This window comes from Oryzias latipes, chromosome 2 (genome assembly GCF_002234675.1).
Source record: "Oryzias latipes chromosome 2, ASM223467v1".
Lineage (NCBI taxonomy): Eukaryota > Metazoa > Chordata > Actinopteri > Beloniformes > Adrianichthyidae > Oryzias > Oryzias latipes.
Window position 1 is genome coordinate 11942704 of NC_019860.2, and position 72089 is coordinate 12014792.

The window sequence follows — 72089 nt, forward strand, 5'->3', positions numbered from 1 at the left end:
CCCCCCAGAACGCCCCCCCAGAACGCCCCCCCACAGGACAGGGCCGACAAGCCCCCACCCCACCCCACCCCAGACCCCGCAGCCGAAGCAGATGACACCCAGAGCGACTGGGGGCCCCGAGAGGGTTGTCCCGTCCTTTCCCAGAGCCAGGGAAGGGCCGATCCCAGCCCCAGGTGCAGATGGGCAGCCCATCCGGCGCCGCTGCCCCCCCCCCCCCCGAGCAGGGCCCCCCGTCAACCCCCCCCAGCGCAGGCAAAGGGACCACCCCCCCAAGCCAAGCCAGACCACCACCCCACCCCCCCACCACGCACCCCCACACCCAAGCCCAGAGGACCACGCAGCGCCCCAGCCCGCCCCACCCAGGCACCGGACCCGACCCCCCGACCAACGGAGCCCCCACCGCCCCCGCCAGGCACCGGAGGCCCCGACCCCCACCCCAAACCACGGCAGAAGGGCAAGGAGCAGCGACGACCAAGCCCCCCACCCCTTAAGTCATGGAGTCAACCACAGGAGACCAGAGAGACCGAATTTTTTCAAAGTTACTTGAGCTTTGGGCTGACATTTTTTCCAAGCTGATATGATCAAACAACAGATTTCTATGTTGACTTATGTTTATATTTTTCTTGTTTTTCCAATTTATTAAAATAGTTTTTTTGGCAATACAAAGAGTTGTGAAAATGATAGATGCTAATCCTTCTTCTATATCGATGGCACTCATGTCACCAAGCACACAAAGTGACGGTGAAGCCGTGATTGAAACCTTAAGCCAGACTGATAAATCGGCACATACCTGCTGCCAGAGAGCCTGGACAGGAGTGCAGAACCACAGTGCGTGCATGTAGCTGTCGGTTAGATTATTATCACAGTGCTCGCAAATATCTGAGTTACTGAGACCCATCTTGAACATCCTCTGTCCAGTGTAGTAAATTCTCTGAAGAGTTTTGAGATGGATTAGCTGCAAATTTGGACTTTTTGTCAGTTTAAAGGTGTTTAGACAGAGTTCTGACCAGAAGCTTTCATCTGTGCTGATGCTCAAATCTGCATCCCATTTTTTTGTTGGAAGGGCAATATTGTTATCTAAATTACATAAAAGTTTGTATATTTTGGAGAGAGTTCTATTCATTGAAAAATTAATCAGAGTGGTAACTACATCTGGTAGCTTTAAATCGTCGTCTTTAAATTTATACTTTTTAGTAATACTTGATTTAAGTTGCTGATATTCCAAGAAGTTATTTATTCCATGTTTGTCTTGAAGTTCCTGGGGAGTTATGAATCTTCTATCAATAATTACGTGCTCTAGCTGTTTTATGCCCCCTGCTTGCCAAGCTGGGACGTGAATCATTTTTTTGTTAATAAGGATGTCCGGGTTGTTCCAGATGGGTGTCAATTTGCACGGTTGAATTGATGATTTTGATATTTTGAGAAATTCCCACCAGGCTGTTAAAGTGGCATTTATATTAATGCTTTTGAAACAATCCTGTTTTTTAACTGTTTGGCTAATAAATGGTAGCTGTGACAGGTTGATCTTTCCACATAACGCCTGTTCCAAGTCTAACCATGAGTTGGTTTCTGGATTATTTTTTAACCATTTTAAGATGTATTGCAATCTATTTGCAAGAAAGTATTTGTGGAAGTTAGGTAATTCTAATCCTCCACAGCTTTTTGCAGATTTTAAAGTTTTTAGACTAATTCTTGCAGGTTTGTTGTTCCATAGAAAGCTTGATATGGATGAGTCTAATGTTTTGAACCATTTTAATGGCGGTTGTGTGGGAATCATTGAGAAGAGATAATTAACCTTGGGTAAGATTTTCATTTTAACCGTGGCTACCTTGCCCATAAGGGACAGAGGCAGGTTGGTCCAGCGTGTTAGATCGTCCTGTATGCTTTTCAGTAATGGGGTGTGGTTTAGCTGCACCAGTTCTGATAGTTTGGGGGATAAGTGGATACCCAGATATTTGATATTTCCTGTTTTAACTGGAATTGTGAGTCTTTGTTCCATATTCCTGTTGAGTGGTAATAAAACAGACTTATTCCAATTAATGGAATAGTCTGATATGGAGGAAAATTCATTTATGATCATTGCTGTTTCATTTACAGAATGTAAATTCCTTAAAAACAGTAATATGTCATCCGCATAAAGACTAATTTTATGATGGCTGTGTTTGGTTTTTATCCCTATAATGCTCTCATTCTGTCTTATTGCTGCAGCTAAAGGCTCAATGAATATAGCAAAAAGAGAAGGAGAGAGTGGGCAGCCCTGTCTGGTTCCTCTTCCAAGAAAAAACCTGTTTGAAGTCTGTTTATTAGTTCTAACTAATGCATTGGGGTTGTGATATAATATTTTGATCCAATTGATGAATGCTTCTCCAAAACCAAACTTATGGAGGGCGGCAATAAGGAACTTCCAATTTACTCTGTCCTTTGAGAAATTTCAAGAAATTCAAGAAATTCCTGGTCCTTTAACAGAGACGTATTAAACCTCCAGGTTGTACCAGAGGGTGTGGATTTTTCCCTAGAAATGTTTACAGAGACTGGTGCATGATCACTGATAATAATTGGATGGATATTGGAGCTTTGAATATTTTTTAAAAGAGAGTTGCTGATTAATAAATAGTCTAAACGGGAGTGTGAGTGGTGAACTGGAGAGAAAAAGGTGAACCCTTTAGTGTTTGGGTGACATGAGCACCACGCGTCGCAGAGACCCAAATCATTCATGTACTGCTTTAGAATACTTGCAGACCACCATGTACGCTGATTTGCTGCTGTGCTGAGTCTGTCAAGTTCAGGGTCCAAAACAAAGTTGACGTCTCCTCTTATAATGATTGTGGAGTCAGAGTGGACTGAGAGTGAGGTGAAGAATCTGTGAAAGAAGGAAGAGTCGTCAACATTAGGGCCATAAACACTCGCTATACAAAAGTCCTTATTCTGAATGGATATATTAATGATTACAAATCTGCCTTCTGGGTCAGTAACTGTATCCTTATGAGTAAAATTAAGATTTTTATTAATTAAAACAGCAACTCCTCGTTGTTTGGAGTTGTAACTGGCAGAGTATATAACTGGAAATTGTAAGCAGCACATAAGGTGGTTCAAAGAATTCGATTAATGGGTCTCCTGCAGTAGAGCTATATCTGCTTTTAGACCATCCAGGTGATTTAACACTTTCAGTCTCTTTGGCTCAGAGCCAAGTCCACGCACATTCCAGCTAACGATGTTAAGACTGTTCATAACTGCTCTGACTGAAAAGGTGTAAAGCTAAGTAGTGCTTCTGTACCAGTCCGTGTGCGCGTGCCCGCATTGAGAAGCGCTGTGCACGTGAACGTTTTCTGGCTATGTGAGCTGCGTGTCGCGTGCGTCCTATGAGAGCCTGTGTGAGGTGTTTGCTGTATGTCGGCGTGTGTGTGCGGGATTGCATGTGCACGCCCGTGTGTGCGCTTGTGTGCGCGCGCGCCCGTTCCGTGCATAAATAAATACTTACCGAGGATGAGTTGCTTCCAGGTGATTTACATATGATGAGGGGGGAGGGGGGGGGGAGAGTAAAGGAAAGAAAAAAAGAGATAGAAGGGAAAACGAAAACAACAACAAAACAACAATAGAAACATGAGTGGGACTGGGGTGAAGAAGAAAAAAAAGACTGTTTTCCTGAGATCGAGGTGTGGATTATTGATGATCCGGTTTTCCATTCATTGAAGTAAGTTTAGCGGGTTTCTTCTGGGCAGCGCAGATGTTCTCAGCGCGGATCTGAAAGCCTTCAGCACAGCCAGGGGGTGATCTCCGGGTCCCGGAACAGCCGGCCGTCCACGTAAAGTTTTTTAACGGCCACAACCGCTCTCGAACCAGCAGCAAGATGCTTCCTCCTCAGCGGGAACAGGATCTTCCTTCTACGGAGGATTTCTGCCGGGAACTGGTCATTAACGCTGTAATGCGTGCCTTTCAGTTCTCGGCCTCGGCCCTTCACTAACTCCTTCTGTTTGAAATGTTCGAATTTAGCCACAATAGGACGCGGGCGCTGGTGGTCGGACCTTCTTCCTCCGAGGCGGTGAACCCTGTGGAAAGAGATCTTCTGCACCTCCTCCTTGGGGAGCTTCAGGTGGACCTCTAAAAAAGACCTCACGGTGGCCTCTGGGTCTTCTCCTGCCTCCTCTGGAACCCCCGCGACCACTAGGTTGTCCCTCATGCTCCTCGACTGAAGATCCAGGAGGGTTTCCTTGATGGATCGGTTCTCCTCGGAGAGACGGGCGGTGTCATTGCCCAGAGTCTTGACGGTCTCTCTGAGGGCCTGGTTCTCCGCTGCGAGCTCCCGCACCTGCTGCTGGCTGAATTCCAGAGACTCCCGCAGACCTTGAAATTCTCTATGGAGGATCTCCAGCAAATTGAGGCGGCAATCAAAGCTGGAGAGCTTTTTATCAATCGAATCCAGGATATCGCTCATTCCGCTGCCTGGAGAGGACACAGCCCCGGGAGAGTCCTCAGGCCGTTCACGCTTGGTGGAGGGGGTGGTGGTGGCGGTTCTGGGCTTCACCATGTTGCAGGTATTAAAACACTCGTCAATGAAATTCTCCAGGTCCTCCAGGCTGACAGAAGCTTAATACTCTTAACAGATTATGTTAGTTTGCAGGAAATATTTTAATATGGCGGAAAAATGAAACAAGATCGAAAATGTTTGTTCAAATGCTTACGCGCCGCCAAGTCGATTCACCACACTCGTCTCGCTGGGTCTCGCGATACTACAGCATCACCCCTGGGATTCCCCCATTCCCAGATTATTAAATTAAATAGGGGAATATATTTTTATTTTACTCTTTAGATGTGTTGCAAAATGCATTTTACAAGCAAAATGTATACAATTATTTTTTTGTATGTTTGTTTTATTTAGAGCCATGGAGAATGATTTAACGCTAGCATTCACGAATAAGTCAATCTTTGTGTCCAGAAAGATATGGGCTGTCATTTTTTTGTGGGTGAGGGGGTGTTACTTAAGTATAATTGAATTTTATAAAGTAACCTTGCTTTAATCAATCTCTACACCACATTGTAAAGGTAACTAAATTTTATAATCTAACTCTTGTAGCTCAATTGGTGTTTCTCTTCAGCTTCAGAGGTTCTCAGCTGATAAACCTTAAGTGAAGGAGGTAGGTCTTGATCGTCATGCTAACAGTGTCAGCATGGCCACTCACTTTTTTCCCCATCAGATTATTTCTTGTTTTTTTATGGATGATTTCTGATATTCTTAAAAATGACAGACAATGCACAATAAGTGTTAATGTATTTCCATTTCATGAACACTTCTATGATGCTGCAAGCAGTACAGGATACATTTCTTGGCGTCTTAAGACAATCAAGAAAAAGATTTGACGAGAATCTACCACTTCAAATAGCCTCACTGGCCTTTCTCAAGGACAAGGTAATACATCTGCGAACTGGTTGCCTTATGTCAGCTAGGGTAGTAGAAGAGAACAAAGAGGGTTTTAGGTTTGCATGCCGTCACCTCTTTCACAAAAGTAGTTTGTGTGTCTGACATAAGAAAGCCACTTTCCTCTAACTAGATTGGTTGAACATTTTCTTGGACTGACTTTAATTATATATGTATTTTTTTCATTTACCTATCTGATCAGCAACTAGGACCTGATTTCTATAAAGTGTATGTGTTCTTTTCCTCAGGGGGCCCTAAATTCCAGAGGTCTGTTGTAGTTGAGGAGCCGCAGTTGGATGGAGATGCTTGTCAGGAGGCAATGTCTTTGCTTAACCATGCCACAGACACTACACTAATTTTCCGAAAGATGAGAGAGACGTTTCAGCATCGGCAAAAACTCGTCAATGACTCAGACAAAGCGCTTGACATTTTGTCAATCTTCCCAAGATTCCTGGATACCAAAGGATTGGTAAGTATTAAGTGGGATGTTGAGAACGACTTGAAGTGTTGTGCTGAATGTGTTGGTGTTTAATGACGAGGTATCCAATCGGCTTCTTCAGCAATGGGACCCGATCTTTAGATGCAACATTATCAAAGAGGCCAAGCAGCTCACCTGAACACCATAGCTTCGTCGGCTGTTGCATTCAGCAGAGAGTCCACAAGGCAGTGATGAGACAATGAGTGAGTTTTTCTCTCTTGTCTTTACAATTCAATACTTTATTAACATTTTGTACTTTGTACTGTCATTGTATTATTTATTGCGGCACATATCTTCTACAGACATGCAGAGTTTTAAAAATATTCAACATTTTCAACAGAGTAACTGCTTTTTGCCCTTTTAATGATCATTGTTTTAAGTCTTTGTTATTAATTCATTCTTTGTTCCATAGCTCATGACGCAGAGATGGCCTCGCTATTGTTGCTGTTAAATCTTCCACCACCCCCTGGGGGGCCCAATTATTCAAAAATCAGCGCCTCTGATGCAGTTGAAAAAGTTGACTTTCTCAAGGTAATTTTATATTTGTTAATTTTGATCATGTGTAAAACTGGTAAAGAGATAAATGAAACAAATTTTAGGCAAGTTTCCTTTAACATAGAATGTTTGTGTTCACTTGTGCAGTGCTATTGCTGACTTGAGTGTCCAATGTCCCTTTTAAACCTCAGTCTTGCTGCACACCATCAGCCGTACCTCCTTGCCGTTGGTCGTGAAAAGAGGAACATTGACAGATTCTACATCTCCACTGACAACCATCTCATCCCATGCCAGGCAAACCGCTCCCTTGGGGCATTTGATGAACTTTTTAAAGCTCATTTTGTTTTCAGTGTGTCTTATGATGGTGCACTTCTGAATTTCTACACTTTTTTGCAGACAACAGTTTATAATATTGATATGGGTAAAATGAAGGTGTCACCAAGAGTTCGAGACATGAGAGCCAAACTCCTAATCCAAGGCAATTAAAGGCATTTTGATCAAAATGCTCATGTTTTTTGTGAAAGAAAGTTTGTCCCAGCAGTTGATTTCACATATAAGAGTTGAACATGGTTATTATCCTGGACCAAAGTTCAAGTTGTTTTGTTGTCAGCCAAGTTATAGGCTTCAGCTTCAAACTTATGCAGGCTTTAGAAAGCACCTCAACACTGTTCATAGAGGCGTGGAACAAATTGTATTTTTCCCACTCCCATCCAAGTCTTTTTGTTATTCTGTCATGTAATATGTTTTATTTAACTATGAGAGTGAAATATTAAATATTTTTTAAATTACATCTTTTGGGAAGTATTTCATTGTCGGTTAAATAATTTCAATTGTTGTATCTTATTATAGTAATGGATTAAAAAAACACTTTTGGATAGTTTTAGTGTCTTGCTAAGTTTAGTGAGTTAAGAAGGAACTCGGACTGTTAATTTAACATATTAATTGAGTTAAACAAGTGACTCTGACTCGGTGTTAATTTAACATTAATTGAATTAAATAAGTGACTGACTCGGTGTTAATTTAACATTAATTGAGTTAAATAAGTGACTGACTCGGTGTTAATTTAACATTAGTTGAGTTAAACAAGTGACTCTGACTCAGTGTTAAATAATTTAAATATTTTAATAATGTTGATTTAACTCAAAAAAGTGTGGAGCTATGTAAACCCTAAAAAAGTGTTGAAATTAACTCTGTGGGAGTTGAATCAACACTCCAGACTGACTCTGTGTTAATTTAACATTAATTGAGTTAAACAAGATACTCTGACTCTGTTAATTTAACATATTAATTGAGTTAAACAAGTGACTCTGACTCAGTGTTAATTTAACATTAATTGAGTTAAACAAGTGACTCTGACTCTGTGCTAATTTAACATATTGAGTTAAACAAGTGACTCTGACTCGGTGTTAATTTAACATATTTATTGAGTTAAACAAGTGACTCTGACTGGGTGTTAAATAATTTAACTATTTTGAAAATGTTAATTTAACTCAAAAAAGTGTGGAGCTATATAAACCCTAAAAAAGTGTTGAAATTGACTCTGAGGGAGTGGGAATCAACACTCCAGTTTCTGCTGTGTAGGATCAAACTATAGGCAGAGACCTTTTTGTCCACCAGGGCTAACGTTCAACCCCAAATCGGTTTGCCGCCTCTTACCAACTACAGAATGGTTGCACACCAGAGAGCTGGGAGACATAGGGGGGGCATACAGTGCAGCCCAACCAGAAGAGCAGTCTCTCCAGGAGGGCCCAACGCGGGGCCCCACCTCAGGAGAGCACCCCCGCCACAGACAAGGACCCCACCACCACCCAGGAGTTCTAAGACACTTTTAAAACTCATCTTTTTACCCAGGCTTTTAACTCCAGTGAGTCGATTTATTGGATGTCTTTGAGGATGGTTACTTTTTGTCCCCCATGGTTATGTTTCTTGTTCCAGAAGAAGTTTCGCCGGAGCTGCTCCGCTTCATGTTTCCTGTCCCCGAGGAGAGTCGTCGGGAATCCTCCTCTTCATTCCTGTTCCTCGAGGAACAGGAATGGCTGCAGGATAATTTAACAGTTTTCTAAACTTGTTTTTGTTTTGTTTCTCCAGATCCCCACCTCAGGCTCACTTCTGGCCGGTCCGCCCCCCCTATTTTAACGTTCATGTCAGAACTATCAGCATTCTCAAAAGTGTCGTAAATGAGTGAATAAGTACTAAATGTAAAGACAACATGGGTGTGATTGCGAGACTAGCGTATGATCAGCTCCATCTCCATCTCGGAACCCCAAGACAAAGACAGTGTTTGTGTGACTTTAAGCTTAATACTGGAGCAACTGCATTAACAAGGTTTTCACTTCAGTCTCTGAGAGAGTTTATCAGTGAGCGACTGCTGAAGAAATCTTCAGACACTGTGAAGGAACCATCGTCCAGTACGAGCAGGAGCTCTGCCATCTGGCTGGACTGCTGGATATCATCAGGAAACCACAGCTTCAGCTGGACGCTTTAAGTATAGTCACTTATACCTTGGAGATTAGAAAGAAATTATGAAATTCAGCAGTTCTTCATCTCCAAAAAGCATCTGGAAAGAGAAGAGAAGGGAAAAAGGTTTTGAAATGTATTTGCAAGCTTTAAATGGAGGAAGAGTTCATTGTTTCTGTTGCGTCTTACTTCTCCATTCTGCAATTTGGATTCTTCCAAAAAAGCCACAACCATGTCTGGGACTCTTTCAATGCAATTCTTAGATCTTTACTTCACTTCTTTTCTCTTTTTTCAGTTTTCTTTTCTCAGGCCTTGGTTCTTTCTCACTTTATTTCATCTCTGTTTGGCTTTGGCAATATTTGAGAACCATCTTATGTTGTCTTTTTCTTTGATTGATTTTCATCTGCAATCTCATTCTTCCAGTTTTTTTAATCAGTTTCTTTTCTTGTTCTCTCTCAAGACTCCCTTGCAGGTGTGAATTTGTCCATACATTAATGGGGTAAGACTGCAGTCCTGCTCTAGTTTAAAACTTTCTACCTTTTTAAAGCCCAGTCTGTTTTGGTGTCTGAACTTTTATATCTTAGCCGGAATCTGTTTCCATTTGAAATGTGGGTGGAATTTTGGAGTAAAAATTATCTTTTACATTGTAAAATACATAATGTACAACAAAAGCATTCTATTCTGTAATATTCTATTCTACCTCAGATTCAGGAATGAATGTGTACTGTCCTGGTTTTAGAACAATGATCTACACTCTCCATAGTTAGAGAGAGAAGTGTTAGAGAGGTTCACTCATCCAGTCCATATGTTTTGTGGATTTGAAAAAGGCGTTTGACTGTGTCCTCCAATGTTCTGTGACTATGAGGTCACAGAACTTTACTGATGGCTTCTGTTTACTTGTTGAGTGCTTTTCTACAGTGACATGCGGTGAGGTTGATGGCTGGTGAGGGACTGGCTCCTCTGGAGTCAGATTTACAATGTCAGGAACTGAATATTTCACCATTCATCCAACAGCAGGTAACAGCATAAAGATACACACAAGAACACATTTGTTCTAAAGAGATTATTTATTTTATAGACAGCTAAAGGTGTTTGCCAATCTGAGTCACTTTTGGATGAAGACAATTCTAGCTCTGCTGAGGTGCCTAGTACTTCAGCAGACACAGATTTGCCACTCAGACATTCTACTCGGCAACGTCAACAACCGCGCCGACTTAATTATTCAGTGCTCGGAAATCCCCTTGTTTCAGTTGTTCAGACACTGTTTCATAACGTGTCTAAAGCATATACGGAAGCTTTAAACCATGCTGCTGTGGTGCAATCATCAAAACCCAGCTAAGGTCCCATGCAACTTGGACGTGCATAGTCTAAAGCGGGGAGAATGTAACCAACATGTTAGACACATCACTGCTTTTCTGCCTTACTTGAAGTCCCAAAGCACTTAACAGTTACAAAAACTAGAGTTTGGTCATGAGTACTTTTTTACATTTTTGTTTGGTTACATTTACTATCATTAGTTTAATGATTATTACAAGATTTTTGATAAAACAGGACAAAGGGATAGTCTCACAGATGTGGTGTGTTTGCAGCAAAACAAACAAAATTAAAAACCGGTATTATCCATGGAACAGCAGGCTCTTTTACGAATAATTCCAAATGCATAACATTTGAATATATACACATATTTATAGGTTTTTTTGCACTGCATTATATGATTACAGATGTACTTTGACATGATGAGCACCCTTAATTTTGTTGTGTTTGCTCATTTTACAATGACATTAAAGCATTCTATCCAAAGGTAATATATTTGACACCTTCAGTCTGGTTGCCTTTAAAAGAAAACATTATCAATGGCCTTAATAAATAAACACTTATGTACCAGCAGTTACAAAAACCAGATGAGAACTTGAATTTGCTGAACTTGCAGCGGTGACTATATAGAAAAGGTTTGTGAAAAAGATTTCACATTTGATTAAACAAAGTCTAACATATCAGTGGACTCATACTGATACAATAACATGCTTTTATGAATTGTATGTTTCTGTAGCCATTTAGCATTGTCATTGACATGATCACATTAACAAGTGTCATCCAAGAGCCTGAAGATCAATAGAGATCTTTGGCCTCATCCCTGGTGCACAGAGATTTCTCTAAATTATCTTATTATCTGATTTTTTTGTTGATGTTCTTGCACTATAGATGATCCAATTCACCAAAGTATTTGACATGTAAGGCTGATGAGCCTGTTTCTAAAAAATTGCGCAATTTTCGTCTTAGTCTTCTTCTCAAAATCATAGATACATTAATCCGGTGCTAAATTTTTACATGTTTCATTCTCAATCTATGTAAAGAAGAAGATTACAACGGTCAGGGCTGTCCTTTGGAAATTCAGTAAAGTGCACATTTATATGTAACTGCTGCAGAAATGTGTCTAAATTCCTTCTTTAAGTCACTGCTGGAAATCCTGTTGTGTTGTAATCTCCACTGACTTATCTGACAGTTCATGTGAACCAAAAGGTCACGCCAGGACTTAGACTTCACCTTTTATGTCTTACTAAACTCAACATTTTCTTTATCTGCTTTTTTGTTGGTTCTTTAAACAGTTTAGAGTAACACATTGTGAGAAATGAGGAGTTCTTCAAGTTGTTTTAATAGTTTTTATTCAGTATTTTTTTACAGTATTTTCTTACACTTTGTTGTGTGACAGCTCCTTCACAGACCTGTAAAGTTACGTCATTTAAGCGAGTAACCCTTCAACAAAGTGTTTCCATTTCTTAGAAGAAGCTGCTGTGAAGGTAAACATTAGAAAACCAGAGATATGAAGAACAAGAAATGAATTCAATGTGATTCTGCTCTTGGAAAATTTAAAGATGACCTCAGTGAAATCAGAAAAGTAAGTTCCTCTTATTCAGGAAAAAAAATAACAACAGAAAAGTTACTTGGTTCCCGTTTCTGACCAATCAATAAATAGAAGTCTTAACTGTCTCTTGAAACCAGAAGATATTCAGTTCAACCGGGTTAAGAACAGTTAGTTCTGAACATCACTGGTAAAGAGCTGCAGATTCCAAACAAAACTTTAAGATCTGTTTGTAATTCCATTACCTCATCGGTGAATTCTGTTTTTCCAGGATTACAACATGAGAGCTGCATCAAGCTTTATCCTTCTCCTGATAGCTTTGCACCAAGGTAAGTCTTTAGTGTTCTGAACTGTTTTTCTTTCAGCTTCATGGGATTTTGAAAGCAGTTTTAGTTTGACGCCATGTGAGCTTGTTGCTATTGTCTGTATGTGCTTCTGTTCTTTCCGCTTTTCTGAACTGAAAATAGTCTCTTTTTCAACCTCTTCACTAATTTTTACTTCATTCATTAACCTCGCTTTAGAATGAGGCAGTTTTTAGTGAAGTGTGAACTCAACTGGTGTACCTCTTCACAAGCACAAACCTTGGCACACAAACACAAAAGCAAAGGACATGTCAGGACAACGGTGCTCAGGGCTCACCCAGGCAAAAAGCTGATCCCAGCTGACACTTAAACCGCTTAAAACAATCTGGGACTTGCCCTCACTTAAGTTATGGTTCTCTTCAGGCAGAACCATACATAGATAACATAGAGAAATTGTATAAAACTGGGCGTGTTAAGTTGGCCACAAAGCCATTTATAAGTGGGACTTAGCCTCAATCGGCTCTGCAGGAAACAGGGTCAGCAGCAGTGGAGGGGCTGGACCTCTGCAGGAGCCAAAACTTAAATGCACACACACTAAAGACCAGGGGCCTCATTTATAAAACTTTGCGTAGGATTTGCGTCAGAAGTGGCGTACGGATGAAACATAAGACGTGCGTACGCACAGAAATATTCGGATTTATAAAACCGTGCGCACGCACATCCTACGCATCTTTCCCTTAATAAATCACAACCAATTCTAAATGCAGCGCAGCTTTTGCGGCTTCATGACACGCCCATTGTTACCCATAAATAGTCCGTGAAACGCCCACAAATGAATATTCATTGATTGCGAAACCATGGCAAACACAGAGAGGAAATGAAAAAAATCTTAACTTCACTTAATGTGAAGTAGAAGTTATCATTGGCGAGGTGGAAAAGAGGAGAAAAGTGTTGTTTCGAGGGCACGGTGTGGGCATTACTAATGCCAAAAAGGCACGTGAGTGGCAAAAGGTGGCAGACGGCGCAAACGCTGTAGCCTCACAACCTCGGACCGTGGCCGAAATAAAAAAGAAATGGTCGGGGCGGCACCGGAGCTGACCCCTCTTGATGACAGACTGGCGGCAATAATTGGGGAATCCCTTAAGTGGAGTGGTGACTGAGGCGCAGGGGAACACGACGCGCCATATGCACCGGGTGACACACCACCAAAAGCGCCAACAGTACGGCTCGAGGAAGTCGGAACCGGCTCATAAGCCACACGTCCTCGTTTGCCAGCAAGTCTTCTTGCTGTCTAAAGATGCGTTCACTCCGAATTCTTCCATTTGCCACATTTTCTAAGAGTGCAAGATCAGCCATTGTGCGTCATTACGCACTGTGATGGGGCATTTTATTTCCATCCATTTAATTACATCTGACAAGCTACAGATGTCAGTAATAATCGACGTGGAAAAGGGAAATTGATCAGCGCAAATGTAATTTCTTGTTGCCTTCTGAATGGTTGAGACATACGCCATACATTGTTTTATCAAAAATAAAACAAAATAAAGGCATATGCATGAATACCATAATTCCGTAGCTTATGAAGAAATGTTTTACTATGAAAACAACTTTCCCCAGTGGACAATTAATGCATCTCTCTCTATCTATCCATCTGTCTGTCTAATTGCACCTATATCTGCTCCGCCAGACGGACACATTGATGAGAATATCAGTTTTGTACATTATTTAGTTCTGTTAACTATATTATTTATGAGGATGAATTGCACAACATGCCAATATTGCAGATCATATTTCACTTTTCTTTTGCAAATAAGTTTTCATTTGAATTTCTGTTGTAATTTTCGTTTGATTTTTTTTTATTTGTTTCACTGCTGATCAATCAAACGGGTGTTCGTGTAGGCTGTTAATTGTACGACTTGCTTTGTAAAGTCTTCATGTAATTTCTGAGAGGCAGTATTGTCATTTTCCCTTTCACGTGTTTCTTCCATCTGCCGAAGGTGTCGCCGTTTCTCATTTCACCCGTTATTGTGCGTACGCCTGGGTCAGAGCTTGCGTGAAGGACTGCACATTTTCCCGTCAAGTTTGCTTTTTATAAATCTCAACTATTGCGTAGAGAGTGGCGTACGCCTTCTTTTGTGCGTACGCAACGTTTATAAATGAGGCTCCAGGGGTTGTAACTGCTTGTTTTATTTTCCCTCATTGGTCAGGTTGGAGGTTCACTTTGTCCATTTATTTACAACACCCAGCAAAATCCTCATCATTTCTGCATACAATGTTTTTGTTTTGTCCTTCTCTCTTCTTCTGTAATGTCAGATCCAATTACAGTTACGTGTCTTTTGAGCTTCAAAGCTCACACTGTCATACTTCTCCCCATCTGCTTTATCCCTTGATCCTAACACACAGTGTATTGATATACAGATATCTTCAGCTTATGGTGTCAGAATTTCACCTTTGGATGTAATACAGCGGTGGAAAAAATTGTTGGTACCCCCAGTTAAAGAAATAAAGTCCACAATTCTCACTGAAATGACTTGAAACGTTCAAAAGTAACAATATATTAAATTTTTGGAAAATTAAATAATCAAAATCAGCCATTACTTTTGAGTTGTTGATTAACAATATTATTTGAAAAAAAAACTAATGAAATAGGGCTGGACAAAAATGATGGTACCAATAACTTAATATTTTGTTGCACAACTTTTTGAGGCAACCACTGCAATTAAACGGTTTCTGTATTTGTCAAAGAGCCTTCTGCACCTACAACAGGTATTTTGGCCCACTCCTCATGAGCAAACTGCTCCAGTTGTCTCAGGTTTGACGGATGTCTTTTCCAAATGGCATGTTTCAGTTCCTTCCACGGATGTTCAATGGGATTCAGATCTGGGCTCACAGAAAGCCTTTTTAGAATAGTCCAATGTTTTGGATCGTTGTCCTGTTGGAAGACCCATGACCTGTGACTGAGACCAAGCTTTCTGAAACTAGGCAGCACATTTCTATCCAGAATGCCTTGATAATCTTGAGATATCATTTACCTTGCACAACTTCAAGACACCCTGTGCCAGATGCCACTAACCCTGCACTGCAGCAGAACCGTTGTAAGGAGAAAAAAAAAGAAACTATGAGGCAGCTGTTCCTCGTTTCCATTAGTCCTGATCTGTTGCTTTGCTTGTTTTTCACAATTCATTTTCTGTTTTTATGCATGTTTTTTTACCTTCAGGTGAGCCTCTGGAATGTAACTTCTGCTTCTCCACTGGGGGGGGACTGTGCACTCCCACCAGCACTCAGATCTGCTCCAGAACCCAAAATGCCTGTGCTGCTGTCATTTTCCAAGGAGCTCTGAGTGAGTCTTCTTTAGTGGCTGGAAGATGCCTCACAGAAACTAAACCTAATCTGTTTAGTCTAGAGCAGGGGTCTTCAACCATTCACATTGAAAGGTCTGTTTCTTACTGATTAAAGCCTGTAGGAGCTGGAACATTTTATTTTATGCTTAAGAAACATATTTTACAACTGTACATTTATATGATTGTTACTTTTATAATAAATACAAATTACATTTTATACAGTAAGGAAGTCTCCAGAGCCTCAGTTGCAGACCCCTGGTCTAGAAGTTTGAAAGTTCTGATAAGAACATAACTTTTTTTAAATAACTTTTCTTCCTACTGGTCCTCAAAGTTCTTTATCATTGCCCGCAGCAGCAGTCACTAACTCCAAGTACCGTATTATTTTCACAATGGGAAATATTTCTGCGCCATTATAAAAAAAGGTGACCCCTGCTACTGACACAGAAACTCACCAAAATTTGCACACATCTAGTACCCACAGAAAATGAATTTTGAGCATCTTGAGCATTTTGAACAGCACACTTTTGTCCATGTGCGATTTTCACAAAATATCTCAGACATGCCGCCAGCAAAGTCAATAACCACCACGAGAAATTCTATTCACCTTTGACCTTGAATAGAGGCCACCATGTTGAATAAAAAAAAAAAAAGCACATTTAGTACCTGCTACAAATAACAACTCATTCTAGGGATTTTAATCAATTGGCTCCTACCTTCGCTAACATCATTGAACTCCTGTGGAAAAAATGATGATATCACAAGGTTTAGGAATGTGGTCGTGGGAAACAAAACAAAAAACGTTGCAAAATAAACTACTGACTCTAAATTTACATTGAATTTTTTCTTTAAGTGAGAATTTGACCTTTGCCATATGCTCGAAAACCCACCAAATTTTAAACACTCCTTGTTCTAGGTTAAATTTTGGACATAGTGAACAGCGCCCTTCCCCCAATTATGACATCATAGTGGACAAAACCGTAAAAAAGACAAATGGAGCAAAAATTTCCAATGGGCTTTAGAAAGAAAATGTTCAGATTTCACCAACGAAACCAATGCATATGTGTTGCGGGTATCCAAACAAACTTAAAATTATTCATGATGGCCACATGACCTACACCTTGGCGGCCACCTTGGAGGAAGGCAGCAAAGGCAGTGATGGCATGTAGAGGCAAGGGTGGGTAGCGCTTGCAGGCCATGCGACACTGTTCATAGCTCTAACCTTTTCTTTTTATTTTAAGTTTCACACACAGGAGGAACTTTGGTCTATGTTTTAATGCCTTCTTACTTTTTTTCCAGACTGTTCGTTTCGTCAGTGCATGAACATGGCGGTGTGTCAGGGATACATCTCCACTCCTGGAATTCTGGCTTCATGCTGCAGCTCTGACCTCTGTAACTGAGACTTTCATCAGAGCCTGAAGACAGTTCGGATCTTTCAGCTTCACACCGCTTTGATTCCTCTGAAGAAATTCAGTTTTTTGCAGATAAATTGGGTCTTTTATTTTGGTTAAGTCAAATTCGATGAACAGGCAGGAATGGTTGCAGTTCACAAAGTAACCACTGGGTTCCTTTGGATTTTCGTCTATGTGATCTTCACTGGTGTCAATGGATTACATACATTTCTCAATGTACTCTCAATGCTGCCTAATTGATTAACTTTAAAAAATGTAAATGTAAAAAATAAGTAAAATGGATCACAATTAAATGTTCTTTATTATTAGAGTTAATAACTAACGGCTTACTTTGATTTTTGTTTGCATGTTCTTTTCTTATTTAAGGAAAGATGACAAATAAAGCAGAAAACTGTTCTCTCAGACTCCTTAGTTGTTTTATTTTACAATTTATAAACATCATTTTACTGCTACTGGGGTCCGTCCACACGACTCTGATACGAGCTTATAAACAGGAAGTCCTGGTAGCTCTGTAATGGGCTGCTGCATTGACTGTATATGAGAAATGGACTGAGCGAGTTTGATGTCACTCATAGAAAACTGCTTTCTTCAAGCTTCAACCAAATAAAATCAATTTAGTGACCTTTATATTTGATGCGGACACTGGCATGTTGGAGACAGACGACGTCTGTCAGCAGTGAGTTGTCTAAGTCAGTCTGAATCAATGTTTCTATGACAACCATTCCGGTAAGGAGTGAGCTTTTTAGAAGTGGGGGGGGGGGGGCTCAGTCTCACTGACTGTGAGCTCCTATGTTGATCAAGGAAATATGAACCTGACTATAGTTGTTACTTGATGGTGCTGTCCATGACTGAAGGTCACTGTTGCTTTCCTATTCTTTTATGAAACTTTGCTTATATTTTGCCCACTTATACAGTTTTGCTCTAAGTCTACCACTTTCTGTTTCTTGTAACTAGCTGGCTGGCAAATGACTAAAATGCACGCTGCATTCAACAACAATCCCACCACACACTGAGTCTCCATTGGTAAAATCCTGTCATGTGACTCGGGGATAGCACACGTGGTTCACTTATTTCAGGTCTTCTTCCACTTTCGGCTTCTCCCATCAGGGGTCGCCACAGCGAACGAGTCGCATGGTAGATTTGGCAATGTTTTACGCCGGATGCCCTTCCTGACGCAACCTTCTCAAACTGGGCTTGGAACCGGCAGAGGTAGAGAAGGGAACAGGGAGCAGCCCGGAGTCGAACCCTGGTTTCACGAACGGAAGGCGCCGCAAACCAGCACGAGCTAAACCGGCTCCGGTTCACTTATTTCAGGTGATTGGTTGAAATATATTTTTAAAAGAAACTAAAAACAGCCACATTGACACCCAAATTATATTAACACAGCTAATTTTACCAAAAGTATCACTATCAAAAACACCCAATTGTGCCCATCCCCTAAATCCTACTCTCCATCACAGACTCTGAAGAAACGAGCTTCACTCCCACCACACCCTTAGCCTTGGAGATTTCCAGGATGATCCAATTGTTCTATACTGCATTTGATTAGTTTTACTCAAAGATTTACATATTCACCGTTACTTTAAGCCTAATTTATTACAGGACTAAATTCAATTTTTTCAACTTTCTCAAAATTTGTATTTAATGATCACGTTTTGAATATTCTTTTCAAATGTTTCTTTTATTTTTTGTGTAAAAGCATTTGGAATTTTCTTTGTAAACAGAATGTTCTTTACAACTAACCTTACCTTGTCTTTAACTCTGATAAACATTTACAGTTTCACTCCTAAACTGTTGCCTTCGAATAAAAGGACACCCAGCTGGGTTCAGATCCAGGTCCAGGTTGGTTCCTGTGAAACATAAAGGTTACTGATGTGAGTGCTGAGCTCTGACATGGAGAAGAGACATGGACAAACTCACAACTGAGTTTTGCTCTGGCTCTCATCTTCCCCACACAGTGTGCTTTAAGAGGGATTGTGTCCTTACACTGATCCATGCAGCTGGGTTCACTGCATTCACATCTCACACACATATTCTGTCTTAATCTGCAGAGGAAAGACACATCATCAGCTCTGATCCTCCTTCACCAACAGATCAGCTGCTCCACCACTGATTGGCTCTTGTCTTCTGTCTCCTCTCCGGTTCAGGTAATTGCAGTCAGACAGTGGTGGGAGGCAGATGAATCTGCCATCAGCTGCTACACCTCTGCTCTCACTCCACGAGACAAAGGCATGGAGAGGCAGAAAACACTCCATACTGGAGCAACATTTCCAGTCAGTCACTTTGACAAAGAAAGAAAAAAACTTCCTGTTTCTACAATTCAGTAATAAAGGAAGAAGATCAAGTAAAAACGACTGAAATAGACGGAAATAAAACAAAGAGTTGAAAAAAAAGAAAAATGGAAATTCTTCCTCTGAATGAGATGCAGAAATAAACAGGGATAAGCAGAATGAGCAGCTCTGAACTCTGACTCAGTAATTTGTAGAAGAGAGCTCTGGATCACTGATGAAGCTGCATTGAGCAGCACTGACAAGAACAACAACAATTCAGAAAACAAAGCCGGCTCCACTGACTATAATCTGATTTTAAGTCACCAAAAGGTTCAGAATCTCTTTGTTTTAACAGAGTCCCTAATACCCCTAGTATTTAGTGATATAAAAGACCACACAGAACTTAAAGACATAAATAAAACACAAAACAAATGCAAAAAAAAAGAGAAAATTCAAGATGAAAGAAGCTGGTGTTTGAAATTTAAGGTTAGCTGAGCCCCTAACTATTCATTAAATTTAAAACTGAGAATTTTAGCATTAGATGGTGAATTTCACTGAAATGTTCAACTGGAAATCAATATAAATTGAATGGGTTTGTTCAAAAGGGGCCCCAAGTCCACAATTTTTCAAAATAGAGATATTATATGTGCTATGGTCTTCAAGGGATAAGCTATCTGATTATGTGCAAAAAAGTCCCAAGTCCGCTGTAATGTATTGACTATGCACGGCATTTAAAATGCATTAAGTGCCAGAGGGGCCAAATTCCTGGACTTGTATGGAGTGATATTTCTGCCACCACATTGCGCACAAAACTTTCTAAGTTGCAGGGGAAAATATTAAATATTTGCCTTTAAATAATTTATTATTCTGCTTTGATATTTTTTTTTTGCTTAAATTTTTTTTATTTTGCTTTCAAAAACGTCTTTTGCGTTTGCAAAACACATGTTTTTGAGTGCCTTGTGTCAAATCTCGCTTTTGTCCTAATTTTGATTTTCTAACTACTTTGAGCGCGATTTACCGTGATATGACTGCCACTGGCATCGCCAAAAAGAAATTCGCATGCGTTGTGTGTCATCGCACTTTTTTCCTATCTTTGATTTTGCTGAGTTAAGTTTCAGTTTGACATGATCAAGCTGCCATTAAACAGCTGCTGATTGGTCCAGATTCTAACCAATCAAGTGTCTCTGTGTCATACTGCCGGTACTCTATGGAGTTAATTCAGTCTCAATAATCAGAAATGCACACAACCTGTTTTACGAATGCACACGCTCCGATTCACAAATGTCATTTTATGCAAACGTGAAAAATAAATTCGGAAATACACACCCTGTGTTTCACAAACACACAGATTGTGTTTCACACATGCACACTAAATGTTTTACAAATGCACAATAAGTGTTTCGCACAAATGTGCACACTGTGTTTCACAAAAACATTTTAGAAATTCACAATAAATGTATCAGAAATACACAGTAGGTGCTTCACAAACATGACTTTTTGGGTACACATGTGATGTGAACTCACAGATCTACGGTGGCCCTGAAGTGCAAAGCATTCAACAAATCACTCGATACAAAAACATTTTTAAGATCACAACAACAATTTAAAAAAAAAATAATAATTTAAAAAGCAGCATTACATTTTAGAAAACAAAACAAAATTTCAGAAACCAAAACTTGAAAAACAAAAATGACAAAAAAAAAAAACATTTCAGAAAACAAAATTAATTTCCAGGAAAAAGAAGAAATATTAAAAAATGAAAACATTTCAGAAAACAAAAATCCAGAAAAAAAATGAAATATTAAAAAATGAAAAACATTTCAGAAAAAAAAATTCCAGAAAAAAAATGAAATATTAAAAAATGAAAAACATTTCAGAAAAAAAATGAAATATTAAAAAATGAAAAACATTTCAGAACACAGAATGAATTTCCAGAAAACAAAACGAAATCTTCAAAAATGAAAAACATTTCCAAACCGGAAGAGGCAGGTACTATGGGACAACGCTGATTGGATGATGATGTTTGTCAATCATTTGAACTGAAAAGTATTTTAAATGAAGCGATGACGGATTTTATCGTCCAAACAACAATGTACTATAATAATCCACGTATTTCCCATTTATATATCAAATAAAAAATGCAGCAAACTGTTAATGAACTTTAAAATTATTTTTTTAACATTTCGCCTGACACACGGTCACCCGGAAGTAGTTTGTGAGCACTTTTACTTTGAACGCTGTGCGCTAATGTCTACGGCTGCGAGGTTCACGCTGTCAATCATCTTTAGGTAAGAATCAATTCTGTGATCTTTTCTTTTGTCAGTCACATGTCTCTAAGGATGTTAATTTTAGGATGTTAAAGTGCTGCTTTGAAAAGATAATTTCTTTTTATCTTGCGCATGCGCAAAAAGAACCCAATGGAGACGAACCGTCTTCACATGATAGCCGTTCCCGTTTTCGGTGACAACATGAGAGAAAAAGCTCCGAGCCAGCCTGATTCTGTGATTTATACAGTAATTACAGTAATTATATGGCATCAGTGTTGCTAAAAATCGACTTTAAGACTGAAATCAGTAAACAAGTTCTTATGGGAAATAATATTTAAGTGCATTGTATATTTTAGAACCATGCATATACACATATACTGAAACTTAAAAATGAACTTTAAAGTTTATAAAATACTTAATTGAATTAACATGTGATATTTCTGCAGGTGAAGTTTCTCAAAGCGAAGTTCCAGAAAGGTTTGTGCTGCAGAACAGATGGCAGCTCTACATGGGAATTCAAGAAGACTAAAGTCATTCATATCATTGTGCAGTGTACAGGCAAGTCACCATGATTTATGTGAAATGTAATCAATAAATATTATTTAACCTTAATATCTAATTTTTTTTTTAAATTGCAGGTCCTTTAAAAAAACGTCTTTAACCTGCTGCATAAGCCTGATTAGTTGTAAATGATGCAGTGGGGAGTGAAAAACGAAGCACAATTCCTGGCTTTAGCGTCGGGCTGACGATCTGGAAATCACATCTGAGGAATCGCATCAAACACTTGTACAACTCCAAACAACTTAATGTTCCTTTAAGCAAAACTCCAGTTTAAAATGTTCATATTAGGCTTGCTTCATTTAGGAGTTTTTCCATGTTTACCATTTTAGGTTTTAAAGCTTTATTAACAAAGATGATGTTTGATTTTCAAAGCTGTTGTTTAGAAATGTTTTTTTGTCAATGAAAAAACTGAATGCTAATGTGAGGATTGTAATAATGGATATGAAAATAAACAAATTTGTTTCATAGCAATGCAGTATATTTATTGAAAACTTAACATGAATACGTTATTCAGTAACAGAAACAAAGAAACGGTTGTGGATTTTCCTTTATGGGCTTCTTCATGCAGTCAATCAAATGTTGCGCTTACATTCAGCATTTACTCAGCGTACCTGTCAGTCACATTTATTAGAGGAAAAAATGCATCTGGGAAAAGTCTGTTTGTGCTTAACAACTATATCAAAAAGAGTCATGTCAGGGAAGTTTTGTCCACATTGCTGCTCAGCATCACATCCAGAGGAAGATGCACAGGTAAGGGACCCCAGTTCCTGCTCGTACATGCTTGCAGCTTCCTCTGCACTGGACTCCAGCTCCATTGAAATCCCTGACAGAAATAAATTAATAAATTAAAAATCCCTGACAGAAAAACATCAGCTGCCGTTCATCTTTCATTCAGGAAAAAGTTGAGTTCATCAAAATGAGGAGAAAATGGGTTAAACCAGAAATTCATTAGGGAGGGGTCAAAACACCAAACTCAGAATAAAATACATTATTTCAGTCTTATAAAAAATACAGTCTAAAACAATTTGGTATTCCTCCTCTGCCTGAAAGACTAAAACGTTTTTTTTAAAGATTTATTTTACACTACAGACTTTGCCACCTTTAGTTACACACCTGGACGTGTCTGATGATGTGCACATCCAGTCATTTACTGTCATGTTTCTGTGCACTGACACACTCTAAAGTCACAGATCTTAATAGTATGAATAAGAAGCATTCATAAATGTTATTCTGAGACACAAACTGCTGCAGTTTACCTGACAGCTTTGCTGATTTATGCTGCTGGTACACCTGTCTGAGAATCCTGCCCACGTGACCCCCCCCCCCCTCTCCAGCTGATGAGGTAACCTGTCATTAACGTATGACTGAAGGATCTTGGATCTGTCTGTAAACACCCACCTAGAAATCACGTTTAACGCTACATTTATTAGATCAAACAAATGTGCTTCCATACCTTATCAGTGGATGGCGGGACTGCATTTCCTGATGTGCGCCGTCTTTAACACCCGTTTCTTCGCAGCTGCTGCTTTAGACAGAATTTATCCTCTCACGACATTTTGAAACATTTGTAAACCTGGTTGGTGTTGATATTTCTGGGTGCGTTCTGTCATCACATCCGCTAAATATTCAAAGATTAAAGTTTATGTTAACGTTTTACCGTCCCTTTCTTTGTTTACCTGCAGAACGGACGTCATCCACACAAACTACTTCCGGGTGACCGTTCTGCTTCAGACGAAATATTAAAAAAATATTTTAAACCTTCATTATCTGTTTGCTGCATTTTTGATTTAATATGTAAATGGGAAATACGGGAATTATCATGGTACATTGTTGTTTGGACGATAAAATCCGTCGTCGCTTCATTTAAAATACTTTTCAGTTCAAATGATTGACAAACATCATCATCCAATCAGCGTTGTCCCATAGTACCTGCTTCTTCCGGTTTGGAAATGTTTTTCATTTTTGAAGATTTCGTTTTGTTTTCTGGAAATTCATTCTGTTTTCTGAAATGTTTTTCATTTTTTAATATTTCATTTTTTTTCTGAAATGTTTTTCATTTTTTAATATTTCATTTTGTTTTTCTGAAATGTTTTCATTTTTTTTATTTCATTTTGTTTTCTGGAAATTAATTTTTTTTCTGAAATGTTTTCATTTTGTAAAATTTCTTTTTTTTCCTGGAAATTAATTTTGTTTTCTGAAATCTTTTTTTCTTTTTTTTCTTTTTTCTTTTTTATGTTTTGGTTTCTGAAATTTTGTTTTGTTTTCTAAAATGTAATACGCTTTTTAAATTGTTGCTGTGATCTTAAAAAATGTTTTTGTATCGAGTGATTTGTTGAATGGTTTGCACTTCAGGGCCACCGTACAGATCATACGAATTGCAGAATGTGCATTCAAAATCCCGTTCTCGTTTGTGAATCTCCCCGTGTGTGTGAGAGATTTTTCTACGGTGAATATTGAGACTCTTCTGACGGAGCTGGTCAACTAATGTCACCATTGGCTAGTGAATCTGTCAATCAAACCCATCGGCAAAGCAGGCGGGTTCGCTTTTAGCCAATCGAATGGCCCCTTACACTTTCTCTACGCTTTCTGCAGGTGGCAAAAGCCCCGCCCATATTTGATTCTGTACCAGTCGGTTGTTAGCGTGTTAGCCTTAGCATGGCTTGTCGGTTTATTGCCTTCGGTTGTCAAAAATTACTGGCTTGCGCAACTTTTCAGTGGACCTGGAAGCAAGGCAACAGTGGTTGAATGCAGTTGACATTGAATCCATCGAACTCTGTACTGGTCATGAGATTTAAAATGAACGTTTCACTCGGGATTGTTTGTACGTTATCCTTCTCGTAGCTTTCATGCTAGCGTCATTTCAACACTCAGACACGGTTTTGATCATCAGAAGGTGGAGGAGAAAAATCTGCAACTTCCACAGAAGGTTTTGTGGAGAAACTGGCATCACTTTGCTCCGTACCACGCAGTGGGACTACATTACCTCAAGTTCATCTCACTGTCAATCACATATACCCAATACACCTCCCCTGCTCAGCCCGAAGTCACTTTGCTGGACCTTAATTTTACTTTTTTAATAACTCAAATGTCATTGATTTTATATTGTAACCATATTTCTGCTTCTAACCTCTTGGCCAGGTCACCTTTGCAGAAAAGATCCGCATCTCTATGGGTTTTATAACTGGTTAAATACTACACAACCAAAGATGGTCACAGAACAACAAAGTGCAAACATTCACCCTTTATTGCAGAGTAAAATTTAGTGAAAACATGGACAGATTAAAACATCAAAATTTAAGCAGATGTGGGATCTCTACTTATTTGAATTTTATTTAAACTGGAACTAATTTTTTTTTTTGGTGGGGCCCCTGGGCTGGGTGGCCCTGGCCACTTTGCTGGGGGGGGGCTGGGGGACGGCTGTTTGACCACCAGGGGACAGTCTACCAGCTGTCCCCAACTTACCCCCTTCCTCATATAACCTCATATTAGGGTGAGGGGGTGGGGGGCCTAGCCTGCGATGCGCCTTGGGGGGGGGGGCTACTTGGCAGTGGCCCCCCTCCTATGGTTGCCGTATGGAGTGGGCCCCCCCTCATTCGGTTTTATTTGCACCTTAGACATGTAGGGTCCTTGGTAGGGGGGGTGCTTGGACATCACTGCAAGCAAGCAGCAGATCCTGGCACCCTACCCGCCAATTTTAACCGCACCTTAGACATTTAGGGCCCCTTGGTGTGGAGGGTGAGGGGACATCACTGTGAGTAATCAGGAGATGTCCCCTTAGTGCCCTACTCGCCAATTTTAACTGCACCCCCCTTAGTACACACACCCCTCCCCCTTCAATATATACACTCAAACATAAACACACACACATGCACACAAACACCCTCTCAAACACCCATACACGCACACACATTTTACAAGGAAGGTGGGACCTGGGTCCATCTGTCCCCTACCCCTTCCCTGGTGGGGGGTGTGGGCCCCTTGGCGATGGCGGCCGTGTCCCTTGGGTGCCGGCTCCCTGGGCCCGGCGGTGCTCTCTCTGCACGGTGGGGGGGTTCATATTACACCTGAGCCGGGGGTGTTCGTGTCCCTGGGGGGTGGGTCCTCGTCCTTGCCCCTGGGCGCTGGGCCCCACCAAACTTCCAACATGGCCGAGCCTGGTCGGGCCATATTTATAACACCCCTTGTGGGCCACCCTTTTTTCCCCGGGGTTCCCCCCTCCTGGGCGGGGGCGGCGGGCCCCTGCCTTGCTCCTACCTGGACCAACCGTGGGCCGGGTGGGTGGCTGCCTGGGGTGCGGAGCGGGTCTCCCTTGGGGGGTCCTGGCTCGTACCTGGGGTCGGGGCGGGGGGATGCCCGGAACTCCTGGGTGGTGGTGGGGTGCTCGTCTGGGGCTGTGGGCGTCCCTCTCCGGTGGGGCCCTGCGTTGGGCTCTTCCGGCGCGGCGGGGGGGCTGCTTTCCTGGCTGGGCTGGGGCGGCGCTCTCTTTCCCTCCGCGCCTCCCTGCTCTCTGGCTCTGGGGGCCTCGCGGCGGTCCTGCTGGCCCTGGCCTGGGTGGCGGTCTTGGTCGCCCGGGGGGCGGTTGTTCCCTGCCTGTTCCCGTGTGGCGTTGGGGGAATTCCGGCTGCCGCTGCTGCTGCGGCGGGGGTCTGGGTGTGGGGGTGGCTGGGCGCTCCTCCTCCTTCTTTTCACATTCCACCATCCATTTTAGAAGAACATAAACACTCACTTGAGCACAGGTGTTAGCTCACCTTTGTACTAATAGTTTGCATGATTGAATGAATGAAAGATTTCACACTAGTTGGTTTTAAGGCATAGGTATGCGTTCCTGAACACTATCTGTTTTGTGTACATGTTGACATGTGGACATTTTTGCAGCTAGCAGGTGTGTTGATAATATTTGAGTGTGTGTGAACAGGCCCCGCCCTTTTTGTACTACATTTGAACCGTACCGTAATGATAAACAACCAGTAAACCTGTCTGCTCTATGCTGCTTCATGGTCTTACCCCCCTTCCCCTCCTATTATCACCCTCCTACCCCCCCTCTCTCTAACGTCCCTCTCTCTTTTTCCCCTCTTTCCTTTTCCGTCCGGTCCAACACCAAAGATTTTCAAACATGATTGAAATGAATAAAGTATGGCAAAAAAAAAAAAAAAAAACTGGAACTAATTTTCATAACATCCTTACATACAATGAAGTCCCTTGAACAATACAGCAGTATTGATTTGAAAAAAAACTTTTTATGAACAGCGCTGTTTTTTGTGTGTTTTAGATTATGTAGGCACAGTAACCGACTAATAATAACTTATATTGTTGCTGGCAGGCAGACCTCATATCTCCATAACTGTTTATAATTTGCAAATAAGTGAACCTTAACAAAGTAGTGACATTAGTACATCTGATAGCTCATAATGCCATGCATTGTGATGCATTTTAAACTTGCAGATGTGCTATTCTTCTTACAAACAAACAATTTAGGGAAATTGTTTGCACCACACAACAATATTCCTTTTAATTCATTTTCGATGAAAATTCACTGTAGTCATTGTGATTTCATTATACTGTTCTTGATACTTTCCACTTTAGTCAAACTGCACACAAATCAGTTGTCCAGTACAGTGAGATTAAATAAAGCACTTACCCGGGGATCAGAAACAGGGTTCTGGGTCAAGCCCAACTGCCACAGCTGATTTGGTGTCATGCTTTGCTCCGTCCTGATTGGATGGCTGTCCCACGCGTCACTAAAGACATCCAAACTGGCCTGAATGCGTGGTAGCAAAATGTAATGGCAGCAGAATACGTGATGTTACTGATATTGAGCAAGTCTTGGTCCTCAGGAGAGTGCAGGATGTTGTAATATAAACCAGTAACACTCATGAAGACGTCACACCAGAGGGGCTCAATCCTGTATTTGGAAAAAAGCAAAAAGAAATATTATATTGTCAGATTTATTTTTAATACATCATTCACTTTTATGTATACATTAAAGCTTCTAAAACTAGGTTCAACTCACCGTTGATTGTGTGTACACTTTTCCTGCAATGAAGCTGTTTGTGTCAGTTCTACGTACTGTGAGCATTAACTCGGCTATGCCCACATGTTCTCCTCCGTGATCTCCTCTCACCCTGACAATAACATGAAAATCATGTCTCAAACACATAATTACAAATGCATCGCCAATACGGTACACATCAGTTTAAAATATAATGTTCTTATGTACGTTGCCAACAAGTAGAATTTCTAGGTTAAATAAATTGCAGGAGTGGGTTACATGTATCACTGGGGAAAAAATTGAGGCGAGAGAGACTGTTGAGGGGGGTAAAATGTTATTAATGAGGGGAAAGAGTTTTAGAGTTTCCTTTGTTTTTTAGAGAGGAGTCTAAAAAAAATTTTTTTTATTTTTTTTAAAATAACCAAGTACTTATACTGCCTGATATGTGAATAAAATATTTCTTTATGAATAACATGAATACCTCAGAGGAAAGCCATAAACGTTCACAGCGTCACTGAAGAAGGCCAAGTGGGTGTCTGCACAGTTGTTGTCTGCCATCTTCAGGTACAGGATCTATGGAATACAAGTACAAATACTTTCAACTGACAGATATTTACAGGGGCAAAAATGCTAAATTCCCAATTGACAGGTAAAACAGTAATACAATAGGATGATAAAATATGAAATAGAATAGAATAGAAGGGTATTTAATAATCCCTGAGGAAGTTTTTTAAAAATGGCCATCTTAAAAAAACACATAAACACACATGCATTACAAATAGAAATATCACAAAATAAAAAGATTGATAAAAAAAGGTAAATAATTGGAAAATCAGTGGGTAAAATTAAAAGAAATTACTTGTAAGATGCCCTGCCAGAGAGTTGTATTGCCTGATGGCACGAGGAACAAAAGATTGTCACGCTGTCACGCTTCAGAAATTCCTAGAGAATAAATAAAAACACGACAAACATGGATTAGATCATTTAGCTGTCTGAGATTAAATTACATAATTTTCAAATATTTGAAAGGGGATTTTTTTTAAAACACTCTTGTTATGATAACTTGAGCTTGTAGTAAAGGACACCTTTAAAAAAAATCAGAGACAAGACACTGATCACAGGAAGCCTGAGTGTAATATTTACAGTAACTTCTACTCTAATCACTGTTGACAGCTGATTTCTCCCATCCACCCTTTCTGTGACTACTTATCGACTACAAAACAGCCTAAAAACATAATGTTTGGGATTCTTGTCATTACGTCATTGGAAGTAAAGATACGGGGATTTTAGTGGCTGTCACTCTGACACAATCTCACAGGGCTGGTCAGCACAATACGGGTTTTAATGTTAGAAACTTAATGAGGCTTCTTTCATTCAACAGTGGATTCACGTCTGTTATATTTAAAAAATACCGTTTTCATGAATGTCATATGAATTAACTTTGTTGCACATATCCACCCCGTCTGAAAGTCTGGGTTGTGAAAAGACTGTGTCTTACTTTAACCCGGATCGCGTTTACATAAAGGCAGCACACGGAACAGCTAACTAGCTAGTTAGCATAGCATCAGTGTTTAAACAAATCGCCGTCTCCAAATCAACACTTTTTATTAAACTTTCTTTGCTGCTGTAAATCCGGCATGTTTTCCCCTTAGTTCTATCTGAATCATGTTAAGAACCTACAGATCATTGGCTACAGACGCTAGCTTGAACCGTCACCGGCTTGAAGTTCACTCACACAGGCAAACACAACTTGAGTCGAAAGCCGGCTAGTTTCGAGGCCCCTGGTTGGTTGTTGTTACTCGTGTTGTGTGAAGAGCTGGTATGCCAAGTATTAAACTTGACAAAACCATCATAAGTCCTCCCCCGCATTAAAACCATAAAAAAAAAATTTGACCGCACAGGCTAAGCTAAGCAAAGCTAAGCTAATTTGCGGTGGGGGTACTCTGCAAACGACTCGGCTGAAATGTTCATAAAACATTCACACATGTCACTTGGCTAAGGAGAACGCTTCAACTTAGTATTCAATAACATTACAGGACGTACAACGAGGGAATGATCAAATAAGTGCATTACTTACGGGCTGAGACTGATCCCTTTCGGAAGACCTCTCCGCCATGTTTGCCGCCCTCGTCCTTTCAACTGCTGTGCTGAACAGCTCCCTCCCTCGTCACTTTGAAAGTGAGGAGTGTAAGGGGCCATTCGATTGACTAAAAGCGAACCCGCCTGCTTTGCCGATGGGTTTGATTGACAGATTCACTAGCCAATGGTGACATTAGTTGACCTGCTCCGTCAGATGAGTCTCAATATTCACCGTAGAAAAATCTCTCACACACGGGGAGATTCACAAACGAGAACGGGATTTTGAATGCACATTCTGCAATTCGAATGATCTGTGAGTTCACATCACATGTGTACCTAAAAATCATGTTTGTGAAGCACCTACTGTGTATTTCTGATACATTTATTGTGAATTTTCTAAAATGTTTTTTGTGAAACACAGTGTGCACATTTGTGAGAAACACTTATTGTGCATTTGTAAAACATTTAGTGTGCATGTGTGAAACACAATCTGTGTGTTTGTGAAACACAGGGTGTGTATTTCCGAATTTATTTTTCACGTTTGCATAAAATGACATTTGTGAATCGGAGCGTGTGCATTTGTAAAACAGGTTGTGTGCATTTCTGATTATTGAGACTGAATTAACTCCATAGTACTCTGAGGCAGACATGGACTTTGGACTCAGAGTAAAACCCACAAGGAGCAGCAAAGCAGTTAAAATCAAACAGAGTTTTGTATTTATTCATGTCTGTGTGTGTCCAACGTGTTTAAAACGTCTGCAGCAGAACAAAACGTCCGAGCTCCGACTCCGTCCAGCCGGAAGAAGTTAAACTTTTTAAGATTTGTATCTGAACTATTGTTTTATTTTAATCAATAATTGTTGAAATATTAAGAGAAAATAGCATTTTTTATGACTAACAATTTTTAAACTTTGGACAAACGCTGTCAAGTTCTAAAACATGAGACACTGTGAAAATGATAATAAAAGTTAAAAATGCTTCTGCTAAATACATTTAGTCTACTGTGGTGAGCCATCAATATTTTGCTCATTATTGCTGTTGATCTAATCCCAAACACTTGTGCAGCATAAAATAATATGTGCTGTAAATCTTTTATTGTTTTGTTTTAACAAACAGATCATCAAATAAAGTAAATCACTTTACACTAATAATTTGCTCTACAGGACTAACAGATCACACACAGGCCTGTTGATTTAATGTCAGCAGATAAACTTTACAATTTCAGGAGATCCTCAGCCATAAATTCAAAAAATCTGACTTAATAAAAATGAATTAATGCTAAAAAAAAAAAGTAGAAATTATTTAAAAAAAAATTAAAACGTCTTCATCCAAAAAGAAAAAAATGAGGGTGAAAAGAGCTGGTTTAGCCTCTGAGCCTCGGGAGCAGACACCATGTTAGATTCATATGGCAATTTTATTGGTTAGAATCTGGACCAATCAGCAGACTGTTTGATGGCAGCTTTGTCATGTCAAAGTCGCACTCAAAGTAGTCAGCAAAATCAAAGATAGGACAAAAGCGAGATTTGACACAACGCACGCAAAAACATGTGTTTTGCAAACGCAAAAAACGTTTTTGAAAGCAAAAAAAAAGTTTTTGAAAGCAAAAAAAAAATTTTTGAAAGCAAAAATAAAATATCAAAGCAAAAAAAAAATAACGAAGCAGAATAATAAATTATTTAAAAGCAAATATTTAATATATTCACCTGTAACTTAGAAAGTTTTTTGTGCAACTTAGAAAGTTTTGTGTGCGACTTAGAAAATTTTGTGTGCAACGTGGTGACAGAAATATCACTCCATAGACTTGGGCCTCTCTTGCATGGGTTTAGCTTTATCCCATAGATGGCAGCAATAGTTATCCAATATGGCAGCGCCCCTGTTTAATTCAAGAAGGGCCCAAGTCCAGAGACTTTAGTTTGCTGGTCCTCTGAAATTATAAACGTGAAGTGCTTCACATTATAGCATTTGTAAGCTATGAACTGGTGGTAAATTTGGGTAAAGTATTAATCATTTGGTGTAGCCTCCCTTTAAGCTATGCAATTAAAATCATTTCCTGGAAAAGCAAACCTCTTGGACTTGGGCCCCTTTTAAACTAAGTGTTTCAATTGTTATGACATAAATTATACAAACATATTGATTAAAACCTTACACATCTTAAAAAGAAATTTGTAAATAAAGATAAATACTTAATTTAGATTTGCTCTATTATGTAAACAAGGTGACTTAAATGTTAAACCTTGGAACGACTAAAGTTAAAAAAAAATTCTATAAAACGCCATGAACTCAATAACACAAAATAAGTAATTTACCTCCTTGTAAATATTTCACTCCACAGTGACCCTAGTCCCGTTGATGTATCCCACATGGCCCCTGTTGTAGACGTTCTTCCCTTCTGCTTGGGCTTGCTCCATCTTTTGCCAGACAGCTGCTCGAGCTTCTTGGTCTGCTTTACTTAAGTCCTCCTTGAAACGGATCCCCGGGTCGTTCCAGGTCTGGCAGTTTTTAGTGATCTTCCATAAAGCATCTCTATGGTGCCTCGTGATGAACTGCAGAATCCCCTGGGGATGTCTTCCTTCCTCCCCCCTCCCCAGTCGATGAACAGTGTCCACCGTCGTATCCATCACGTCTGCCCATTGTGGTGCAATTTTGGACAAAATTCCAACAACATGTTCTCTGATGTTCTCATCATCATTTTCTTTCAGACCATGAATTTTCAAAAGCCGCCTCAAAGCTACTCCTCTGCTCAGACTCTGTTCTCCCAGGAGACACGGTCAGACTGAGGTCTGTATCCTCCTCCGGAGCGTTGTACGTTACAAAGCACCCGTCCCTTCCCTTCACTTAACACAAACACGAAGACTCCGGCTGCACTGATCAGACATGCTTGGCTCGCGCGGAGCATGTAGCCAAACCGAGTGACCACTGACGTCATCGCCCCTTAAAATGCTTACTGGCAATGAATTTTGCTTTTTTTGAAAACAAAAATGCAATCCCCTCGATGCATTTTCACTTTAATTATGTCACAAAATGAGCGATGTTAATAAATAAATGAAAAAGCATTTTAAAGGAGTGGCATTTAATTTTATTTTTGAGTCATTTGATGCAGTTGCATTGTGAAAATGAAAATCACATTTCTGTTAATCCATTTTAATGAGACATTTCTAACTGAATTTTGCTACACATTTACTAGAGAACTTTTTGAAAATAAAATGTCAAATACCATTTTCTTTATCATTTTAATTAGGTGACCGAATAAGCCTTGTTGAAGAAGAAAAAGAAAAAGCGGTTTGGCGGATTGCTTTTTCTTTTTAATTTTGAGTCAGAAAATGCAGTTTTATTTTGAAAATGAAAAAGCATTTCTTATATTGATTTTTATTTTCAATTATGCTCCAGAAAAACTTCCATGAAAATGAAATGAATAGGTTGTTGACTAACAGTCGGATCCACACTCCATACCAGTAGATGGCGGTAATGTACCGCAACCGCCTTGATTGAACACAAGAAGAACATTCGCCGCAAGAGGTGCTAGCAGCGTTAGCTTGTGTTCAGATGACGGTGGTCTTTAGTTCGGACGTTTGAGGTTTCGGGAAGAAAGGACAGTATGTGGTTCGTGTCCTAACTCTCAGCATTTATCAAATTATCGTTTTGTGTATATATGTGTTGTAAACACAACGTGGCTGTGATTGTGAGGCTAGAAGATGATCGGAGCTGCAGTGAAGGACAGCGGTGTTTGTTTGTTGTGTGAGTTGAGCTGAATCGGAGTAGCTGCAGTAACGATGTCTTCAGAACCTCAGAGAGAGTATGTCAGCGAACAACTTTCTGCAGCTGAAGTAATCTTTCGACACTCTGAAGGAACAATTGTCCCGCACGAGCAGGAGCTCTGTCGCCAGCGCAGACTGCTGGATGTCATCTGGAAACCACAGCACGCTATAGGTATGTTGACTTCAACAAATGAGATAAAGCCTTCATCTGCCAGAATAAAACTGCGGTTAAGTAAGCCGCTGTTCGTGCAGCCGTGGTTTAAGGGAAAAAGTTCCACGGTCAGTGGCGGTTCTATACAAATTTACTTCCCGGGCGAGTAACCCCCCTGCACACATTCAAATTTCATGATATCCATTTGTGTTCCCTATCTTTCTTTTACTTTACACAAAAATGCAGGAATTGTATTGACTTGTATTACAGGTGTGTCAAACTCAGTCGCACAGCTTGGGTCTAAATTCAAAAAAGACATCAGGTTGCGGGCCAGATAAAATAAACATTTACTGAACACTAGATCTGCACAATATACCGCAAATTTATCGTTATCGCGACATCAAGCTGTGCAATATGCATACCACAAGAGACGGCAAAAATCGCAATAAATGGTTACCTTATATGTGCTAAAACAAACTCATGGCAGCTTGAAATATTGAACAAATGAAATAAATCCCTTTATGCATTTAACCAATCAGAAGGACCCGTTTACGTTTTTGATCAATCAGATGAGCCCTTTTAGGGGGGGGGGGGGGGGTGTGATCACCGCGGTGATGAACCACCAGGGGGTGATGAACCACCGCGGTGATCAAAAATCTGACACTGTCACAGCACTAATTCTGCCACAATTATACCAAATATAAACATGCTGCAGAACAAATAAACTAAGCCTGTAATCATTCATAATAAGAAATAACATATAACTGTTTTCTTTCATATTTTTTCCATTGTGTTATAGCTGGAATCCTGGAATCATTTTTTAGTAATAAGTTTATCTCTGCTTGGTGGGAGATGTCCTTTGTTTGTGTCTTTGTAAAATGTTTCAGAGAGATTTAACCTTTTTTTAACCTGTTTTTGTGAATATCATTTTTAGGTCCTATAAAACATTAAAAACGAAATCATACAACTCATCAGTTGGAGTACTCCAAAAATATTTGGTGTTTTCCTAACTTTGTGCACACCAACAGTAGAAATCCTCAAAAACCTCAATACATTCATAAACAAAAGATCTATTGTTTATGTATGATCTCATAAAGCACTGGGGAGTATTCCAGAAAGCAGGTTATGCTAGCTCCCACGGTAATTTTGAGGCTAAAGAAGTTGATAACCTCAGATTTCAGTTCCAGAAATGGAGGTATGTTTCAGGGTATGTCACGTTGCTATGGCAACTCATGCTCTGAACATAACCTTGTCTGGAGCAGGTTTAGTTGAAGGTTAGTTTGTTTTCAGAGAGGTGAAGCAGCATGGTGTGTCCATTTGAAAATGCTTTTAGTGGATGAAGAAGCTCAGATAATACTTTTTCCACCATGAGAGGGTGATAAGACCACATCTGGATGTTGGAAAGATAAACTTTTTTACATAGTTGATCTAACTTTATTATTTGCTTCAGTTAAGATAAATAATTTTTTTGTTAAGTCAGTTTAAAAATAACATGTAGTTTTCAGACAGTTATTTTACTTTCATTCAAATTAATTCAATTAAGTAGGTGTAACTTTGGTGCTGCTGTTAGATCGGCACTTCAAGGGATTGTGGGATCCCATTCCCTTTGCCTGTCTGGACGGATTTGGGTTTAAGTGTGGGTTTTTGACCAAATGTGTTTAGTTTAGCTGTTTTACCGTGTTTTGTTGAGTTATATTGTCCTATAAAGCTTATGTCTCTGCACCATAAGTGAGAGGAAGGGAGAGGATGATGAGTTTTTATAGCATACAATTCCTAAATGAATTGTATGCACTTTGCGTATAGTGTTTCGTTTTTTTATTTTTACAATTGATACTGCTTATCGATCCGGTATTTTAACGATACTCTTATCAATACTTTTTGAGGACGAAAAATAAAATAAAATAAATCAATAACAAATCAAGAACAAAGTATTTTATTTCCTTATTATGCAACAGCATTGTTTTTTTAGCAAAACATTGTACTTGTATACATGATAATGTTCCAATACAAACCTGGAATGCACGTGGATGTGCTAGACCAGGGGTCAGGAACCTGAAACTCTCAAAGAGCCATTTGGATCAGCTTCCCACTGAGATGAAAGCACAGGGAGCCGCAACACTAGATATGTTTTTGCCGATATATAGCAATAGTTCATTGTATTCAAAATGCTGTCAGGATATATATTTAATTATTTATTGGAATAATTTGTATTTTTTATGAGCGTGATGTTACCTTTGATCTTTTGTCCATTTTCCACAACCTTGAATAAAATTTTCTGTCTGTCAGACACCCATAGTTAAGATAAGTGAGATAATGAAAAGAAATTCACTTTGATGCAGACTGCTTTCTATTAATTTATTTTCTTTAAATCCAGTAAACCCAATAAATTGCATTAATTTTGTGGATGACAACAATTTTTTTATTAGGAAGCAGCTGTTAGTTTGATGCGGGTCTGGAATCATAAGCGGTGTGTCTAAGCCAGTGTGTTTCAACCAGTGTGCCGTGGGAAATTGCCCTCATTAATTGATCTAAAAACATTTTCCATCTCCAGGATATCAGCTCTGTGTTCATCCAAACAAACCCTGATAAAACACTGAGTCCTTTGGAATATTAAATATCATAAAATAATTTTTTTTGTTTATTTGATTCTATTAAAGACATTTTGATAAGAATGACGGTACTGCGATTTAGCCGCAGCTTCAGCTGTTTTAGGAAAAGTCCCGCCCCTTTAACTGTCTCCACCAATCATTCTTGAAGGCTTAATCACATGTCATCAGTCTGACCAACTTCCTTGTTTCGATTTAGCTCATAAGTCTCTCAGTTCCAACAAAAACACCAGCTAAAGCTCGTCTTTAGCGGTGTAGCTTTCTACAGAATCCGGTGTCAGACCGTGGAACAAGTGAACAAAATAATAAAGCTCAGAGACGCTTGTCTGTCTGCGGTCGGCGGATTTTCGGCACTACATCTCCCATGATGCATTGGGTTAAAGTGACTGTCTTAGCGCACAATGAGCCTCTCTTCTTAACGTCTTGAAACAACAATGAACACACATCAAGTTTTTGAATCTTTCAACTTAACTTTTAATACATCTTTTAGAAAAAACAACTGCAGCTTCCAGCTTTTTCTGCAACAATTATCACAAAAATGCATGTGAGATTGCAGAGGGACTGTAGATCAATACAGACAGAGATTTTCCTTTTTTATTTATTTTTTTATTTATTTATTTTTTGGATGCTGGTGTGCCGTGGGATTTTTGTCAAAGTTAAAGTGTGCCGTGGCTCTAAAAAGGTTGAAAAACACTGGTCTAAGCCCAGCCACCGCCTAGGATTGTAGGGGCGCCCTGACGCAATTTAATTCATTGTACGCGGAAATTGGGGGTCTTAGTCAGTGAATTATAACTCATTGGTCTTACTCTAGGGGGATAAAAGGATTTTTTTTTCTTTTTGGGCGCTCATGTGTCCCCTACGAGATCGCCACTGACTGTCTTTCCAGAAAAACTTTCCATCCTATCACAGACTCTGGTCGGCGTTCACAGTTGCAGACGTGCCCTCTCCCCGTGCTCACGCTGCTCTCTTCCCCTGTCTGCTCTGTTGGTGTTAAAGGCCCACAACAAACTGAGAACTCGATAGTTATTTTACAAAAACACAGAGAGCCGCAGCATTTTGGACCATTTAGCTCTTCCCACCATTGTATATCTTTGGTAGTGTTCCTGTGTGCGCTGCTTTGTGTTGTCCTGTGTGTGCGCGCTGCGGGCTTTCTGAACAACAGCCCCACCCCTGTGCACACAAATAAGTCAGACAGACCTCTCCTCTTCAGCGAGAATAGCGAAATTGATATAATCATTATTTGTTGGAGCTCCGAAGTCGCTGTGTGTGCTGACGGTCCAAAATCTGCAGGGACTCACACTTTTACCGGAAGACCTGGTTCTCCTGAGTAAGGTAGCTCGTTCACCTAGAGCTGTGGGACGGCTCACTGTCCAAAGTCTCCAACACATAGCACACACATAACAAAGCATCCTCCCTTCCCCTCAAACACAAAGTCCGCCTGCTCTGCTCAGAGACACGGTCGCTCGGTAAACCGGTCCACTTGACTAATCAGGTGCAGGAGCGGACTACTTCTTTTCTATTTTGTTTATTTTTTATTTTTTTGTTAAAATCACTTCCCTCAGTTTATACTGGATCATCGTGGATGAGTCATTAGTTGGGAAATAAAATAAATGAAGTAATAAAGTGAAATAACGAATAATAATTGTATAATAACGAAAAATTAAAAAGAGCCCCCCCCCCCCATCCCAATGGTTTACTGCAAACATCGTCAACTGCCAATTTAAAGGACATCGGCCAACCCTAAAGTGCTTGTAAACGTCTGTTATAATTGGAAAAAGCTTGTTTGGGCCCATGTACACAGTTGAATTCTGATCGTTGATCAAGATATATTGCACATGTAACCGCGGCTCATGTTAGAGGTTTTGGAGATGAACTCCAAGAGGCTACGTCCACAGGAGAGACGGTGAAATATTTGTAAAGGATGCTGAGTCTAGAGCAGTGTTTTTCATCCTTTTTCGAGCGAAGGTACACTTTTTTTGCTTGACAAAAATCCTGCAGAAACTGTTGTCTGTATTAATGTACGGTCCCTCCACAATTTTGCATGCATTTTTTTGTAATAAATGACACACAAAAAATTTGAAGTTAGAGCTGTTTTTACAAAAGTTGTGATAGTCATCAATAGTAGAGTAGTTAAAAATTTGCACAGGTCATTGTTTTTCCCTCCAATTTATTAAAATGCAATTTCATGTAAACCTCACAAAAACCAAATAAAATTACAATTTGTTTTCAAATATATTTTTTATGTTTGTGCAAGAGCAATTTTTGAACAAGTATATAATCAGAGCGTGCTTGATAAATTTTAGACAAAAAGACAAACATTATATTCATGTTTATAAGTTTAATTGTAACCACATACAAAAATGTGAACACACTGAAGTTTTACTAGTTTTTTTTTGTCTAAATCAAAAATGTAACTTAAACAAAAACGTTTTATTTCTTTTTTGGGTGATTACATTGTTTCATTTTATTTTAAATCTCTGTTGGCCACTTCACCCTAATCCTGTGTCTTTTACTTTATTACTTCTAATTAAACTGAGCTTCAAGTCAAAAGTGAATATAGTCTGAAATAGAATTTATCCTTTAATCCAGACTTTATTAGAAACCATTTCTTTTTTTGTAAAGATGACTTGGACCAAACCCTGGAATCTCTGGCTGTAGTTTATTTGTTCTCTAACACAAACCTTGGAGAACTAAACTGTTTTCATGCTTTCATCAAGAAGCTTTGCAAACTGTTAGAACAGACATGAGTCGGTGTGACATTGACCAATTGCATTATGGGAGTTGTAATGAAATGCAATGGAACTGATGCTGGACTGGACTGACTAACGTGTCTGAGCTTTATTATATTATTCACTTCTTACATGGTCTGACACTGGATCCTGCTGGGAGCTAATAGCATGGATGATCTGTGATCTGTACAGATCACCAGCCACAGTTCAGCACAGACGTCTCATTCATCCACACAGCACCCTGGTACACCTCTAAACTACGCACCATGAAATCCCGCAAACGACAGCTGCACAGACTGCGGCGAATGGGGATACTTATAAATTAGGGATTTTATTTCATTAAGAGATATTTTTGGCCCGCAGCAGCAGTCACTGACTGCAAGGACCATATTGTTTTCGCAGTTGGAACGACGACTTCGCCGCCTTTCAGCAAGAATGTGACCCCCGCCGCATGCTCGAAAAGTCACCTAAACGTACACACACCTGGGATAAATTGCGAATGAATTTTCCACAAAGTCAACGTCACCCCCCCAAAGATGACGACATCACGGCCAGCGATCCCGTAAAAAAAATGAATGGGCCAAAAATCGCGTATGGGGGCGAACAAAATGTACTTCAAAATACAGTTGCGAAACCCAAACACACGTGTTGGGGATATCCCAAAGAAGTTTTGAAATCATTATGGGACGGCCACACGACCTACGGCCTGGCGGCCATTTTGTTGCGAACTCTGAGAATTGGCGATTTTTGTGTTTTCCCACGATATGGGAAAACGACACTTTTTTTTTTTTTTTTTTTTTTTCTAAAACTTGTCCTGTCCAACAGCTGGGCAGTCAGATGAGAGCTGAGGGCCTCTTGGGTTGGACATATTTTACTTTAACAAGAGGGGTTATTAATCTTCAGACAAACCAAAGGTATGTCTGAATAAACCCCTTTTGTAATTGAGGCCAAACTTTATTAATTTCAAACATGTCTGAAAATCTTTGGTGTTGGACCGGACGGAAAAGGAAAGAGGGGAAGAAGAGAGAGGGACGTTAGAGAGAGGGGGGGTAGGGGGTGATAATAGGAGGGGAAGGGGGATAAGACCATGAAGCAGCATAAAGCAACAAGTTTACTGGTTGTTAATCATTATGGTAAGGTTTAAATGTAAAAAAAATAAAAAATAAAAGGGCGGAGCCTGTCCACACACACACACACTCAAATGTTATAAACACACCTGTTAGTTGCAAAAATGTCCACCTGTCGACATGTACACAAAAGTGATAGTGTTCACACGCATACTTATGCCTTAAAACCAACTAGTGTGAAATATTTCAGTCATTCAGTCTGTTGAGCTAACACCTGTGCTCAGGTGAGTGTTTATGTTCTAAAATGGATGGTGGAACGTGAAAAGAAGGAGGGAGAGTGCCCAGCCATCCCCACCCCAAGACCCCCACCGCACCAGCAGCGGCAGCCGGAATCCCCCCAACGCCACACGGGAACCGGCAGGGAACAACCGCCGCCCGGGTGACCAAGCCCGCCACCCAGGCCAGGGCCAGCAGGGCCGCCGCAAGGCCCCCAGAGCCAGAGAGCAGGGAGGCGCGGAGGGAAAGAGGGCGCCGCCCCAGCCCAACCAGGAGAGCAGCCCCCCCGCCGCGCCAGGAGAACCCAACGCAGGGCCACACCGGAGAAGGACGCCCACAGCCCCAGACGAGCACCCCACCACCACCCAGGAGTTCCGGGCATCCCCCCGCCAACCCCAGGTACGAGCCAGGACCCCCCAAGGGAGACCCACTCCGCACTCCAGGCAGCCATCCGCCCGGCCCACGGTTGGTCCAGGGAGGAGCGAGGCAGGGGCCCGCCGCCCCCGCCCAGGAGGGGGGAACCCCGGGGAAAAAAGAGGGCCCACAAGGGGTGTTGTAAATATGGCCCGACCAGGCTCGGCCACAGTTGGAAATTTGGCGGGGCCCAGCACTCAGGAGCAAGGACCAGAACCCACCCCCCAGGGACACGAACACCCCCGGCTCAGATGTAATGTGAACCCCCCCACCGCGCGGAGAGAGCACCGCCGGGCCCAGGAAGCCGGCAGCCCGGGGACACAGCCGCCGTTGCAAAGGGGCCCGTACCCCCCACCAGGGAAGAGGCAGGGGACAGATGGTCCTAGGTCCCACCTTCCTTGCAAAATGTGTGTGCGTGTATGTGTGTTTGAGAGAGTGTGTGTGTGCATGTGTGTGTGTTTATGTTGGGATGTATATATTGAGGGGGGAGGGGTGTGTGTACTAAGGGGGGTGCGGTTAAAATTGGCGGGTAGGGCACTAAGGGGACATCTCCTGATTACTCACAGTGACGTCCCCTCACCCTCCCCACCAAGGGGCCCTAAATGTCTAAGGTGCGGTTAAAATTGGCGGGTAGGGTGCTAGGAGGACATCCGCTGCTTGCTGGCAGTGACACTTTTGTTTGAGCGATTCACGCAATTGCACACACTTGCTGCCAGCTCCAGTCTACAAACAGCACAGAAGTATCGTTGACCTTTGACCTTGGGAAAAGGCCGCCATCCTGCATTTTTTTTAAAAAAAAAGCCCCTATAGCGCCACATACAAATGAAAACTCGTCCTAGGGATTTTTTGCCATTGTCTCGTAACTTCTTAGGCATCCATAGCAAGGTGATGCGGACAAAATGTTGGAATTAGAAGTTGTAGATTTTGAACGGCGTGCGCGTGGCGGATTCACAACTGTTGTCATCTTAGCTAGCTCGCACATTTTTTATCGGAATGTCGTAAAGAGGAAATATGCGATTCCCTGGCACACGCTGAACAAAACGATGTCACGCACGACAAGATCGATAAAGGAATGTGGGCGTGGTAAGCAAAAAACCGTCGCAAAAAAATTTGCCGACTCGGCAAAAAAAAATCTGGATTTTTTTTTTTAAGAATTCGCCTAACGAAACCCAGAAAACTTTGTCCGGTATATCCAAACAAAGTTTTGAAATCATTACGTGAAGGTGACACGACCTATGGTTTTGCAGCCATTTTGTGCCAAAATCTGCCATTTTGAAATTTTCGCGTTTTTACACAATATGAAAAAAGGAACTTTTTTTCGAGCGATTTTCATGAAATTTGACTCGCCTGTCCCTAGCCTAAGTCTACCATCACCCCGGGGTTTCGTCGACTTTTGACCTCGGGAAAAGGCCGCCATCTTGAATTTTCCATAAAAATTACCTTTACCACCGGATTCAGACGTAAACTTGTCGTTGGAATTTTCAGCGATCGTCTCGAAACCTTTGGGCATCAATGGCAAGCTAATGTGGAAAAAATGTTGGAATTAAAGTTGTAGATTTTGAACGGCGTCCGCGTGGCGAGCTCGCAAAGTGGCGCACTGTTATAACTCCTATGTTTTTCAATGTACTACTGTGAAATTTGAATGCATGCATTTATGCCTGAAACTGAATACATTGACAAACACTGGAAATGGACATATAAGGAATGTGGGCGTGGTTAGCATAAAACCACTGTTGCTAAGGACAACAAATAGTTTATTTTTTTTACGATCTGTATGAAACTCACGTCGATCTGTTCGTCCTACCGAGGTGACTGAAACATAAAATGGTTGCTATGGAGATGCAATCAACAGAAAAGCCGCCATTTGAAAATAGTGGGTTTTTTACTAACTAATGACATATAGCTCTCACCAATGGAGAAATGTGTTTTTCTGTGTCAGTTGATGATGCTGATTGCCAAGCTAGCACTTTTAGCCACATTAGCATAGCTAGCATAGTTAGCATAGCTAGCATTTTAGGTAATGTGTTTTTCTGAGTCAGTTGATGATGCTGATCGCAATGCTAGCCCTTTTAGCCACATTAGCATAGCTAGCATAATTAGAAAATACAGTTTTGACTAGCCTTTATCAAAAGTGGGCGGTGGTGCGTAGAGTTGGGCGTGGAAGGCGGTTTGCGTCTGCGGGCCATACAACGCCGCTTGCGGCTTTAATTGAGTTTAGGCTAGTGTTCGATGATCGAGGGTTCGTCTCAAGGAGGGAGGTGAAGAGCTTAAACAACACACAAAGTCAAAGGCTATGATGCAAGAAGTGAATATTTATATATTTAACCCCAAAAGAAGACATTCACAATATATACACATTTACAAATATTACAAGATTAATAGTTCGTAATTTTCCAACAACAGGTCGCTGTATTTTAAAGATGTAGTCCAGGTTTGATTGTCCAGGAAAAACTGATGCACTGTGCCTTTGATGAAGGCAATGTAGGATTGTTGAGTGGGGAAAGGACAGGGCTACTGCGCCTGTTACCGCACAGGTGTTATTTGGCAGTTCTAGTTGGTTCTTTTCGTTCCGGGAAGCTCGCCATCAAGGGAAAAGATAGAGATGGATGTATATGGAGATGGAGATGGAACCTGGCCTATATGGGACAGGACCAGTATAAACACATCATGTTCACATAAATAGTTTCATTAAATTATCCAGTTTCAATTATTATATAATTCAATTTCAATTATTAAATCATTCAGTACATGTACATTTTAAATAATTCAGAGTACTCATAATTAAAAATTTCAAATAATTCTTCTTTCTCTTTCGGCTTTTCCCATCAGGGGTCGCCACAGCGAATCATCCTTTTCCACCTCACCCTATCATGAACATCTTCTACCCTAACGTTAGCCAACTTCATGTCCTCTGTTAAGACATCCATGTATCTCCTCTTTGGCCGTCCTCTTGCCCTCCTGCCAGGCAGCTCCATCTCCAACATCCTTCTACCAATATATCCACTATCCCTCCTCTGAACATGTCCAAACCATCTCAGTCTGGCTTCTCTGACTTTGTCGCTAACACAGGCAACATGAGCCGTCCCTCTGATGTACTCGTTCCTTATCCTGTCTAACCTGGTCACTCCTAAGGAGAACCTCAACATCTTCATCTCCGCTACCTCCATCTCAGCCTCTTGACTCTGTCTCACTGCTACCGTCTCTAACCCATAGAGCAGAGCTGGTCTCACCACTGTCTTGTACACCTTTCCTTTGAGTCTTGCTGGCACTCTTCTGTCACACAACACTCCTGACACTTTCCTCCAACCGCTCCAACCTGCCTGCACTCGCCTCTTCACCTCTTTTCCACAATCCCCATCACACTGAACTGTTGACCCCAAGTACTTAAACTCCTGCACCTTCTTCACCTCAGTCCCCTGTAACCTAACGCTTCTACCTTGATCCCTCTCGTTCAGACACATGTATTCTGTCTTACTACGACTGACCTTCATGCCTCTTCTTTCCAGAGCAAACCTCCACCTCTCTAGCTGTTCCTCCACCTGCTCTCTACTCTCACTGCAAATTACAATGTCATCCGCAAACATCATTGTCCAGGGAGATTCCTGTCTTACCTCGTCTGTCAGCCTGTCCATCAACATAGCAAACAAAAAAGGACTCAAAGCTGATCCTTGGTGTAGTCCCACCTCCACCTTGAACTCCTCTGTCTGACCTACAGCACATCTCACCACCGTCATACTTCTCTCATACATGTCCTGAACTACTCTGACATACTTCTCTGCCACTCCAGACGACCTCATACAGTACCACAGCTCCTCCCTCGGCACCCTGTCATACGCCTTCTCTAAATCTACGAACACACAATGCAGCTCCTTCTGACCTTCTCTGTACTTTTCCATCAACATTCTCAAAGCAAAAATGGCATCAGTGGTGCTCTTACGGGGCATGAAACCATACTGCTGCTCACAAATCTCCACCTTCTTCCTAAGTCTGGCTTCCACTACTCTTTCCCACAGCTTCATTGTGTGGCTCATCAACTTTATTCCTCTATAGTTGCTGCAGTTCTGCGTGTCACCCTTGTTCTTAAAGATCGGGACCAGAACGCTTCTCCTCCATTCCTCAGGCATCTTCTCACTCTCTAAAATCCTATTGAACAACCTTGTTAGAAATTCCACTGCTGTCTCTCCTAGGCACTTCCATACCTCCGCAGGTACGTCATCAGGACCAACGGCCTTTCCGCTCTTCATCCTTTTCAGAGCCTTCCTAACCTCATCCTTTCCAATCTCTGCTACTTCCTGCTCCACAACAACCACATCTTCCTCCCTTCTTTCCCTATCATTTTCCTCGTTCATCAGCTCCTCAAAATACTCCTTCCATCTTTTCTGTACACTCTCTTGGGTTGTTAGCACCTTTCCATCTCTGTCCTTAATCACCCTTATCTGTTGCACGTCCTTCCCATCTCTGTCTTTCTGTCTGGCTAGCCTGAACAAGTCCTTCTCTCCTTCCTTTGTGTCTAACCTGTCATATAGCTCATCGTAAGCTTTCTGTTTGGCCTTTGCCACCTCTCTCTTCACTCTACGCTGCGCTTCCTTGTACTCCTGTCTACCTTCCTCAGTCCTTTCTACATCCCACTTCCTTTTAGCCAGCCTCTTCCTCTGGACGCATTCCTGTACTTCCTCATTCCACCACCAAGTCTCTTTACCGTCTTTCCTCTTTCCAAATGACACACCTAGCACCTTCCTACCTGTTTCCCTGATAATCTCTGCTGTAGTTTCCCAGTCATCTGGAAGCTCATCCTGACCACCCAGAACCTGTCTCAACTTCTGCCTAAATTCCTCACAAGTTTCTTCATTCTGTAGCTTCCACCACTTGGTCTTCTTTTCTGTTTTCCCTCTCTTCTTCTTCCTGACCTCCAGAGTCATCTTACACACCACCATGCGGTGCTGTCTGGCTACACTCTCTCCTACCACCACTTTGCAGTCATTAACCTCTCTCAAATGACCTCGTCTACATAGGATGTAGTCCACCTGAGTACTCCTACCTCCACTTCTGTATGTCACTCTATGTTCCTCTCTCTTCTGGAAGTAAGTGTTGACTACAGCCATTTCCATCCTCTTCGCAAAGTCCACCACCATCTGTCCCTCCAGATTCCTTTCCTTCACACCAAACCTGCCCATCACCTCCTCATCACCTCTGTTGCCCTCACCAACATGCCCATTAAAGTCTGCTCAAATAACAACTCTCTCTCCTCTGGGAAAACTCTCTATGACCTCATCCAACTCACTCCAGAATCTCTCCTTCACTTCTAATTCACAGCCAACCTGTGGCGCATACCCACTGACTACATTCACCATCACCCCTTCAATTTCTAACTTTAGGCTCATCATCCTGTCTGAGACTCTTTTCACCTCTAGAACACTGTTTACAAACTCCCCCTTCAGAATCACTCCTACCCCGTTTCTCTTCCTATCAACACCATGATAGAACAGTTTGTATCCTCCTCCAATACTACGTGCCTTGCTGCCCTTCCACCTTGTCTCCTGCACACACAGTACATCTACCTTCCTTCTCTCCATCATGTCTGCCAGCTCTCTGCCTTTCCCTGTCATTGTGCCAACGTTAAGAGTCCCTATTCTCAAACCTATGTTCCTGCCTTTTCCCTTCTCTCTCTGGCCACGGACCCTTCTGCCTCCCCTCTTTCTTCCACCAACAGTAGTCAAATTTCCACCGACACCCTGTAGGTTAACAGCATCGGTGGCGGTCGTTGTTAACCCGGGCCTCGACCGATCCGGTATGTCTAAATCTTTCTCGTGGATGATTCGCATGGTTATTTTGGCAATTTTTACGCCGGATGCCCTTACTGACGCAACCCTCTCTATTTATCCGGGCTTGGGACCGGCACAGAAGTTACTGGCTTGCAACCCCTGTGGCTAGATTAAAAAGTTTTCAAAATATTTCAAAAATTTCAAATAATTACCGCACCATAAATTTGAATGCAATTATCATGATATTTAAACATTTCAGTATAAAGTTCAGAATTTACAAAAATAAGCTTAGACACAAAGAAATTACAAAACAACATTGGTTAAGTTTGGAGGCTAGCGCTAGCATGCTAGCTCCGAAAAACGTAAACAAAGCCAGAACTTACCAGTTCCCTTTTAAAGTTGCACATAAATCCTTATTAAGCGATGTCTGGACATACAGACAGAGATGCTTAAAAGTTGAAACCATATCAGTCTCAGCAAAAGGTTAAAAGTATGGTTTGAGACAGCGAAAATAGCGTACTTTAGCAGGTGCTCCTTCTAGCTTTCTCACAAGTACCCATGACAGACTGAACCGCGGCATTTTTAAAGGGGCAGAGCCATGAAGTCTCATGGGAAATCTCGGGAGCACGCAAGTCTCGCGATAACTCGTACGTAGATTGGACAGACAGAGGGAGAGCAGGAGAAACAGAGGACGGCCGAAAATCACCAGGGTTACAACTGCATCGCAAAACTGGATCAACAGTATACCTCTAGATGTACATTGATTTCACTCACCAGTACAAGAATCACAACAATAGTTAACTCTTCACTCTCCTCTGCAGCTGTGCCCCAGACTCTTAAGCTGGCAGCTGTAACCCCCATCCTGAAAAAACCTGGACTTGACTCCCAACAATATTGCAAACTTCCACCCCATCTCCAACCTGCCATTTCTGTCTAAAATACTTGAATGAGTGGTTGCCTCCCAGGTCAAATTTCATCTAAACTCAAATAATCTGTTTGAACCCTTTCAATCTGGTTTTCAGCAATAGCACATCACTGAAATGGCTCTGCTCAAAGTCCCTGTTGACATACTTCTCTCCAACAACTCTGTACAGCTCTCTATCCTCATTCTCCTGGACCTCTCTGCAGCATTCAACACCATCAGTCACTCCATCCTGGCCTCAAGAATTGTATCAACAATAGGGCTGGGAATCACTGGGTACCTCACGATACGATGCGATTTGCAATACATTGCTCACGATAACGATACTATCACGATGTAGCAATAATGTGATAATCGATATATATCGTCTCTAACAACTCACGATATATCAAACTTTAAGAAAGAAGAACTTGAAAAACCTTTTTGGAAAATATTTCCCCTTTTATTTTTTCAGTTTTTAAACAATGATAATGAACAACTTGTCATATTTGGTGTAATGAATAACAGAATTTTTTGTAACATTGCTGAAATCAGTAATACTTTGACAAACGATCACAATTTTCATTTGGAAAGATCTGTAAATTCGGTTTAAACAATAGTGAACATGAACTGCACATACAAATTATACTGTGTGCAGTAGTAAGTCTTAGCTCATAGCATCACAAACATGGCTGTGAGCAGTATCCCAAGATGCATCACGCATACCCAAGATGCATTTCGACCAGCCAATCATTGTCTTGTTGTTAGACCTCAGTTACAGGGACACGGTAATTGGCCGAAATGCATCTTGGATATGCATCATGCATCTTGGGATATTGGTCACAGCCATGTTTGTAATGCTAGGAGCTTAAAGCTAAGTACGGTAGGCGAAGCAGCCAGCTTTGTCTTATATTTTTCTGATTTTCATCAAGACAATAATAGATCGATCATTCTTGCTTTTATTTTTCACCCCTATTGAATGCTCAAAAAGTATCGATAAGAGTATCCTTAAAATACCGGATCGATATGCAGTATCAATAAGAGTAGTAGTACCGTTATAACCTTAATGATACCCATCCCTATTTGGCACAGGAGGAGCTGCCATTTACTTTCAGTAAAGCATCATTCCATATGTCGTCCTCCAAAGCCAGTTCTTCCCCCAACTCATTCACCCAATCTGTCCTGAGTTTTACAAGATAAGGAAGTTATCTGATCATATATTCTTGAGATAAATCTTCTAAGATGTACTGAGGATTGCTTTTGTGCTTTTTAAAATAAATAAATCTGATCTCTAAACATCCTCAGTGTCTTCAATGCAATGTAATGAGACACACACAGACAGAAATGTGAAGGTATCTGTAAATCTATGACGTGAATAACAGGATAAATGACCAGCTAGTTAGCTTGTAGCCTACTAGCTTTCGAATGTAAAGTGACTGCTAAAGAGCTAAAGAGTATGTTAATAAAAGACAAGTCCTGAATGTTGTTATTCCTATATTCGACCCTAAACTACAATATCAGCTGGCTGTCTGTCTACCGGCCAGCCAGCTGCCCGAATGCCGGCATGACAAGCAAAAGAGCTCCGCGGCGGAGGTAGGAGCTAAGTCCGGTGAATCGTATGCCAAAGCAGCAAGCCTAGGTATCATAAATCTTATGATATTTTTCTTTATATTAATTGAGACAATAATAAGTTGATCATTCTTGTTTTCTTTTTCCTTTCTTGAACGAATGTGGGTGACAAAGACATGGAATTTACTGCTAAAAGGGGCTTTTGCGGCCGCACGGAGAGCATATCCATGTTTATGAATGACTTATGACGTGAATAATTATTGCGTTCGCACGAATTAATCATTTTGAGGGAACGAATTAGTGTTTCAAGGGAACTGAATATTATCTTGTGGGAACGATATTTTTTCGTGCGAACAAGATATTAATTTTTGGGAACAAGATATTAATCTGTGGGAACGAGATATATTTAAATTTTTTAATGTCAGGACACTGGCTTCGTACTCCCCAGCCGCAAGTACTTCAGTGAAGTCGGTTTGCCCCAGTTGTACAACAACACACGTGAGAAAGTCAGCAGAGAACTGGAGGATTTGTCCTTTTATTCAGCAACAACCGGCATGTGGTCCAGTCAGACTATGCAACCTTAAATGAGTTTAACGGTGCATTTCATTAACGATGCGTGGGATTTGCAGAGTATTTCCCTCCAAACTTCATACTTTTCCGAGGACCACACCGGTGAACTTATTGTCAAGGGATTGAGCGATGCTCTCCACTGCTGGAACCTGTCTGAGAACAGTCTATGCTGCATGACAACTGACAGCGGCACCAACATGATTGAAACCCTGAGAGTGAGCAGATGGCCAAACCTCCAGTGCTTTGGACACAGACTACACAGCGCTATTGGTAAGTCTAAAATATAAATAAATAAATAAATAAAATAAAATATTACATTTTGACAGCGCACATATTATTCTAATCTAAATCGCAGTCAAGATAGATGCCACTCGGCTTTTCACTACTGTCATTTAGCAGATGCTTTTTTACAAAGCAACTTGTATCTAGGACAGGGGTGGTCAATTATTTTAACTCATGGGCCACATTGGGTTCTTAAATTCAATAGAGGGGTCGGACCACGAGCAGATTTGTGGAGTGAGAATGATATAACATGGAATGTAGATGAAAACATTTGGATTGAAAATTATATTCTAAAAAAATATTCTAGAGTTTTTAGTTTAAAACTTTTGTTCCCATTTTAGATCTCTTTTTTATTGTGAAGCCCTTTGGTACCTTCAAGGAGTTGTAAAGTGCTGTGTGAATAAAGTTTAATTCCTTCACGTTACTTTAATAAAATAAATAACATTATTTATTAAATAAAATAACGACTGACTAACACTATGATTTTCAAAGATAAAAATTCAGGAAAAATATACTGATACATTAAAAAAAATAATGGATCCTCTCCTCATAATTCCGCAGAGACTTTGAGTTCATCACACATCTCACAGTTTGCCCAGCTGCACAGTCTGTTTCTCATTCAGTAATAATAAAAAGGACATTTCTATGTCTTCTGCTGCAGCTAATCATATTTCTGCGTTACATTGTCACCAGTACAGAGTTTCTCGTTTATTGCAGGAGTTGCGTTCCAAAATTAACCGTGATCGGTGAAATCCACAGAGTCTGATTACAGATGTTTATGGCAGTAAAACTCCTCACTGCCTAAATACACTTTTCTCAGACAAACATGAATATTTTCACCTTTTCTCTTGTTTAAATTCTTAAGCCTTTATAGAAATTAGTTCCAGGATCTTAGAATAAAAACAAAGATCAGATCATCGATCCCAGATTTCTGATCTGAAGAGCTCTGCGTTTCTGTACAGGAGACACGGAGGAGATTGATTGACAGGGTTTAATAAAAAGCAGCAAAATTGCCCTAAAAGAATGATCTAAACCGGGAAAGATGAACTACGACGTAGAAAGGAAAGACTGTCTTCTGTTTTATTTGACACAGATTTTAGAGGGTTTCAGGTTGGAGCACAGACTGCAGAAGGGGGGAATACAATGTCACGTCTTGATTGTGTGGCCAGATTAAAAAAAAAAATACATGGGTCTCTAATATTGTTCAGTGGGCCGGACCAAAAATGGAGGCGGGCCGTAGTTGACCCCTGATCTAGGAGAACAAAACAAGCAAGAAATCAAATAGGAGGGTCCAGCATGAATAAGTGCTGGTTAGTTTGCTATGAGTCCTGTCGGACACATGCTGCCATGCAGTGCTTGGAGTTTTTTTTTTCTTTCTTCTTTTTTTTCCTTTTTTTCAGTCAGCCAACCCAACATTTAGTCAAGCTGACTCTACTACAAGAACAGTGTCTAACCACTTGACTGGGGTTCATTCATCCACCGTTTAACAAGTTTAAGTGCTGGATGTGATGTATTAAAATGTTTTTTTTGTTTTTTTTTAACTAGGCCTAACCTAAAAAAAACAATTTGGCAAAAATATTTCAATATGGCATGTGCATTTAATATGTATTTGATTCATAAAGATAGTTGAATTGACATCATGTCTCTGCCAGGCAACCTGCTCCTTCCTTATCCCGCGCAGTGTTGCCAGGTAGTCACAGCTCTTTCATCCTTGTGCTGCACTAGAGCGCGCCGACTATCGTGTCAACGAACCTATGATGACCGTAGTTTGCGCTCTCTGTGTAAATACAGACTGAGGATTGCGGGGAAAAACAACTCTCAGCTGCAGAGGATATGAACAGGTGAACAGGTAGAGAGGAAAAGCAGGTAAAGAGGCGGGGGAGGGGCTTTGGCTTCAAACTCTGTCAGAGAGATGGAAACACGGGCGTCAGATTCAGACGCAGCTTTCACTGCAGGAGTTGAAGCAGAGACTTTCTCTGGGATGATTTTATGAACTCAAACATGGAAACATGATTACCATGCAGAACACCTCAAGCTAGAGGTGGTGGACAGGCTGATTTCCCTTTCCAAAAATGTTTAACAGTTATTGACAGCAACTAAAGCACATTTTTCATGTTCTGCACCTAAACCAAAATGTGATTTTTCTTTACTGTTCATACATTTCAGTGACACAAATGGCATGGTTTGTTTTTTTTGAAAGCAACGTTTGAACTTTATTCATTTCAGTTGGAGTTGATTTATTATTTATTTTGCACATTATGTACTTTGTCAAATTTTTAGTTTATATTAGTATTTTACCCCAGACAGATGAATTGCCTTCTTTTTGTTATTTACAATTCTATGCAAAGTGCAATTCATTTTTCTGTTTGTTTTGAAAATTTATATTCTGCTAAAAGTAAGATGCAGTGCATGTTCATGCCATGTATCCCTGTATGTTGTTGCATTGTCTGGGCTAGATACAATAAGTCAGTCTGCATTTTTCCTCAGATTTAAATGTATTATTAATCCTTTAGAAAATGGTGCTACTCTCAAGTTGAATGTTTGTCTCCTTTTAGTCTAGACTAAAAAGTGTGACTTAAAGCACAGCTTGCTGGGACTTTAATTCTAAGAGTGTGTTCATTTATTTATCATCCCAGAAATGGGGGTTACATTTGTCTTGCGTTTGATTAAATTAAAGCAAAATTTTCTTTAATTTGTCTGGCATTGGTACTTGCTCTCCTTAAGTAAGGGTGTGTGTGTGGAGGGGGGGATTGAATTAGCAAAATAAAATCAGAGATTTTATTTTTAGGCCATATCGCCCAGCCCTAATGTGCCATAAAAAAACGTTTAAAAATATATAAATTAAAAAACGTTGCAGTCATACACATCTTTGTGAGCGGATACTGTAGGACTATTAGAATGATGATCCTTTAGTTCTCCATGGAATCATGCACCAAAGTCACTTTATTTAACTTCAAAGTTGACAACTTTAACTGTGTCTTCACTATGTATTGACAAATAGTACAAATAAGCAATTTAAGTACACGTTTTTGTAAGGATGTGTTTTTTGTTTGTTTTGTCATTACATTTCTGTTTTAGTAGTATTTAGAAAAGATTAGGCGTTTTAATGTATAAACTAATAGGTCTTTCATCTAGTTTTATGCTCTGCTGTAAACACTGGAATACAGGCACACAAATCTTGTAGCACAGCTGGCTTAAACATGCTAAGTGTACAGTGGCTATTGACCCCAGTATTCTTAGCCAAGTAAAAGTGAAACGATCATTGCTTTTGTTGGAGTATTACGGTCCGCCATCTTGAAGCGGTGAATAGGCTCTGCAGCCGTTAGCTTCTATCATGCTTCGGTTTTGCTCCGCCTCTTTATTGCTCCTCATATGCTGTTTTAACGTATTTCTGAAATCAATCCTTTAGGTTATTCTTAAGGATGCCATTGTGTCTCTCTGGCTTCCTTTTTATTCTGTTTGAATGTGTTTAGTCTGAACTATCAAGTCTTTACTAAAAAAAACATTTTTAAGGAAATCAGAGAAAACTCCTCAAAGATTTCTCCTTAATCAAAAGTAATTTTATTTTTACTTTTTCAACTGGTGATGCTCCCAGGTTTATTCATTTAGTGGGTGACCCAAGTATTGTTTTTGTAATTTTTTGGTATTTATACTCTAAAGGCTGATGTTATTTACTCAAATTTATAAGCTCAAAAATGTATGTCTATCAATCATCACAGCTGTATGCTGTATGCAAGCATTGTATGCTTGCTTGTTATCGGTATATTAAGTAAGTTAAATAAACATGAACTAAAAAGAGATTCTTAGTAAAGAATTAGGTGCAGAGTTTTCTTCACTGTTCCTCCTCAATGACAATGCTGGATGCGGTGTTCTCGAGAACTGGCACATTTTAATGTCTTCACTCCATGTAACGCCGTGAAAACTACAGAACAGAGTTGTACAAAAACCTTTAGACTTGACATTTACAGTTTTACCAGAAAATATATAACAAGTTAACTACCTCGTGACTGCCTGTCACTTTGGAGGTCTTTGATGAATTACCAGTCTGTATAAAACTTTTCACAGCTGGTTGACTCCTTTTCCAAGCTGCCATGGATCTTGGTTCAAAGTCTATTATGATGTGAAAATAAACTCCTCAGCCCAATATCAAATCCTGTGAGTTCTCAGGAACTCTCGCGTTATTAGCGTTATACACAACTTCATATAACATTGCAATATAACTTAGTACTAAACAGCATAAAATCAAATAAAACACACATTAATAAGACAATCTTCAACCAAAGGTATTTCTTCCTTTAAACAAAAAATTAACTAATCTTGTAACCCTTTCAGTGACACTTACATTAGGGATGGGTATCGTTAAGGTTTTAACGGTACTAGTACTCTTATTGATACTGCTTATCGATCCGGTATTTTAACGATACTCTTATCGATTCTTTGAAAAATGAATAAATAACAAATTAAGAACAAAGTGTTTTATTTCCTCATTTTGCAACAACATTGGTTTTTAACAAAACATTTTACTTTATACATGAGAATGTTCCAATACAAACCTGGAATGCACGTAGATGTGCTAGGGGGATAAAAGGAGTTTTTTTTTCTTTTTTGGGCGCTCACGTGTCCCCTACGAGATCGCCACTGACTGTCTTTCCAGAAAAACTTTCCATCCCATGACAGACTCTGGTCGGCGTTCACAGCTTCAGAAGCGCCCCTCCCCGTGCTCACGCTGCTCTCTTCCTCTTGCCTGCTCTGATGGTGTTAAAGGCACCACGACAATCTAAGAACATGATAGTTCTTTTCCAAAAACACAGAGAGCCGCAGAATTTTGGACCGTTTAGCCCTTTTTGCCATCGTATAACTTTGGTAGTGTTCCTGTGTGCGTGCGCCGCGTGCTGTCTGAACAACAGCCCCACCCCCCCGTGCACATAAATAGCCAGACAGACCTCTCCTCTTCAGCGAGAATAGCGAAATTAATATCATCATTAATTAATTGACTGACTTGGTGAGTTAAATATGGCAGATGACGTTTATATCATGTGGGACACAAAAAATGCAGCTTCTCCAGTACCTATAGCAGAACCATTTAGGTCAGATCTTAACGATACTGTGGTCTTGAAGAATTTTGCACTGGGGGTCGTTTAATACCGAGGCTCGGTACCCATCCCTACTAGCTATGCAGCTATTCATAGAGATCGATATCCCAAATATTAGCATTTTCAACAACCAACATTTTACTTTCGTGCTGAGCTTATTTCCCATTGTCATCTCAGTGTCCTACTTTTTTTGTGTCCCTGCAGTTCTCCCCCAGCATTTTGTGACTGAAGAAGAAAATCTCTGCAACCATCAAAGGATCTCCAGAGTGGAACAAGATGAATGGGAGCCTCCACAGATTAAAGAGGAACAGGAGGAATGGGAACTTCCACAGATTAAAGAGGAACAGGAGGTACTAGAACCTTCACAGATTAAAGAGGAACAGGAAGAACCAGAACCTCCACAGATAAAAGATGAGCAAGAAGGATTCTGCATCAGTCAGGATGAAGAGAAGCTTGATCTGAAGCAGGAGACTGATAGCTTTATGGAGACTCCTACTTATGAGGAAAATGAGCACAGTGAAGCAGATCTAAACAATCAGCCGATCTTTAATGTAATTTATAGTTGGGATGAAGAAGGAAGCCAACACGAAGAATCAACATCAACTACAGATGAAGAGACAGATCCACAGAACAAAGATCAGAGAAAGAAAGGAAACAGTAATCGTTTCCGAAATGTGCCCAGCTCTTATCTGTCAGAACGTTCATGTGACACTGATGTTAGAAAAAAACCCAAGACGGTGACTTTAGTTAAGAAACACAAACAATTACCAAAAGAAGCGAGACATACCTATGTAAAGTCTGATAAAAGAATAAAAATTGCTAACAATGTTTCTGTTCACAAGAGAACTAAATCTGATGAAAGATTGCATGTATGTGAAGAATGTGGTAAAACATTTGATTACTTGTCCCATTTTAGACTTCACATGAGAAGCCACACAGGAGAAAAGCCCTTTTCTTGTCAAGAATGTGGTAAAGATTTTAGCAAAAAATCAAGTCTCAAAGAACACATGAGAACTCACACAAGAGAAAAGCCTTATACTTGTAAAGAATGTGATACAAGTTTTAGTCATATATCAAGTCTCAAAACACACATGAGAACCCACACAGGAGAGAAGCCTTTTTCTTGTAAAGAATGTGATACAAGTTTTAGTAAAATATCTAATCTCAAAACACACATGAGGACTCACACAGGCGAGAAGCCTTTTTCTTGTAAAGAATGTGATAAAAGTTTTAGTGAAAAATCTAATCTTAAAAGACACATGGTGACTCACACAGCTGAGAAGTCATTTTCTTGTCAAGAATGTGATAAACGTTTTAGTCAAATGTCTTATCTCAAATTACACATGAGGACTCACAGCAGAGAGAACCTTTTTCTGCATCATTGAGATATGATATTGGACCAGTGTTTAAAAACCCTGCATAGTAATTGGTTAACTTGGCGATTCTCATTCAGGGTGCTGATAGTCTTTTTAGCCACAGGGATAAGAATACTGGACTTTTAACAGGGTGGAACTGTGTGCTGGGACAAAGATTGGTTAAAAATCCTGGTTAAGTCTCCGGGTAGCTGGTCAGCACAGGTCTTTAAGACATGCCCTGGTATACCATCCAGTCCCACAGCTTTTCTCTGTTTCACCCTCCTCAGTGTACATTTTACCCCTTGCTACTCCAGCATCAGCATTAGCTCCTTCTCTAACAGTGCCTCTTGTACTGTCAGTGCATGGAGCTCAGGCCCCTAACAGCAAGCGCCTCCAGCATGGACCTTTACCTCGAGCACTGGTCCCCAGTCAGGGCAATAAAAGGCAGCATAAGGTATTTCTTTGCACCTAGAGAGCGACGAGGGTCAATTTTTTAAAAGACTGATATAAATGTTGACCTTTTTTCACTAAATCAATTTTTAGATGTACCTGTTAAAAGAATTGTTTAGATATGAACTATAACAGATGAATATCCAGCTCTTGGATCTCTTATATCACTTTAAAAGTATTGTTACTTTTTGTTACTTCAATTTTTAGTTTGTTTTTCTTAAATACATTTTGGTAGCAGTTCAAAAGCAATGTTCAATTTGTGTTGGTTGATTTTTATTAGAAGATTTTAGCATTACAATCTTTTGTTTGAATTTGTGAAGTTGACCATTGATTAGTCTATGCTGGGATTTATGAGTATGGTATCGATGTCTGTGTGTTGCTATGACAATTGAATTATTTTGTATACATCTTTAATTCTAACATTACTATGTGATCAGTTATCATTTAATAATTATTGTAAACTAAAGAATGGCGACTGCAGTTTGTAGTTTGCTAAGTCATTTGAACAAGTAATGTTTTGAAAGAACATAATTTTCCCAAAAATGTAGTGAGGAAGAGGTGGATAATGAAACACACTGGTGTTTCTGTCGTGTGCTCATGTGATTCATGTTTTATCATAGTTTTTATCTTTTGATCTGTTCTTCTTGGTTTTCAGTGGTTTGTTACAATTTTTACTGTCAAGAATAAAGTGGAAGTAAACATCAGAAGTGCGAAGTCTTTCTGTGTGTTTCTGCCATTTGTTGGTTCTCTGCAGGTTCCAAAACTGTTCGCAAGTCCAATTCACTCAGGACTAAACTATTAAACTCAGGACTGAGGTGAGATCCTCGCTTCAAACACTTCATCAAAGTGAGTAAGGAAGGAACAGAGATAGGGGGTCAGACTCATTTGTGAGGATTTCAAGCTTAAAGAAGCGAAGTTATTAATAGACAATGGTGTTTCAAAGGGGAAGAACTTAAGCACTACACACCAGCTTCTGCAACTCATGTACAATGGAGAAGGGAGCGTGCCCATAGAATGGGTAAGCCACATTATTGAGATAGTCCTGGTCCATTCTCTGGTACACAGAGGTGCAGAAGTCCACGAAACATGAGAAAAGACTTCTGAGCTTCTGCAAGAAACCATGTCTAAAAAAGATGAACCACTGACACAAATCATTCAAAGGAGTTTCAGGACAGATGAAGAGAAAGCGAATAAATGACTCATTAATATTTTTTGTTTGATCAACGAACTAGTGCATCAATGCTCACAGCAGCTCCCTTGTGAATAATGCACAGAGAAATATCAGCTGACAGAGTATGGTTCCTATAGTTCCTATGGTAGGAAACATGAGGACAAAGTTTAGAGCTGGACTCAATACTAGAGAGAGGAAAAGCAGAAAACTTTCCAACACTCAGAATGACAAGAAGAAGTCCAGTTCTCCATCAGTTCACCAAGGGAGGAGCATCATAACTGTAGACATGATGCTGACAGAGACAGTTTAGCAGATCTCAGTTTAGCAGGTCTTATGTGGCAACTTTGACACTCATCTTCCCTTCCACTGATTTCTCCAACACTGGTCTCCACCTCCCAGGAACACCGTCCAGAAAAAACATCTCTACAGACCATCTACTGCTGTTCACCTTTGCTCCACCAGAAGGAACATCAGACCTACAAGCCAATTCCCTCAAACCTGTTAAGAGAAGACGAGAAGCATTGAGATGAAAAAGTGTCTTCTCATCCTCTGCTGTCAGACAGTGATGCAGCACAGCAGCAGAAAGAGCAGCAGGAGCTTTAGTCCTGTTAAGAGAAGTAGCCTCCTGTCATCTTTGCCTGTTGAAGCTCCGCTGCTCTGATTGGCTGGCTGTTGTCTTGAACCCTGTCATCACTCTCCACAGAGCTTCAATGAGAAGCTGCAGCGTCACAGGAAACTCACGGACTAACTTGAGAACAAAATATTTGAATTGATTGGACTGACTCCAACCCTCTACTGACGTCAGAGTCTGCTTTGGAGTTTGGACTCTCCACCAGATCCTGGACCGTCTGAACACCTGAAGGCTGCAGGTTATTGTAGTTTAGGTCCAGTTCTGTCAAATGGGAAAGGTTAGACTTGAAAGCGGGGAGCAAAGCAGCACAGCTGTGGCCTGGCAAAAGGCAAGAAGTTTTGAGAAAGAAAAAAATTTGAAGTAGACACATAGAACAAAAATCTGGATTAAACTACAGTAGCACAGACAATCATAAAAATAATAAAATTACCCCTTTTCAGCTCGGCTTGGTCTCAAAGAGAAACTTTCAGCAGCAATACTTAACCAGAAACACCTTCAGGTCAGCAAGGTCAGTTGTTTCTGTCTGAAACATTATCAAACTGCTCAAAGTCACAAAATGAGTTTTAAGCTAAAACTAAACGCGTGAGCTTTAAGATTGGATTCTGTGTTCTAAATGATTAAAAAAAGCATTTTTTTTTCACGGTTTGATTACTCGTGTATTTAGAAACTTTATGATCAGGATTGCTGCTGAACCAGTTAAATTACCCTGAACAGGTTGCCAGCCTGTTGCAGGATCTCACACAAACACATACACTCACACCTAGGACCAATTTAGAGATACCAATTTTACCTATGAAGCATATTTTTGGACTGTTGGAAGATACCAGAGTGCCTGAAGAAAATCCACACTTGCACAAGAAGAGCACATGGAAAGACTCCACTGGTATTTGAACCAGGGCCTTCTCACTGGCATCTATCACCATCAAAAATATCACTGGTTGTGAGTGAAGAACATAAGCCATTGTGGCACCATGCAGCTTTGAATAAAAAGCTAATTTGTGCATTTGTTGAGATGTTTGATTTAAAGCTGTAGTTTTTTATAATAAGAAAATCCAGCTAAGCAAAAATGTTGTGTCTGAGAACCAGAATATGGCCTAAAGCCTATGTGAAATGAAAGTTTATTTGTGAGTCACTGGCTGGTAAATGAAACTATTTACTGGCCAAAAATATTTTACAGAGAAAAACCTAATATAATTAAAATGTCAAACTAAAACCGTTTTTTTGTTGCTTTTTTTGCTGAAGAAACCTTTTGGGAGAAAAATAAATGTTCCAAACGTTGACTAATGGTGCACAAGTTTTTTGTAAGCATAGACTCCTCAGAACATCCTGACACTCATGCTCATGTGGCTTTTTCGCCACAACACCACAACTCAACAAACCTTGTAAGCCTGCCCTCTGCTGGCCACTAAGTTACCATAAAATATTAACAACATATATCCAATATAGTAAAAGACAGGCTGTATTGAAATACATAGAAATCCTGACCGCAAAACCTTCCATATTGTATCTGCTTTGTTTCAGTATTATGTGTCTTGTTTCTTACTGCGTCTTTGAGCGCATATTTGACCCTTGCCACATACCCGAAAACTCACCAAAATCGGCACACACATAGGATAAATAAAAAATGAATTTACGGCAAAGAGAACGTCACCCCCCCCCCACGACGATGACATCATGGCGAAAGTTCCCGTAAAAGATGGCGACACGACCTACGGCTTGGCGGCCATTTTGTGGTAAACTCAGAGAAATGGTGATTTTCGTGTTTTTTGACAATATGGGTTAACGACACTTTTGTTTGAGCGATTTTCACGAAATCGCACACATATGCCGCCAGCTTGATTCTACAGTAACCAAAAAAGTTTCGTTGACCTTTGACCTTGGGAAGAAGAGGCCGTCTTGAATTTTCCAAAAAAAGCACCTTTAGTACCAGATACAAACAAAAACTCGTCCTAGGGATTTTTATAGATCTTCTTGGCAAGCTACTGTGTACAAAATGTGGGAAAAATGTTGGAATTAGAAGTTGTAGATTTTGAACATCATGCACGTGGCAAATTCGCAACCTTTGCGATTTTAGCTAGCTCGCACATTTTTTCTTGGAATGTCCTGAAAATCAAATATGCGATTCCCTGGCACACGCTGAACAAAACGATGTCACATACGACAAGATCGATAAATAAATGTGGGCGTTGGGAACAAAAAACCATCACAAAAAAATGTGCAAACTCAGCAAAACACAAAAGATTTGGATTTTTTTTTTTTTTAGAATTGGGTAACGAAACCCAGATAACTTTGTCGGGTATATCCAAACGAAGTTTGAAATTATTACGTGATGGCCACACGAACTACGGTTTGGCAGCCATTTTGTGGCAAATTCTGCCATTTTGAGATTTCGCGTTTTTACACAATGTAGGAAAATGAACTTTTTTTCGAGCGATTTTTACGAAATTTGACTCACATATCCCTAGCGTAAGTCCACAATTACATCGGGAGTTTCATCGACCTATGACTTTGGAAAAAGGCCGGCATCTTGAAATTAGAAAAAAAAGAACTTAGGACAAAAAGTTATTCCAGTACCAAATTTTTCAAATTTTTAGCAATCGTCCCAAAACTTCTTGTGCATCAATAGCAAGGTACTATGGAACAAATGTTGGAATTAGAAGTTGTAGATTTTTAACGGAGTGCTCATGGCGAGCTAGCAATCGGGCGCACTGTTATAACTCCCATGCCTTTCATTTGGAATACAGTAAACCCTTGTTTTTCGCGGGGGTTGCGTTTCCAAAAAGAACCCGTGATATGCAAAATCCGTGAAGTAGGAACCTCTTTTTTTTTTTACAGTTATTATACAATTAAATACTCTATTATACATTGAAAAGAAAGAACAAACCATTTTACAGGCTGAAGCATTTGTTTCACAAATAAAAGTACCTTAGAAACGTTTTTTTTTTTCAACAAATAGTCGTTAGTATAGTAGTTTTAATCATCAATGTGAACAGAAGACTTCAAATTGCGGAGATTAGCCCCGCCCACCGCGACCCGAGTAATTGGATTAAACGGGAGGAAATTTAAAATGATTATGAAAAAAATACAAAGTACAGTCGGACAAATAGTGACTCAGGTGTATTTCACTGCTCTTCAGACTGAGCCGCTGCATCCTGACTCCGCTCTGCAGTGTTTTCTTCTCCTGAAGCCCGCGGTGCAGCTGTGTTTGTTCAGGAGAAGAACATAGTGATTGGCAGTTGTCGTCGCTATTTTTTCTATGGGTTTTAGAGAAACTCGAAGTTGAAAGAGAATTTGGACGTACGTAAATTTGGCAAGCTTATTTACGTACGTGTACACATTAAACTGCAACGTTTTTGACGCATAGGTAGAGAAGAAGAAGAGTGACTTTTTTAGTCAATCAGAATGCAGAACACAATGCATGATGCAAATCCGTGAAGTAGCGAAACCGTGAAAAGTAGACCGCGTTATAGCAACGGATCACTGTACAGTGAAAATTGAAGGCATGCATCTATGTCAGGAACTGAAAATAATGAAGAACACTGGACATTGACATATAAGGAATGTGGCCGTGGTTAACATAAAACCACTGTTGCTAAGGACAAACAAAAAGTTTACTTTTTCCGATCTGTCCGAAACTGACGTCGAACTGTTTGTCATCCCGAGGCAACCAAAACATAAAATAGTTACTATGGACATAAAATAAACAGAAAAGCGGCCATTTTGAAAAAAGTGTTGTTTTTTTTTTAATCAACTAATGACATATGGCTCTCACCAACGGAGCAATGTGTTTCAGTCAGTTGATGATGCTGATCACTGAGCTAGCCCTTTTAGCGATATTAGCATTACTAGCATAGTTAGCACAATTAGCATTTTTAGCAATGTATTTTTCTGAGAGAGTTGATGATGCTGATCGCTATGCTAGCACTTTTAGCCACATTTGCATAGCTAGCATAGTTAACATAATTAGCATTTGGAGTAATTTGTTTTTCTGAGAGAGTTGATGATGCTGATATCTATGCTACTACTTTTAGCCACATTAGCAAAACTAGCATAATTAGCATTTTGAGCAATCTGTTTTTATGAGAGAGTTTATGATGCTAATCGCAATAGTAGCACTTTTAGCCACATTAGCATAGTTAGCATAATAAGCAAATGCAGCTTTGACTAGCCTTGATCAAAGATGGGCAGTGTAGGAAATAATATGTCGCTTTGAAATTACTTTCCTTGCGTGTTCAAAAAAGTCGAGAAGAAGAAACCACGGGATGCTACCGGATTAAGTTTAACAAATTTATTCCCTAACAATATCTCTAAAAACAAAGTAAAACAAAATAAAACAGACATCTGGGTTCTCAAAGTTTCAGAGCTTGCACAGCGCAAAATTGCTAACGTCTTAACATGCCAGCCTGTTGAGAACAAAGGAAAGTTCCTTGAGTGCAGACTTTTAAACAAGTGGTCAGAATCTCCTCCTCTGGAAACAAGATGGCTGCTGTATCTCCGCCTCTGGCCACTCGGATTGGCCGGCAGGGAGCCTGCCTACTTCCTTAGTCCATACTTGGAGTCAGCATCTGTTTCCCGCGTCTGCTGTCCAGGAGGTCTCCTCACAGACTGACATGGTCCCGCAACCAAATGTCTCCCCAGGTGGTCCCCTACAGGTGACCGGAACTTCCTATCAGCCAGTAGATAATAAACCTTTGTTCCCCACACGTGAGCAGATGTCTGAAGCGGTTCCCAGGGATTGAATCAGTCTCAGAGATGATTGATTTATGATCCATGTCAGACCTACAGCAAAGCCTTTCAGATGGTCTTAGAAGATCAAAGACTGTTTTCTCCTGAAGGGGGATGAGTACGGAGCTGCAGCATCAAAACCTCTTTACATATGCAATTATCAGGAAGTCCCTTTCAAATTCAAATGGCTGGAACCCACACACAGTAAACATGAAAGAAAACCTTCAATGAAATAAAGATAAGATAAAAAGCCTAAGAAATAAGGACCACAAAAAATATAAATTCCTTCAGCAGTGAGGCGGTGAGGGAAATGAGGTCAGCGGTGGTGCGTAGAGTTGGGCATGGAAGTCGCTTGCAGCTTAAAATTGATTTATTATTTCTAATATTAATATTTCCTGGCTTTGTTTGTTCATAAAAATCATCTTGTGAGTCAAAAGTGCCAAAAGTGTGAAAAAAGCATGTTTCTAAGGGTTTATACTTTTAAACTTCAAATGTGACCATTATTCTGTTTTGACATTTTCTCTTACAAAGTGACAAAAAATAACACTTTTTTGAACTGCAAATGAAGACTTTGCCTTTTGAGTCCATTTTGTGCTCAAAAATCATTTTGTCACTCAAAAGTGTCAAAAATGCATTTTTGCTGGATTTCTAACTGTTTTGACATTCACACTAGCAAGGTAAAAATGAATAAAACCTGTTTTGAACTACAAATGACAAAACGTGTTTTTGAGACCGTTTTAACTGCAAAAATCTCATTTAGGCTCACACAGGACGCACGCAACATGCAGCTCACATCCAGGAAACGTTCAACCACACCGCACAGCGCTTCTCGGTGCAGTAGGCACGCACAGCGGGCACGCGCACACGGACTGGCACACGCACTATTTAGCCTTGCACTCTCCCGGTTAGAGCAGTCATGAACAGTCTTAACATTGTTAGCTGGAATGTGCGTGGACTTGGCTCTGGGCCAAAGAGATTGAAAGTGTTCTGATGTCGGATGTCGGATGTAGTTCTGAGAGAGTGGATGATGTTTATCGCAATGCTAGCACTTTTAACCATATTAGTATTGCTAGCATAAATAGCAATAGCATTTTAGTTAATGTGTTTTGAGAATGGATGATGTTTAATGCTAAGCTAGCACTTTTAGCCACATTAGCATATCAAGCACAGTTAGCATATTATGCATTTGGAGCAATGTGTTTTTCTGAAAAAGTTGATCATAATCATCGCAACCCCTGCACATTTAGCCACATTAACATAGCTAGCATAGTTAGCATGATCAGCATAGCCAGCATAGTTAGCATGATTAGTAATTGGAGCAATGTGTTTTTCTAAGGTAGGTGATGATGCTAATCGCAATGCTAGCACTTTCGCCACATTAGCATAGCTAGCATAAATAGCATTAGAATTTTAGTTCATGTGTTCTGAGAGAGTGGATGATGTTTATTGCAATGCTAGCACTTTTAGCCATATTAGTATAGCTAGCATAAATAGCAATAGAATTTTAGTTAATGTATTCTGAGTTTGGATGATGTTAATCGCTATGCTAGCACTTTTGGCCACATTAACATAGCTAGCATAGTTAGCATGATCAGCATAGCCAGCATAGTTGGCATGATTAACAATTGGAGCAAGGTGTTTTTCTAAGAGAGGTGTGATGCTAATCGCAATGCTAGCCCTTTCGTCATATTAGTATAGCTAGCATAAATAACAATAACATTTTAGGTAATGTGTTCTGAGAGTGGATGATGTTTAACGCTATGCTAGCACTTTTAGCCAAATTAGCATATCAATCACAGTTAGCATATTATGCATTTTGGAGCAATGTGTTTTTCAAAGAATCAAAGTTGATCATAATCATCGCAACCCTTGCACTTTTAGCCACATTAACGTAGCTAGCATAGTTAGCATGATCCTTCCCAAACTCCTGGATGGAGCTGGACATTCTCCAGCCACGGGCCTTCCTGGACCCTCTGGACCAGGACCTGTGGCTTTGGGAGGACCCTTACCTGGAGGAGGTGGGGGTCGAGCCCCAGTGGACTTTGGAGGGTCAGCCCCCAGCCTCCTTCTTCAATGGGAGTCGACTGGCTGTAAGAGGGGGCCGCTGTCATCGCCGCCGCCCTTCTCGACGTCCCGCCCTGGTCCCGGAGGTGAACCCGGAGGCACCCCGTCCCGTTCCGGCTCCTAGGAGGGTCCCGGAGGCACCCCGTCCCGTTCCGGCTCCTAGGAGGGTCCCGGATGCACCCCGTCCCGTTCCGGCTCCGAGGACTGTGCTGGGCCCACCACGACCCGTTCCGGCTCCGAGGAGGTTGCTGGATGCAACTCCTCCAGTTCCGGCTCCTAGGAGGGTCCCGGTCGCACCTCGACCAGTTCCGGTTCAGAGGAGGTTGCTGGACGCAACTCCTCCAGTTCCTGCTCCGAGGAGGGTGTCGGATCGTCCACGACCGGTTCCGGCTCCGAGGAGGTCGCCGGACGCCACCCCTTCCGTTCCTGCCGCGGACCCCCAACCCGAGCCGCCTGCCGCGGACCCCGAGCCCCAGCCGCCTGCAGCGGACCCTGTCTCCGAGCCGCCTGCAGCGGACCCTGTCTCCGAGCCGCCTGCAGCGGACCCTGTCTCCGAGCCGCCTGCAGCGGACCCTGTCTCCGAGCCGCCTGCCGCGGACCCTGTCGCCGAGCCGCCTGCCGCGGACCCTGTCGCCGAGCCGCCTGCCGCGGACCCCGTCGCCGAGCCGCCTGCCGCGGACCCCGTCGCCGAGCTGCCTGCCGCGGACCCTGTCGCCGAGCCGCCTGCCGCGGACCCTGACGCCGAGCCGCCTGCCGCGGACCCTGACGCCGAGCCGCCTGCCGCGGACCCCGAACCCGGGCCGCCTGCCGCGGACCCCGAACCCGGGCCCCCTGCCGCGGACCCAGAGCCCCCCGCCGCTGAGTCCGAGCCGCCAGTTCCTGACTGTGAACCCGAGTCACCAGCCGTTTGCTGGCCGGACCCGCCTCGCCGGACTGAACGGCCTCCCGGCCGCCCCCCGGACCCGCCTCGCCGGACTGAACGGCCTCCCGGCCGCCCCCCGGACCCGCCTCGCCGGACTGAACGGCCTCCCGGCCGCCCCCCGGACCCGCCTCGCCGGACTGAACGGCCTCCCGGCCGCCCCCCGGACTCTGCTGCACGTGGCAGTGTGTTCTCTGGACCCCCTCCTCGTGGGCTTCGTTGAGGAACCTCGGTGCGGTTCCTTGAGGGGGGGGTGATGTTACGGTTTCTGTTTCTTTCCCCTTGTGGTTTGGTTCCTTTTGTTCTGTGATGTTTTGAGTTTCACTTCCTGTTTTATTTTGTAGTATTTCCTGTTCCGTTGTTGTTTCGAGTTTGACCTTGCCCCATCAGTCCTGAGTGTTTCCACCTGTGTCTTGTTGCCTTGTCTGTATTTAAGTCCTGTCTTTTCCTTCCTCCTGTGCTGCTCCATTGGTTAATGTTTCCCCGTTCCTGTGTATTTCGATTTTCGAGTTTGAGTGTTTCTAGCCTGCTCTGCAGTGGTTTTTGGTTTTTCTTTAGTTTTGTTATTAAACCCCGTTCCCCTGCAACCTCCTGCCTCCTCTCCTTCTCTGCGCCTGGGTACTTTCCATTCCCCCCGTAACATTGTGCTTAAAAATCATTTTGTGAGTCAAAAGTGTGAAAAAGCATGTTTATGACTATTAAACATACACTTTGTCAACGAATAACACTTTATTTGAATTACAAATGACAAAACGTACTTTTGAGAGCGCTTTGTGCTTAAAAATTATTTTGTGTGTCAAACGTGCCAAAAGTGTTAAAAAAGTATGTTTCTTACTGTTTGGACTTTCAAACTTACAGTGTGACCATGGATGACACTTGTTTTAAACCACAAATGACAAAACGTGCTTTTGAGAGCGCTTTGTGCTTAAAAATCATTTTGTGAGTCAAAAGTGTGAAAAGCATGTTTATGACTATTAAACAAACACTTTGTCAACAAATAATAACAAATTTTGGGCTCAAAAATCCTTGAGTGAGTCAATAGTGCCAAAACTCTGAAATAAAGCAGTCTTTCTGAATGTTTTAAAAAAGTGTTGTTTTATTTATCAACTTATGACATATAACTCTCACCAAAGTGTTTTTCTAAGTCAGTTGATGATGCTAATCGCTAAGCTAGCACCTTTAGACATACTAACATAGTTAACATTAGCATTTTACTTAATGTGTTCTTCTAAAAGAGTGTTTGGGATGCTAATCGCAATGTTAACATTTTAGCCACATTAGCATACCTAGCAAGAATAGCATTAGAATTTTAGTTAATGTGTTCTAAGAGAGTGGATGATGTTTATCGCAATGCTAGCACTTTTAGCCATATAAGTATAGCTAGTTTAAATAGCAATAGCATTTTAGTTAATATGTTCTAAAAGAGAGGATGATGTTAATCGCTATGTAGCACTTTTAGCCTTATGAGCATAGCAACCACAGATAGCATAATATGCATTTGCGCAATGTTTTTTTCTGAGAAAGTCGATCATAATCATCACAACCCATACACTTTTAGCCACATTAACATAGCTAGCATAGTTAGCATGATCAGCATAGCCAGCATAGTTAGCATGATTAGTAATTGGAGCAAGGTGTTTTTCTAAGAGAGGTGTGATGCTAATCACAATGCTAGCACTTTCGCCACAATAGCATTGCTAGAGTAAATAGCATTAGAATTTTAGTAAATGTGTTCTGAGAGAGTGGATGATGTTAATCGCTATGCTAGCACTTTTAGCCGATTTTGCATAGCTAGCATAGTTAGCATTAGCATTTTAGTTAACGAGTTCTGAGAGAGTGGATGATGTTTATCGCAATGCTAGCACTTTAAGCCATATTAGTATAGCTAGCATAAATACCAATAGCAATTTAGTTAATGTGTTCTGAGTGAGTGGATGATGTTTATCGTAATGCTAGCACTTTAAGCCATATTAGTATAGCTAGCATAAATAGCAATAGCATTTTAGTTAATGTGTTCTGAGAGAGTGGATGATGTTTATCGCAATGCTAGCACTTTTAGCCATATTAGTATTGCTAGCATAAATAGCAATACCATTTTAGTTAATGTGTTCTGAGAATGGATGATGTTTAACGCCAGGCTAGCACCTTTGGCCACATTAACATAGCTAGCATATTTAGCATGACCAGCATAGCCAGCATAGTTAGCATGATTAGCAATTGGAGCAATGTGTTTTTCTAAGAGAAGTGATGATGCTTATCGCAATGCTACCACTTTCGCCATATCAGCATAGCTAGCATAAATAGCAATAGCATTTTAGTTAATGTGTTCTGAGTGAGTGGATGATGTTTATCGCAATGCTAGCACTTTAAGCCATATTAGTATAGCTAGCATGAATACCAATAGCATTTTAGTTAATGAGTTCTGAGTGAGTGGATGATGTTTATCGCTATGCTAGCACTTTTGGCCACATTAACATAGCTAGCATAGTTAGCATGATCAGCATAGCCAGCATAGTTAGCATGATTAGCAATTGGAGCAATGTGTTTTTCTAAGAGAAGTGATGATGCTAATCGCAATGCTAGCACTTTCGCCAAATTAGTATAGCTAGCATAAATAGCAATAGCATTTTAGTTAATGTGTTCTAAGTGAGTGAAAATAAAACCTAGAAAGCTTTTTTGATTTATGCTGGAGCTGTGCTTGTTGAAACTGCACTGAAGATTGTTTTTTACTTGTACAACGGATATCCTGGTGAGTTATTGATGCTATTCAAACCGCTGTGTTAGCATGCTAAACCGAGTTGCCGCGTGCACAGGATTACATTAAAACCAGTCGGGATAACTTTGATTACTTTTTATAAGAATTTTTCAGTTTTTATATTCAGTTACATTGGTTATTATAACCTGGTTATGCAGTTAATAAATGTGGAAAAACATTGTATGTTGTTGATATGCTGTGAATAGGAAAAAGAAAAAAACTTTTTGAAATGTTTTCATTAAATTTCTAGTGAATAAGAGTTAAATGAATAATATTTCTGCACGTTGTGCAGGCTGGTTTTTTTTTTATGTGACATTCCAGAGGAGTTTTTCTTTCGTCTGCCGTCTTCTGTTCCCGGTCCTTCTACGCCTCCATCTTGGATAATTTCCCTCCTTGAGTGAAGAGACCGTGGTCCCATCCCATCATCCCCTTACACCAGGGGTCGGGAACCTTTTTGGCCAAGAGAGCCATAAATGCCACATATTTTGAAATGTAATTTCGAAAGAGCCATACAATAATGTAGTGTCCCTTCCCCACACTGAGGCACGGAGACTTAACCTCTTTTAAAGTTCTTTATTCCGATTACTGCAGACCGCAACAAACGCCGTACAATTAATTCAGCAACTCCTGAATCTCTCCCGCCGACACGAGAGCGCTTCTCCCAACTTTATATTCCCCTGCTCCCGCTGCAGCCCTCCCATTTCCCTTATTCGGCCCATAGCTGAACCCCATTGGTCCAAACTACCTAACAACAGGCTGAGCGACAGAACTGAGGGCCAATCAGATCTCTGCTTGACGCGTTCAATGAACTCCAGAACTTTTAACGCGGCCCAACAGCCAAGTTAAACTCAGTCCGCGACAATTTGTTTAAAACTAAATATACAAATGAATGTGTGCATTTGATTTAATTTCAACATTTTTAAAGTACAATAAGTCTGTGGATTCTTTTTTAATAATATTGTTATTCTGTTGCTGATAAATGATGAGTATTTCTCGTGGTAGTTTTGCTGATGGTCTAGTCTGGTTGATACGTGGTGAGTTTCTGCTTCGTTCAGGCGTTGAGACTTTAAACGTCATCGTAGGTCTGAATGTTCTGTAGATGTGACAAAGACTGCTCACATGCAGACGGGGAGCCGAACACACACTCACACACTGCAGTGAGTGACGGGAAGCGGGTTTTTTTACGTTTTTACAATCCCTGCGCGATTCACCTGCTGCCTGTCCCCACAACACCTCAGCCCCACCCTCTGCTTTCTCCCTCACACATCCCGTCCCCGCATCTGCGCGCTCTTTCTCAGAGACGGGAGCGCGCAGTTTTAGGCACGGCAATTCACAGGTTTCCAGCTGGTACAAACTCTGTGAAATAATAGATAATAGTAACTGATAGCGCTGGCGCAGATTTCTCTCTCTAAGCACCGCTACTACTGCGCGCCTCTGGCATCGCAACGCGCCCGAGAAGGACTGGTCTAATGAAAAAAAAAAAACTATAATTAAAGATTTGTCTGCGAGCCACATGTGACCATCAAAAGAGCCATATATGGCTCGCGAGCCATAGGTTCCCGACCCCTGCCTTACACCCAAACCGACTCCGTGAACTGCATTCCTGGACATTAGAGGGCGGTAGGACTGTTGAGTGCACTCAATTGAGGGTATTTTTGTGGGGTTTTTTCTCTTTTTTTTTGGAGCTCCAAACTGCAATTTTCCCTGAGATCTCAGTGGTTTTTATTTATTTATTTTGAACAATTTTTATTTTGAAACTGTTGAGTATAATTCTGTTATTAATACATTTGTTATCATTTTCTGTACGTGTCGTGTGAAATTCTTGGGGTGGATAGTATTAACCTTGATAGGTAAAATTTGACCCAAGCCTTCACCCAACCTGAGCAAAAGAAAAATTCCCCTCTACCACAGTGGACCGCACCGCCTGGAGCAGTAGGAGCGAAGAGAGGTTTACATTAGCATGATTAACAATTGAAGCAATGTGTTTTTCTAAGAGAGGTGATGATGCTAATCGCAATGCTAGCACTTTCGCCACATTAGCATAGCTAGCATAAATAGCATTAGAATTTTAGGCTGTGTCCGAATTACCGCCCTAACCCCTAACTACTAGTGCGGCACTATATAGTTCTCTATATAGTTCTCTGAATTTTCAAAGCAATTCGGACACCCGTGCTCACTAGTTTTCTCTTTCGGGTGTTTTCAAATGGCGCTTGGCACGGAAACAAAGTGGCGCATTACCGCCACCACCTGGTCTGGAGGGGAACTACTTCTATTTAACGCGGAGAATGACACCCATTTGTCAAATTAAAAATATAATAAATATGAACATTTTATGAAGAGTATTTATGAATCTGCTGTGTTCTGATCATGGAAAATGTGGCTGATTTACAAATAATAAAATTACAAACACATTGGTGTAGATTTTATGTATTTGTTGATAAATAAACCCCCATGTTATTACTCCATGGCAATATTTATTTTTGTGCCGCTGAACGATTTACGGACTCTTGCGAGGAGGCATTTTTTTCTGTAGTTTTCTCTTCTACCTTACTGAAAAGAGCTTTATATATGAATCTGTCCGTGTTCCTGGCAATAATTCAACCGTTTTTCATGGGATCAAACCAAAAACGAGCAGATATGCAGCATCACAGGGCGGCAAGGAGAAGCAGGCGTCTCCGAAGATTTCCTCTGGATGCCCTGGCCAGACATGAACAACTTGTGAGTTAAACTTAAAGTTTTTTTTATTAGTTCAATTTAAGCATTTGTCACTAATTGTGCTCAATGTTACACAGTCTGCGTAAGAGTTTAAAATTCTTTTTCAACACTGGACTCTGAACTGTATATTCTAACTACATGAAACACTTGTGAGATCAAAGTTTAGTATTTTTTATTCAGAGTCAAACCATATCACTTGTTTTAAACA

The 72089-nt window shown here is 40.8% G+C and overlaps 2 protein-coding genes across 4 annotated transcripts; both read left to right on the plus strand.

The window, feature by feature from the left end:
* Positions 1 to 9764: 9764 nt before the first annotated feature.
* On the plus strand, positions 9765 to 19688 carry LOC110016206. Of its 3 annotated transcripts, none has more exons than XR_002291509.2 (5): positions 9765 to 9860; positions 11975 to 12032; positions 15223 to 15345; positions 16643 to 16799; positions 17018 to 17159. XR_002291509.2 is itself a non-coding variant. In XM_020708225.2 (4 exons), exons 1-4 carry the CDS (start codon positions 9780 to 9782, stop codon positions 16741 to 16743), a joined length of 363 nt encoding a protein of 120 aa, XP_020563884.1. In that variant the 5' UTR covers positions 9765 to 9779; the 3' UTR covers positions 16744 to 16800. The 3 variants fall into 3 exon arrangements, 1 of the variants encoding a protein (XP_020563884.1); XR_002291512.2 differs by lacking the exon at positions 9765 to 9860 and adding exons at positions 11771 to 11893; positions 18070 to 19688 and having other exon boundaries at positions 16643 to 17831; XM_020708225.2 differs by lacking the exon at positions 17018 to 17159 and having other exon boundaries at positions 16643 to 16800.
* Positions 19689 to 33399: 13711 nt separating this feature from the next.
* Positions 33400 to 57608, plus strand: LOC101173125 (zinc finger and SCAN domain-containing protein 2-like). Its single transcript, XM_023964589.1, has 2 exons — positions 33400 to 33848; positions 55301 to 57608. The coding sequence occupies exons 1-2, from the start codon at positions 33692 to 33694 to the stop codon at positions 56479 to 56481; spliced, it is 1338 nt and encodes a 445-aa protein (XP_023820357.1). The 5' UTR covers positions 33400 to 33691; the 3' UTR covers positions 56482 to 57608.
* Positions 57609 to 72089: the final 14481 nt, after the last annotated feature.

Bases quoted from the DNA above. Each gene is read 5' to 3' on its own strand.
- LOC110016206 (XM_020708225.2), top strand. From the start codon at position 9,780: ATGGCTGGTGAGGGACTGGCTCCTCTGGAGTCAGATTTACAATGTCAG. The intron at 9,861-11,974 runs GTAACAGCATAA...CTGTTTTTCCAG, and splicing joins CACCATTCATCCAACAGCAG to GATTACAACATGAGAGCTGC. The intron at 12,033-15,222 runs GTAAGTCTTTAG...TTTTACCTTCAG, and splicing joins CCTGATAGCTTTGCACCAAG to GTGAGCCTCTGGAATGTAAC.
- LOC101173125 (XM_023964589.1), top strand. From the start codon at position 33,692: ATGTCTTCAGAACCTCAGAGAGAGTATGTCAGCGAACAACTTTCTGCA. The intron at 33,849-55,300 runs GTATGTTGACTT...GTGTCCCTGCAG, and splicing joins GAAACCACAGCACGCTATAG to TTCTCCCCCAGCATTTTGTG.